We start from the raw sequence: 71,212 nt of genomic DNA, 5'->3' as shown, positions 1-71,212 counted from the left end.
AAAGGTAAATAAGGGTAATACATTACTTCATATGAAAAAATACAGCTATTATCTTGATTATGTAGTACAATCTACGTAGGACAGATGGAACCACTCACTAGGCTTTGAAATAGTCCAGAGAGAGGAAGAAAGAGGAAGGTTTTCTTTCTTTCTCCTGTCTCTTAATGGCTAATGTTTGCTTTATGAGCTGTTAACTTCTTCACATTCCCAAGATATGTCAAATACTCCTGAGAGAAGCCCATGAATCCAGGTCTCATGCTCTCTGGTGTACTATATTATTTGGATCCAGAAGTGGTTCAGGCCAGCTCATTCTGGGACTTGTTGTGTGGGCATTCACTACGCTGTAGCTTTCACCATGGTAGACATCATAGAAGCCATACAAAGGATCTAGCACTCATATAAAATGCAGCCTAGGTTACTAAATATGCTATGACATGAGATGGTTACCAGGGATGGCAAACAGCCTATGTGGGAACTGATGCTTAGCAAATAAATCTGATGTGAAGCATACATGGGTCCTGAAACATCAATACATCAGATAAAAGTTATGAAAATTTACTTGGCTCTTAATACACACTGAAGTATTACTTTTTTAAAAAGGTATACATTTCTACACATATATCAGTAATAAATAAATATATTCAGTATTTTTGTTAAATCAATGTTTATTTCTAAATCAACCCAAAACTTTCCCAAATAGCATTGTTTAATTAAATTTGCATTTTTATTACTAGACAGGTTTAAAGTTACTCATGTTTATTCATCTGGACTTTCAACTTCTCCATATCTATATAAATATTTCCCTAAGTTATTTAAACATGCTTTTGTCATCAGTCTAAAAAAATACAAAATTGAAGCCAAAGGGAAAAAAAAAAGTCAGACACGTACAAGTCTGTGTAAGTCAACTTTCTTCTTTTTTTGAAACAACTTTCTGTAAAAAGTTTTATATCAATATCAAATACCATAACAACAAGCATGATTAAAGATTAAATACCTAGGCCTATACTTTTAAAATATTGTGTACAGTAACAATATGAAAAAAAATTGCTATCAAGGCACTCCAAAGGAAACGAACTTACGGAAAGCTCAACCATATTCTTGAATTGAAGGTCTCAACATAATAAAGATGGCAACTTCTTTTCTAATTTATTAAATTTTTTTTATTAAAAATAAATTTCAAATAGCCAGAAACTGCACTTTTGCATAGTAAATAACCACCAAATCTCAGTGACTTTGAACAATAATTATTTATTTTATATTCATGAGTCTGTAGGTTGGTTGTGGTTTGGTTGCTGTTGGCTTGTCTGAGCTGACTAGGCTGAATTAAGACTGTGGTTAGATCAAGATGTATTCATTTTCATCCTGGGCTGATGAACTAAGTTTACCTAAGGTATATCTTCACACAGTTGACATCAGAAGCTGAAGAAGGTCTCATATGACTTTGAGACAGAACTTGCCTCTCACTTCTGTGTACATTTCATCCATTAAGTCAAGTTATACAGCCAAGCTTAGTGATGGGAGAATTTTACTCCACTCACAGTAAATAATGGTAAAGCAGAGAGGGAAAGAACTCTGGACAATAATGTCTTCTGCAACACGTAACTTCTTCATACTTTGTGTTCCATTTACCCATTTAGTTTTATTTTAATCATCTTATGTTTTCCTTTATTTATAAAGCTTGCAAAGCTAATTCTTGCCCCCCAAAACATTACATGTATCTGCTTGTCTGTACCAACTCCATTTTCTACTTCCTGGTCATTTCTCAAGTTTGTACTTAATATCACTTTCTTAGTACCATTTTTAATAATGGCCAATATTCTTAGATGATCCTCTTGTCTTCATAGTTAATGTCAGGATGGCATTTAAATAATTTAGTAATTATTTGTTCAATGTATCATTATTGCTACACCGTTTCATGAATGCAAAATGGATTCTGTTTGTCTTTATTACTATATCCTTCAAACTCAACTCAAAATCTGTCATAAAATGAGTACTTAATATGCATATATTGAAATGATACATGAAATGATTTGTACTTTCTTTTGGGAATTATCTTTTTAGATTCATTTCTCCAGCTGTTATTGGGTATTCATATTGTTCTTATTTGCCATTATGTACTCTTTACCCATAGAGTATATTATCCCTTTCTCCATTATATAAATATTTTTAATTCCATCTATTGAAATTTGTTGTTTTTCTTTCATTTTTGTTTATTTGTGTTGCTTTGCTTTTGATAATTAAGAAATTTTATATAGGAGAGATTTTTGAAAGATATGATACTTGAAATTGTAAATCCAAAGAAAATAAGAGAAAACACAAAATAAAGATTCCATAATAGCAAGTATTTACTAGAGGATAACCAGATATCAGAGAAAACCCTATATAGTAATTTAGAATAGAAAGAATAGAAATGAAATAAAAATAAAGAGATTCATTAGCTGGTAGTGAATTCCAAATGGAGATCAATTAAAGGATATTAAATTTGTTAACATTTGGAGAAGATTGATGCTATTGGGTTATATGCACATCAAAAGAAAATCATACAGAAATTGGAGGAAACTCTCACAGGCATAAAACTTTTGATTGTTCAACTTCTGCCATTCTTTATGGCCAATTAAAAACTTAAAGGATTTTCTTTTTCCTTTCTTTGTTGATGTAAGCATTTGTTTTAGAGAATATACGTTGTTTCTTATCTTTCTCAGTTAAGAACCCGAACTTCCTTTTTGTAGGGCAAGGTAGGCCTGATGCCAAGGAATCTGCCCAGGAATGTTACAGAAAGTACAGCCCTTAGGAATGATGAGCATCACAGCCTGTATTTCTACCACTTTTATTACACTTCATTTTGTTCCTCAGTGGTGATGGGACGGGGGTTAAGATTGGGAAGAGCAGGAGTTAACAATGGAATTCATATAATCTTTGGGAATATATCTCCCTTTGACTAAAATTCGGATTGGAATTCTATTAATTTCCAAAGAGAACATTTTATAATGTGATCAATAAATTCTCCCAGTGACTGGAGTGAGTCTCATCACTTTTCTTTTACAGAGTTATTCCAGAACAATGAGGAGACATGCATATCCAGGGAGTGAACACAAATTGTCTTCACTAAGTATTGCACATAATATAACACAAACAAAAAGTATGTCCATGAACCTGACACAACTATGAATTGTGATGACATTATAGGTTTTATCTATTTGGGATCTTGAAAGAATCATACTTTTTTTGTTCTTTTTAACTCTAGTATTGCATAAAAGTTTATAAAGTTACAAATCTGGTTATTCTACCTCTCCCAGTAAAATATTTCATTGATTACTTGTCCCTTTCATAAAAAAAGCATTAATACAATATATAAAATCTTTTCATATCTAGAAAACCTCTGTATCTGCCTGTCTTATGTCTTTCTATGCCATTGGTCATAAATATTTACAATTTCTATGTTCCCTCACAAAAATGAAGTGAAGTAGTCATAGGTTCCCTAACAACTACACATCTCTTGACCCCATATTCCATGAGAAGAAATGTAGAGGTGCTCCTCATGAAAAACACACAGTGCCATAGTCTTACCAATTTGGCAAGCAGCAGAACTACCAGTGGTGTGCTGGTTCACCAAATGGGGCAAAAATTCTCCCATTTGCAGCTTTTGCTAATTTCCATAGTATTTACAGCATACTCCCACCATAATGGATTTCCATTAAATTAATCCCCTAGTCTCTCATCCTTCTAGGGCTTCTGTATCTCTTACTGTACCCTTTTTTTCTAACCTTGCCAACTCCTTAAACCTTTTCACTTAGACTTTTAAAAAATAGCAGTCATCATCAGCATAATTTACTATATCCTTAACCTTAGCTATGATGATCATTTAACCTTTTTCTCTGATCAAAACCTGGTGAGAAAACTGCTCCTCCTGCAGTTCTCTGAACTGCTTTTTGTGTTTCCTACCTCTGAGCCAAGTGGGATGATAGAGGTCCTTCTTTCTCTTCATTGACATTTCAAAAATTTTGCCACTTCCTATTTAGAACACTGTGGCATTTCCAGAACATGCCCTTTTACCTCATTCAATTGTTCCAGTGGTCTGTTCAAAAATAAATGTCTGTAATATTTGTTCTGTCTCTTCACTGTCCAATAGTGTGGCCATTAGCCACATATGGCTGTTGAGCATTTGGAATGTGACTAGTATATCTGAGATAATGTTTTTTAGTTTTATTCAGTTTTAATTAGAGGCATACCTAATTTTATGGTGCTTCACAGATACTGCATTTTTATAAATTGTAACCATATATAAAATTTACATAATTGCAGGTTTGCACGTTGTTTTTTTAGACATAATGCTATTGCAGACTTAATAGACTACAATATATTGTAAACATAACTTTTTTGGGTTTTTTTGGGGGGGGTAATTAGGTTTATTTATTTATTTTTACATGAGGTACTGGGGCTTGAACCCAGGCTCATTCATGCTAAGCATGTGCTCTACCTCTTGAGTTATACCCTCCCCACTGTAAACATGATTTTATATGCACTAGGAAATGAAAAAATTCATGTGACTCATTTTATTGCAATATTTACTTGTTTGCAGTGGGCTGGAACCAATGTTAATATCTTCAAGGTACATACTTAATTTTCATTTAAAAACTGACATGTAGCTACTGCCTACCATATTAAACAATACAGATTTACCTAGAACATATCATTTGCAATTTGTATCATTTTTCAATAATTGCAACTCCTTTACAATATAAATTTCATGTATCCCATTTTCTTTTTTTTTTACTTATCCTCTAGTTTAATTTTTTTTTGTTTTTTTAACATTTTTCATTGATTTATAATCATTTTACAATGTTGTGTCAAATTCCAGTGTTCAGCACAATTTTTCAGTCATTCATGGACATATACACACTCATTGTCACATTTTTTTCTCTGTGATTTATCATAACATTTTGTGTATATTTCCCTGTGCTATACAGTGTAATTTTGTTTATCTATTCTACAATTTTGAAATCCCAGTCTATCCCTTCCCACCCTCTACCCCCCTGGTAACCACAAGTCTGTATTCTCTGTCCATGAGTCTATTTCTGTCCTGTATGTATGCTTTGTTTTTGTTTGTTTGTTTGTTTTGTTTTTGTTTTTTAGATTCCACATATGAGCGAGCTCATAGGGTATTTTTCTTTCTCTTTCTGGCTTACTTCACTTAGAATGACATTCTCCAGGAGCATCCATGTTGCTGCAAATGGCATTATGTTGTCGGTTTTTATGGCTGAGTAGTATTCCATTGTATAAATATACCACTTCTTGTATATCCACTCACCTGTTGATGGACATTTAGGCTGTTTCCATGTTTTGGCTATTGTAAATAGTGCTGCTATGAACATTGGGGTGCAGGTGTCATCCTGAAGTAGATTTCCTTCTGGATACAAGCCCAGGAGTGGGATTCCTGGGTCATATGGTAAGTCTATTCCTAGTCTTTTGAGGAATCTCCAAACTGTTTTCCATAGTGGCTGCACTAAACTGCATTCCCACCAGCAGTGTAGGAGGGTTCCCCTTTCTCCACAGCCTCTCCAGCATTTGTCATTTGTGGATTTTTGAATGACGGCCATTCTGACTGGTGTGAGGTGATACCTCGTTGTAGTTTTGATTTGCATTTCTCTGATAATTAGTGATATTGAGCATTTTTTCATGTGCCTTTTGATCATTTGTATGTCTTCCTTGGAGAATTCCTTGTTTAGGTCTTCTGCCCATTTTTGGATTGGGTTGTTTATTTTTTTCTTATTGAGTCGTATGAGCTGCTTATATATTCTGGAGATCAAGCCTTTGTCGGTTTCATTTGCAAAAATTTTCTCCCATTCTCTAGGTTTTCTTCTTGTTTTACTTCTGGTTTCCTTTGCTCTGCAGAAGCTTGTAAGTTTCATTAGGTCCCATTTGTTTATTCTTGCTTTTATTTCTTCTAGGAGAAAATTTTTGAAATGTATGTCAGATAATGTTTTGCCTATGTTTTCCTCTTAGGAGGTTTACTGTATCTTGTCTTATGTTTAAGTCTTTGATCCATTTCGAGTTGATTTTTGTATATGGTGTAAGGGAGTGTTCTAGCTTCATTGTTTTACATGCTGCTGTTCAGTTTTCCCAACACCATTTGCTGAAGAGACTGTCTTTATTCCATTGTATATTCTTGCCTCCTTTGTCGAAGATGAGTTGACCAAAAGTTTGTGGATTCATTTCTGGGCTCTCTATTCTGTTCCTCTATTGTCTGTTTTGGTACCAATAGGTCTATATGTCTGTTTTGGTACCAATACCATGCTGTCTTGATGACTGTAGCTCTATAGTATTGTCTGAAGTCTGGGAGAGTTATTCCTCCAGCCTCTTTCTTTCTCTTCAGTAATGCTTTAGCAATTCTAGGTCTTTGATGGTTCCATATAAATTTTATTATGATTTGTTCTAGTTCTGTGAAATATGTCCTGGGTAATTGGATAGGGATTGCATTAAATCTGTAGATTGCCTTGGGCAGTGTGACCATTTTAACAATATTGATTCTTCCAATCCAAGAGCATGGGATATCTTTCCATTTTTTAAAGTCTTCTTTAATTTCCTTCATCAATGGTTTATAGTTTTCTGTGTATAATTCTTTCACCTCCTTGGTTAGATTTATTCCCAGATATTTTATTACTTTGGGTGCTATTTTAAAGGGGGTTGTTTCTTTACTTTCTTTTTCTGTTGATTTATCATTAGTGTAAAGAAATGCAACTGATTTTTGAACATTAATTTTGTAACCTGCTCCCTTGCTGAATTCTTCAATCAGTTCTAGTAGCTTTTGTGTGGACCTTTTAGGGTTTTCTATATATAGTAACATGTCATCAGCATATAATGACACTTTTACCTCTTCTTTTCCAATTTGGATCCCTTTTATTTCTTTCTCTTGCCTGATTGCTGTGGCTAGGACTTCCAGGACTATGTTGAATAGGAGTGGTGATAGTGGGCATCGTTGTCTTGTCCCAGATTTTAGTGGGAAGATTTTGAGTTTTCACCATTGAGTGCTATGCTGGCTGTAGGTTTGTCATATATAGCTTTTATTATGTTGAGATATGTTCCCTCTATATCCACTTTGGCGAGAGTTTTTATCATAAATGGGTGTTGAATTTTATCAAATGCTTTTTCTGCATCGATTGAGATGATCATGTGGTTTTTGTCCTTTCTCTTGTTGATGTGATGTATCACATTGATTGATTTGCGTATGTTGAACCAGCCTTGTGTCCCTGGGATGAACCTCACTTGGTCATGATGTATAATCTTTTTTATGTGTTGTTGGATTCTATTTGCTAAAATTTTGGTGAGGATTTTGGCGTCTATGTTCATCAGTGATATTGGCCTTTAATTCTTTTTTTGTAGTGTCTTTGCCTGCTTTTGGTATCAGGGTGATGGTGGCTTCATAGAATGAGTTTGGGAGTATTCCCTCCTTTTCAATCGTCTGGAAGAGTTTGAGAAGGACTGGTATGAGTTCTTCTTTGTATGTTTGGTAGAATTCCCCGGTGAAGCAATCCGGTCCTGGACTTTTATTTGTAGGGAGGTTTTTAATTGCTATTTCTATTTCCTTTCTAGTGATCGGATTGTTCAAGTGTTCAGTTGCTTCTTGATTCAGTTTTGGTGGACAGTATGTTTCCAGAAACTTGTCCATCTCCTCTAGGTTATCCAGTTTGGTTCCATATAGTTTTTCATAATATTCTCATATGATATTCTGTATTTCTATTTTGTTTGTTGTAATTTCTCCATTTTCCTTTCTTATTTTGCTAATTTGTGCTCTCTCTTTTTTCTTCTTTGTGAGTTTGGCCAGAGGTTTGTCGATTTTATTTACTTTTTCAAAAAACTGGCTTTTGGTTTCGTTGATTTTTTCTATGGTCTTGTTAATCTCTATTGTATTTAATTCCTCTCTGATCTTTATTATTTCCTTCCTTCTGCTGCTTTTTGGGGCTTTTTGTTTTTCTTTTTCTAATTGGTTCAGGTGGTGGGTTAACTTGTTTATTTGAGATTGTTCTTTTTTGAGGAAGGCCTGTATCGCTATCAACTTCCCTCTTAGCACTGCCTTTGCTGTGTCCCATAGGTTTTGAGTGGTTGTGCTTTCATTATCATTTGTCTCAAGGTATTTTTTAATTTCAGCTTTGATTTCCTCATTGATCCATTGTTTTTTCAATAACATATTGTTTAATCTCCATGCTTTTCTTTTTTTCTCCTTTGTTTCTCTGTTGTTGATTTCCAGTTTCATGGCATTGTGGTCAGTAAAGATGCTTGAGATAATTTCTATCTTCTTAAATTTGTTGAGGTTTCTTTTGTGTCCAAGTACATGCTCAATCCTGGAAAATGTTCCATGTGCACTTGAAAAGAATGTATATTCTATTTTTTGGGGGTGTAAAGCTCTGAAAATATCCACCAAATCTAGTTTTTCTATTGTAGTATTTAATTTCTCTGTTGCCTTGTTTATTTTCTGTCTGGAAGATCTGTCTAGTGATGTTAATGCAGTGTTAAAATCTCCAACTATGATTGTATTCCCATCAATATCCCCCTTTATCTCTGTTAGTAATTCTTGTATGTACTTAGGTACTCCTATATTGGGTGCATATATATTAACGAGTGTAATGTCTTCATCTTGTATCACTCCTTTAATCATTATAAAATGTCCCTCTTTATCTTTCTTTATGGCCTTTGTTTTAAAGTGTATTTTGTCTGAAATCAGTACTGCAACACCTGCTTTTTTGGCTTTTCCATTTGCATGGAATATCCTTTTCCATCCTTTCAATCTCAATCTATATGTGTCCTTCTCCCTAAAGTGGGTCTCTTGTATGCAGCATATTGAAGGTTCTTGCTTTATTATCCAGTCTGCCACTCTATGTCTTTTGACTGGAGTATTTAGTCCATTAACATTTACAGTAATTTATGATAGATGTGTGTTTATTGCCATTTTGAACTTATTTTTGCAGTTGATTTGGTATTTCCTCTTTGTTCCTTTCTTCTTCCTTTTGTGGTTTGGTAATTTTCCTTTGTATTATCATGGATTTTATTTAATTTTTGTGACTCCCTTGTAAATTTTTGACTTGTGGTTACCCTTTTTTGTAAATCTTTTAACCTATACCTGTTTTTATTAAACTGATAGTAACATGGTCTCAAACCCATCCTACTGTTAAAAAAATTTAAAAAAGAAAGAAAAAAATATTCTATATTTCCCTGCCTCCCCCTCCCACTCTCAGTGATTTGTATGTCTTCTTTTATAATTTCATGTTTTCTTTAATTGTAATTCATGAGTTATCACCTTTCCAGTTGTGAGTTTCTCATTTCTGTAGCATCCTGCTGCCTTTCTATTTAGAATAGCCCTTTCAATATTTCTTTTAGCATGGGTTTAGTGTTGCTAAACTCCTGCAGCTTTTTCTTGTCTGTGAAACTCTTTATTTCTCCTTCTATCCTAAAGGATAGCCTTGCTGGATAAAGTATTCTAGGCTGCATCTTTTTTTCATTCAGGGCTTTGAATATATCTTGCCACTCCCTTCTGGCCTGTAGTGTTTGTGTAGAGAAATCAGCTGAGAGCCTTATGGGGGTTCCCTTGTAATTCACTCTTTGCTTTTCTCTTGCTGCCTTTAGAATCATTTCTTTATCCTTGACTCTGGCCATCTTGATTATGATATGTCTTGGTGTGGGTCTATTTGGATTCTTCCTGTTTGGGACCCTCTGAGCTTCCTGTACTTGGATATCTGATTCCTTCTTTAAGTTTGGGAAGTTTTCAGTCATGATTTCTTCAAAAACCTTTTCAATCCCCTTTGATCCTTCTTTCCCTTCTGGGACCCCTATTATGCGAAGATTGGGACGCTTTATATTATCCCATAGGTCCCTTATGCTATTATCATTATTTTTTATTTGCTTATCTTGTAGTTCTTCTGAATGGGTGCTTTCTATTGCCCTGTCTTCTAGATCACTAATTCGTTCCTCCGCATTATCTAGTCGGCTTTGCACAGCTATTAGGTCATTCCTCATCTCTGTCAATGAGTTTACCCATTCTACTTGGCTCTTCTTTATAGCTTCAATTTCATTTTTGACATATTTTATATCTCTAAACACGATCTCTTTTAATTCCTTCAGCAATTTGATCACTCCTTTTTTGAAATCTTGATCTAGTAGGCTATCGATGTCTATTTCATTGATCTTTCTTTCAGGGGATTCCTCTTGTTCTTTTAATTGGGAAAGGTTTCTCTGCTTCTTCATCTTGCTCATACCTCTCTGGCACTGTGGTTTATGGAGTATCAGTTGTCTATTTTGGATCTTAAGGATTTTATCCATCTAATGCCTATTTAGGAATAGAACTTAGGAACAAAAAAAGAGAAAAAAATAGAAAGATTTTTAAAAGAAGGGAGAAAGAGGGTTTGAAAATAGTGTATAATGAATAATAGAAGAGCGAGTTGAAGCAGAGTATTAATCGGGTTGAGACGTCCTTTTAAAACCTTTAAAAAAAAAGGGGGGTGGGGAGATGAATAGATGTATTTGAAACCTGTGTCTAATCAATAACAGGACATCAAAACCCAAGAGAAATAGAAATGAATTAAGAAGTAAAAATTAAGAGAGTAATTGAAAATAGAACAGGTAAAAACAGATTTAAAAAAAAAAAATGGTTGTCGGTGTTCTCCTGGAGTCTGTGCTTTTAATGTGAAGTCTTTCTGTGTTCGTCCTGTTTTGGAAGCTCAGCTTGTTTTCATAGGCCCTCCGTTGGCGCCCTCTTCTGTGCTGCTCCCAGCACCTGTCGGCAAGCAGATCACGCCTCCTCCTAACACGGGGTCAGGTGCAGCTCTCCTCTACTGTGGGCAGGCGGGTCACTGCCCCTCCGGATGCCGCAGTCAGATGTTGCAGACTGGCCAAGCAGGAGGGCAGGTCGTGCCCCCTCCCAGCACCTTGGTCAGGGGCTGTGTTCCTGCCGGACAGGCGGGGGGCCGCTCTCCCCCTGCCTGCGCCGCCGGTAGCTCCGCTGCTCTGTGCGGCTGCGCACTCTGTGCAGGCGCTCCGCCTTGGTCGCGCTCCGCGGGTGGGCTCGGGGAAGACCAAGGGGCAGCCTTGTCCCTGCTCCGAGCCAAGACTCAGCTCCTTGGTTGTCCCTGTGGAGCAAGTTCTCTGAGGGACCAGGATGGAAGGAGCCTATCTGCCCAGGGCTGTAGGCCCGTCTCAGTCTGGCCCTTGAGGCTGCTGAGCCCTTCGGTGCGGACGCAGGTTTCGCCTCTGCCCCGGCCTGGGTGTTAAGCGCCAGAGAATATGGCGGCTCTGCCTGGGCCCCGCCCCTCTTCCCCTGAAAAGTTTCCGCGGGTTTTCAGAGATGGGGGTATGCACCCTTCCCCCGAGAGCACATCAACCTTGCTATTTTATGGCGGGCCCAGGTTGTTCTGTCCTGTACACCCACAGCCCCGGCGCCCAGCCCCTTGCAGTGCCCCGGAGCCGCCTCCGTGCAGCCGCCCCCGTCCTCCGCCCGGCTTGTGCAGCCTGGCCCTGCCCGTCGCTGCCGGCCCGCGTCTCAGGCTGGGTGTCGGGGGGACGCTCTGTGCCCGTTTAACTTAGTTCTGTCAGACAAGGGCTGCTCTGTACAGATCCGAGCCTCAGAGCCTCCCCCTCCGTCCCGCTGGCCTCTCAGGTGGTGAGGGGAGACCCAGCGAGCGAGCGCCAGTCCTCCTTTGCCGCTCCCTCCCCGCGGGACCCGTCCCGCGCTGCTTTGCCTTTTGTTCTTTCTTTTTTCCTTTTCTCCTACCAGATTTTTGGCGTCTTTATCTTTTGAAGAGAGCGATGTTCTGTCGGAGTTCCACAGGTGCTCTGGTTGGCTGAGTGGGTCTGTAGATGTGGGTCTTGGTGTATTTGTGGGAGAGCGTGACTTACGAGCATCCTTTACTCTGCCATCTTCTCCGTCCCTCCCCATTTTCTGACAACACCTTCATTCTTTTTAGTTTACTGTCTCTTCTGTCACAGTGTCAACATCTCACAACACCAGTTTGTTGATCCAAAGAGTTTTGCCTTCTTTCATCTACTTTCTGTTCTCTTTACTCTCCTGTCTCAGTTTAGACTCCATGGTCTATTACTGAAACTGCTCCATTGAATACATTTTAGAATCCTTTGCCACAATCTTGCTTCATCATACTTGCCTGATAATTTTAGTTAAATCCAACTTTTCATTATTCTCAATATGTCCCAACATAGCTGATTACAGTTGTCAAAATTCACATGGAAATGCTGACTGATCTCACTTTAAATCCATGGAAACTGGTCTCAAGAATTCCCTCATGCTATACAGCCATTCCGTTTACTGTTTACTCTCTCCTGTTTTCTTGGATACAGTTTCATCACTTTGTTTCCTTTCTCCAATTTCTAGTACCTGTTCCCTCACCCTTATTTTCAGCATATGGCTTTGCCTTTCCTTTCACTGAGTAGATAGAAGCAATCAAAAGAGAACTTGCATGTCTATCTGCCTACTTATTTTTCTCCATTATAGATTGCCTTCCTTCTGTTGCCACATCTGAGTTCTCTTAAACTCTTCATTCACCCTATCTATCCCCTAACACAAAAACAAAACAAACAAACAGAAAACCTCATCATACTTAGTCTTTCCAATATCAAAAAACCACATTTGTTGTCTTTGACTTTTTCCATATGGTATTTTTTTCTTTCTCTTTCTGGCTTACTTAGAATGACAATCCCCAGGTCCATCCATGTTGCTGCAAATGGCATTATTTTATTATCTTTTATGGCTGAGTAGTATTCCATTGTATAAATATACCACAACTTCCTTATCCAGTCATCTGTTCATAGGCATTTAGGTTGTTTCCATATCGTGACTATTGTAAATAGTGCTGCTATGAACATTGGAGTGCATGTGTCTTTTTGGATTAAGATTCCCTGCCCCCACCCAGGCTTTTTTTCTCACTCAGAGGGAAAAAAAAGATGTAGGCTTTTCCATCCCTAAGACCCTATATATCCTGTCCCTTGTGACAGTACGCCCCAACTCTCTGAATTTAACTGCTGTTAATCAGTCTGCTTCAGTTAAAAGGGCTTTATTGCTATTTTTGTGAAATACTGAGCAGGCTTTCCTCTTAGGGCTTTCACATTGACTTTTCCTTTGCCTGAGGCATAGTTACATGATTGGTCCCTTTCTTTCTTTGTATTGCTTTTCAAATTCCACCTTATCATTTAAGGCTTCTTTTGATCATCCAATACAAAATATCAGTGTGCACTGTAGCTAATTACCCTTTCTATCCCTCTTACTTTGCTTCATATATCTCAGTAAAATTTTTTACCTTATGTCAATTCACATATTGTCTTGCTAACTTGTTTATTTTTAGCTCTATTAGACTGAGACATTTATCCTCTTATTCACTGGTATGAGACTAGCAACTAGACTATGCCTTGGAATCTTGTAGATGCTAAATAAATATTTATTGAATGAGTGAATGAATGAATGAATAATGAATGAATCTAAGTCTTTTCTGGCAATCGCAGTATGTATTTCGTACCAAACTATAAGCTCTGAAAGGAGCTTCTGATATATTGCTATCTCATGCTCATCATGATTTATTAGTTTTCCTTTTAATGTATTATTTTCACCCATTTCTTCCCCAAGGATTCTAAGTTTGTCATTGATGCACCATCAGGAGCCACTCTTTTAAAACGTCTGTAAATTGTCACATGCTATTCCTACTACCTGGAATTCATATAATCCTTTTCAAGTCCATGGTGATTGCATACTCATGCTTCAATACTTTCTTGATTATACACCACTCTTTGTGGCCTTTCGTATTTTCCTTGTCAGTTAATCATCCCTTTCCCTGTGCTGCTATAGAAATAGCACATTGTTATAGGATAATTAATGTGATATGATGATAGATTTTATTATAGGTTGAATTGTGTCCCCCAAAATTCATAGGCTGGAATCCTAACCTTCAGTACCTTAGAATAATACCTTATTTAGAAACATTACATAGTAGATGTAACTAGTTATGATGAAATCATACTACAGTAAGATGAGCACCTAATCCAATGACTGATGTCTTTTAAAAAGGGGACATTTGAACAGACACATGCTCATAGGGAGAATGCCATGTAAATATGAAGGCAGAAATTGGAGTGATGAAGCAGATGTCAAAGAATACCAAAGATTTCCAGGAGATCAGTAGAAGCTAGGAGAGAGGCATGTGACAGGTCATCATAGTCGTCAGAAGAAATGGGCTGTGCCAACATCCTGATTGTAGATTTCTAACCTTCAGGCTGTGAGACTATATACGTGTGTTGTTTAAGCCCTCTAAGTTGTAGTATGTTGTTCCACCACCACAAGCAAAGTAGCAGGTTTCTTTTTACTTACAAATTAAAAATTCCTCTTTTCTGTCATTGATCTTTGTATAAATCTTTCCTCTTAACTCCAGCAAATCTCCAAATCAGACACAGGATCAATGGAATAAACAAGTAAGTAAAGGAATGAGTAAATGAATGATACCATAACGAAGAAAAAAGAGAATCCTAGCTAATCACTGAGGCTTGACTTTGTAAGACAAGTACAAGAAATTGTTGAAGATGTCATTTCAAAAAAAATCTTAAAAAAAGTATAATGAAGTGGCAGTGGTTCTACTGAGTATTTATATAGATATTTAAATTAATGGGCTCTTTTAATCCTGCAAATTTTTATCTCTAGATTTTATGCACATAAACTCCTTTCTTTTTTACATTTGTTTCAGCATAACTCTTCTGTACGAAAACTTATTTTTAAATAATTACTTCCTGAATCATTACCTCCAATTCAGTTCCCTATATCCAATTTCTTATGTAAACTTCTGTGAAAATACCCAGACACTTCTGTCTCTTCACATCTTCACATTGATTAAATTTCCTTATTTATAAACTTTCATTTACCACAAGCCTTGAATTGTGGGATAATGCCTTCTGGATATTTTTCTTTGTGCCTCTAATTTTGGGAAGAACTAAAAATTTATTCTGATTTCCCTCTACCTTCAAGAAGAAGGTGGAAAAATTTTTAAAGTGGTCAAGAACAAAATGGTATTTAAAAATAAAATAACACCACATGCTAGACTGAAAAGCTTCTAAGGAGAAATAAAAAGACATTAAGTGGCATTGCTTTGTGCTGGATTTTTGTTAGGCAACATTTGGATAACTTTTCAGACTTTGCTCTCTGTAGGAACGTGGGCAAAATTATTTGCAGGGGAAGCATCCCAATCATCTGGGAGTAGTAAAGAAGAATTAGGTTGCACTAAGGTAAATCATCAAACAAGCTGATTGCTCAGAACTGTTTCCATACTAGGACAAGGGAATGCTCGTGCCTTACAAATCCCGTTTTACTCAGTAAGACACTAGATAGGGATTTAAAGTTAGATTCCCTCACTGATCATAATGGGTATATTTTCCCTGAACTCTGGCAGACATGCACTTGAAATCTGTAACAACAGTAGGAAACTGATAGAGTGAATGGACTGTGGGAATCATGGTAATTTTCATTTATTTCCCATCAAAGGGACATTGCTGACAAATGGTATCTGGATTTAAAACTTTAATATGAGTTCACTGTGTTCCTCTATTGCCTCTGATAGATCCTGCTTAGTTCATTTTACAATTTCTGACTCACAAAGTGTGTGGTGAACAATAGTGGTATTGATTTCCTTTCATTTTTATCATGAATTTATAAATTAGGAAGTACACTTATGACCATAACAGAAACATAAAGTAGGTAGATTAGATGTTATTAAATAATCTTTTTTGAGTTTATATTTTAAGGAAATCAAATATGAGTATAACAACATTTTAAGAAATGCCTTTCTTTTACTTATTATACTTTATTAAACACTTGAGGATTATATTTCTTATAGAAATCTATCTTCTAAGTTAACTGAGAGGCCATGATGAAAAGATATATTAAAAGAAAATTATTAGATTTTTTTTCTTGTCTTTATAGTTATGCCACAAGTATAGCATAGACTTCACTGGTTCCCTTTACTTTTTATTGCATTCTGTATCAACACAAAGTTTTATTTTTTTAAAAAACAACAGAAATATATAGGCTTATTGAAAGATAGTTGTGAAATATAGTTAGAGACTAAATGTAGCTATAATATATTGTACCGGATTCTATAAACTAGTAACAGTATAAAACTGCAGTAATGTGTAAAAGCAAAGTAGCACTGGGAGAAATTAACCAAGATACAAGTGCCAGTTATTTTTAAAAGGCAGTAGTAGTATGTTGTTTGTCTACATACCATGTTAAAAGACACAAATAGCATCTGTAGAAAGAAGCAACTCTAAAGGCTGTGCTAGGCTAAATATATCCTGCTTTCTTTTTTCTTTTTTTTTTTTTTTTTTTTTAGTAAAGGTAGATTTATTTAGAGAGAGAGTGCATAGAGTGTAGGCTGTTTCAGAAGGCAAAAGAAAGGCCACATGTGGGGGTTGGGTGCTCAGGTTAAAGAAAAAGTAGGTAAACACTCGTCATAGACAAAGTGCAGGCCATCTTCAAAGAGGAGGGAGCAAGAAGTGCAGCCAGTATATCCTGTTTTCTAAAAAAAGTTGGTAACATATGAAATAGGTTTTTAAGGAAAAAAAAACCCCCACACAAATAAAATATACTTGTCACAGAGGATGGTCTAGTTACGGCAATTTCTGTGCAAGACTTAACACAGCTACCCAACCAAACACTTACACTGTTGGCACCCATTTCCTAGTAGAACAGGCTCACCAACTTGTAAACAGGCAACATGCCATCCTAACAGATGGCTGTGAGTATCTGCAGCCAAGAGACCATGAATGAACATCAGATGTGTTTGCTGAGGGCAGGATTCCCAAACAAAAACACCCAAACAGCTGTCTTTCCTGAGGTTATGAGCCCAGGGTTAAAGGCACCTACCACTCTTACTCTGTCTTTTGTGAGACCAAGTTTCCTCAAACCCTTAATTGTCTACTTTTCATGGAAGATAAACCATCAGAAATATTCTTACTGGACTAAATGTGTATATGTTTAATTGTATTCAGAGTAGTGCTTTACTGGTAAATGTGTTAATTTCAGTTAATATCTTGACTGTGTGCCCAAAGGAAATAGCACATACGCACTGGAATCTGATATTGGTTGGTATATATTGCCATCATTGTTCTAATTATTACTTATAGTCTCAAGTCTATTTCTGACCATGAAAGACCTCTGCCATTAGGCCTGTTGAGTAGTAAATGGCTCTATACTTTTTGTTGGCAGAAGGAAAAATTGGTCTGTTGTTGTCTAGATCCATTTACCATCATCTATTAGAAAATGCAACACAGTCTGAGAATGGTAATCACCCTTCTATTCCTTAGAAGTTGCAAAAGGCTCATCAACACATGTGATGCATCAGTTAGAAGATTCCTTAGGAAAGCAGAAAAAGAAGGGTAACAAGAAGAAAAATTATAAATAGTTGATAATACATGAAAATATATTCAAGTTCATTTTAGTTAAAAGTACAAAATTAAAGCTCTGTAATGAATTATTTTTATCAATTAGATTGGTACAGAATATAATTGCTGGTTACCCAGAATAGAAAACAATTTTCTTCACTTTTTATGAGACCAAATACTAGAAGCTTTTTGGATGGTGATCTAGTCTCAGAGAAAGAGACAGACAGACAGACAGACAGACCGACAGAGAAGTACACAGAGAGATGTTCATACTCTCATAGCTATTTTTTTTCAGATTTGCCTCTCTTTCTCATAAAGTGTGAGCTTTATGAAAGCACGTATGACACCTTACTTATTCACTCTTGTGCCCCTAATGTCTCGTCCAGGTTTGGCACATAATAAATGCTAAAAAATGTTTATTGGATTTGGGGGGGTAGTTGAAAGTATGAATAAATGAATGAAGAAAGTGCTGTTAATCTCATATTATTTCATTTTTACATATGCATTCTAATTCCTTAACTGGAATAATTTTGATTTATATAAAATGTATATATTTATAAACCACAATAAATATAAATGTAAATAAAGATTGCTTTAGAGATTGGAAAGAATAACAAAGTACTAAATGTATTATTGGAACTTTTACTTAATTTACTGTTACAGAAAGATAATATGAAGGATGCAGAGATAACAGAGAGTGGTTTAAAAGATAGATTTTTGAATTAGACTTCCAGGGTTTGGATTTTTAGTCACAGCACTTTAGTTTGGTGATACTGGGAAAGTTTTCTAGACCTTCTATGTTTCCATTTATTTTACTTGTAAAATGGGAATGATAATAATACAGTCATAGCAGTTGACTCTGGCAAGGATTAAATGAATTATTTGTAATTCTGCCTGGCCTACATTAAACACTAAATACACAATTGCCAAATAAATTCTGGGTAATATTAACACAGACTCTTTCATATTTATTACCATAATCTGGGTCTAGAAAGTAAAACAATTTCATCAGTTGGGAATCTTACCGCATAATTAATAAACCATTGTACAGCAGATAGCTTGCCATATGATCAACACGATCCTTGCTTTTAGCCAAGTAAGCTGTTAGCTCAGTGGTTGCCTTTTTTTGAGATCCACAGATGCCTTATCTTCCTGTTCCTCCAGTAGGTAATTTTGAGCAGTTGTGTCCTGGGTAAATCCCTACCCTTACGGATTTTAAAATTGTGTAAGGGGAGAAACATAAAAATAATTAAGTGTATAGTAACAAGATTTTATATGTAATATAGAAGATGATACTAAAGAATATTAACAGACAATATGCTATCTCTGTAGAAATCCATTCCCCAATTCTAAACTTACATTTCAAATGTTTGCAGTGGGTACATGTGTGTGTATGTATCAGTTAGCTATTTGTACTAATTTCCTTTTTTCAATTTCTATAGTAAATATAAGCCTAAGGCAATGCTTGATAATGACATATCTTTGTTAATTCCAAAAAAAAAAAAAAGAAAATTGCTAACTGGAATATTTGAGAATATAGCATTTGTTCCAAACAAGATCAAATAGTGGGTTCATCCCCACAACCACACAGTTATGACAGAGGTAGAGAGGATTATGTATCAGCATGAGAAAGTGTGTTGTTTCCAACTATGGACAAAAACAAGCACATTTTTCTCATGATTCCTACATTAAGTCTTGAATTTCCTGTGCAATCTTATACCTTCCGCATCTTCCAGCAGCCCCTCCTGCAACTCCTCACCTCACTCTCTTTGGTGCTAAGGCCAAAGGTTTTCAAGTCGAACAGAACTGGGTTAGGAACCACGTGTTTCATGATGGAGAAAGAGGGGTGAGGTGGGTGAGATGATGGCACTCTTTGACATCTAGCCAAGTTTCTCATGAAGTTAGAACCTAAAATAGCTTCATTTGCTTGAATATTTTTAGAGAGTAATTGAGTTCTTGAGACCCATAGTGCCAAGACAAGGTGAAGAAGAAAAGAGCAAAGAAACAAGATAAAGGTTCTAAGTGAATTAATTTTTATTATTTTAGTTGTTTCAGTGAGAAAGCCAAGCTAGAGTAGAAACTTACCTTTCAGTTTTAATCTTCTGCCTTTTCTCATGTGGAGTTTTATATATTAATGATTTTTCAAAATTTAAATATTCATCATTTGGGAACCACCCCCCTTAGAAGTATGACTATCCAAACAGAAATGAGAGAAGTGTGGTTTACAAATTGGAATTTTAATTTACTGTTTCTAATATTGTTTGGATCTACCTTTTTTCAGGATGTTTCCTTAGAAATACTTGAAGATGCGTCTGGGTTAAAAACAAGCGAAAAACTGAGGTGATCTCAAAGTGAGTGAGTATTTAAAAAATGTACCATGTAATGTGACTCTTGTGATTAACAGTTATTAATCACTTGGCTATGAATTAATTAGTTCATGGTTGGTATACATATTTGCCTTATTCTTAATACAAATTATGTTCTGTTCATTGTGATTCAGTTACTCTTGTCTTCTAGTTGTATGTTTCTGGTTTTTATTTGTTTTAATATTGGGTACTTTAAGGATAAACAGGCAATTTCTCAGTTTGAAACAATTAGGATAAACTAGCAGGCTTCTCAGTTCCTGTCTTCAGTAACTCAAAGACTAACCTGTATACACTTCCTTTCTTGACAGATCTCAACAGTATGCGTATATAAGGCCTAGTTTATCTTATTAATTGCATAGATAAATACGGTATTTGGTAATATTTTCTGAGATGCAACCCTTGTGTTGAAATCTCTTGGATGTAAATCCTTATATTAGTATTATGAAGAGTTTTTAGAACATGCTGTATTTTAGGTTGAACACTGCCAGAAGACTCTCCTTTAATCATTTTTTTCTCCAGAAGGCGATCCATCAGGCGTGTCTTTACTCTGTTTTAGCGATACTGGCTCACCTGGACTTTGCTGTTTACCGGGATCATGGTGGTTCCCTTGGCGATTGTGATAGATTGTCATTCACCTATGTATGTTCTTGCTCAATAAAAGTTAATATTAATAGGAAGGGTATCTGAGATTGTGAGCTGGAGATAAATTAGCAGTCTAAGGCCAGAGAACTGAGCAAAGAATTGACATAAAAACCTTGTGATGAAAATAAAGGCTTCATTAATAATCAGTTCACCTAATTGTTACTTGGCACTTCAAATGGTTTTCTTGTCAAACATTAGAATAAGAAGATTGTCTCCATCTGACATGTATTTTTTCCATTTCAACTAAGTGTTTTTTAAATAGGATTTTTCATTTGTTGAATTCTTGCTGTATACCGGGTTCTGTTCTGTGATACTTACATATATGTGTGTTTGTTAGCTTATGTTGCCTTCAGTTCATTCTGTGCATTTGGTACTATTATTATCTCAGTGGATAAGGATTCTGAGCAGTAGCCCAAGATCTCACTTTCAGCCATAAAGTGGTAAGGATAAGTTTCATATTCATGTGTCAGTATCCATATGCCATACTGCAAACCAGTATTCAGCACAGAAATTCCTTATATATTAAAGGACATCTGTCTATAAAGCATTTTAATGATCCTTTATATGCCACATGACTAGTACAAGTTGATGGCTTTTCTTGAAAAAGATTCCTGTGAAAGATGAGAGCAGAACTCCCTGGTTAAATAATCACAGAACTGTTTATAAAACCATAGCAATGGAGTAATAGATTAAATGAACACTTTATAACTGGGTTAGGGGGATTTGCACATTTAAAATGTAATTTAGGGAAGCAGAATTTATGGTATTACAAGAAGAGTAATATTTAAATGTTAAATATTTTAAGACTTTAAATTTATATTTAATTCAGAAGCAGAAATGACTATCAAGATTAATTACCCTAGCCAAGTGATAGCAATTTATTTCATTATTAAACTAGTAATAACAACACTGCACTTGACATCTTTTTATTCCCTCAACAAATATTTATTGAATCCTACTACATATCAGTCACTATACAAATTTCTGTTGTTTTAACCATGAACAAGACAGAAAATATTCCTGTACCTACAGATTTATCTAAGAAGCAGGCAGAAAACTGACAATCAAAAATAAAAATGAGGAAGAGCATTTTCAATGGGGATGATACTGACAAAGCCAGCTTTTACTGGGTTCTTATTATGTGACAGACATTTTACTATAATACTTACATGTATAACTCTATTTGATGTTCACAACCACACTGTCAGATAGGAAATATCACTTACATAATTCAGGTTGGGAAACTTAGACACGTATATGTTAAATTGTTGGTGAGCTTCAAGATTGGCAATGTGTTTCTTTCTTTCATTTTTTGATTAATATACTTCATTTTTGGGTTTTAGATTTATAGAAAATCGAGCAGATAATATAGAGAGTTCCTTCCTATATACCTTCTCTCTCATTCATTCATAATTTCCTCTATTATTAACAACTTGCATCAGTGTGGTATATTTGTTATAATTAATTAATCAATATTGATATACTATTATTAACTAAAGGCCATAGTTTACATTAGGGCTCACTCTTTGTGTTGTACAGCTTTATGAGTTTTGACAAATAAATAATGTGTATATACATTATAATATTACAGAGTAATTTCCTAAATATCCCCTGGGCTTCACCTCTTTATCCCCCTGTCCCTTTCTTTCTGGCAGCCACTGATCTTTTTACTGTCTCTATAATTTTGCCTTTTTCAGAATGTCACGTAATTGAAATTGTACAGTATTTTGTTCAGACAGCTGTAACAAAGATACCACAGACTGAGTGGCTTAAACAAATATTCATTTGTCACAGTTCTGGAGGCTGAGAAATCCGAGAACAAGATGCTGGCAGATTCGGTGTCTACTGAGAGCCCACTTCCTGGTTAATGAACATCTTTTCTCTGTGTCCTCACATGGCAGAAGGGAGCAAGGGATCTCTTTTGTAAGGGATCTAATCCCATTCAAGAGGGCTCCATGCCCATGATATAGTCATCCCCAAAGGCCGTACCTTCAAATATCACCACATTGGGAATTAGGTTTCAATGTATAAATTTTGAGAGTATACATTCAGTCTATAGTATATACTATATAGCCTTGACAGACTGGCTTTTTTTAAATTATTATTATTACTAAACAACATACATTTACTGTTCCTCTGTGTCTTTTCATGCCTTGATAGCTTATTTCTTTCTGTTGCTGAAATAATCAATTAGATGAATGTACCATAGCTTATCTATTCACCTTTTGAATGATAGCTTGGCTGCTTCTAGTTTTTTGTCAGTTTTGAATAGGTTGCTATAAGCATTTGTGTGCAAGTTCTTTTTAATTCATTTGGGAAACTACTAAGGAGTACAATTGCTGGACTGTATAATAAGACTCATTTAGTTATTTAAGAAATTGCCAAATTAACTTCCAAAGTGGCTGTATCATTTTGCACTCCCAACAGCAATAAATGAGAGTTTCTTTTGCTCTACATCCTGGCTGGCATTAGATGTTTTTATTATTATTTTATTTTAATTTTAGTTTTCCTAAAAGATATGTAGTGGAAACTTGTTTTACTTTGCTATTCCCTAATGACATATAACAATGAACATTTTTTCACATGCAATTTTTGTCAATTGTAGATCCTCTTGGTGAGGTGTGCAGATCGTTTGCCCACTTTTTAATTACATTGTTTGTTTTCCAATTTGTTTCTTGTGGCTAAAATCTTAACCATTATGTTATATTGTCTTGTAGAGTGTTGAGCAGACAATGGAACAGGGCAAAGGAATAGAAAGAATTTGGAGGATAAAGAGTAAGCTCTATATTTTACATAGGAATATCAGGGAAGACCTTTTTGAGGAGGGAACATTTGAGTTGAAATCTGAATGAGAAAATTCAGATGTGAAAATATTGGGGAATCAAAGGGGTTTTTATTAAACATTTTGAGTTACAGTTTCCTAAGTTGTGAAAAAAGATATCTTGGTTAAGATATACTCTGTTTGCTTTATCAATTGGGTGGAAGGATCAATAAATAATTGTCTTTCAATGGAGCATCTGGTAAGTTTGCTACTCATGCATCTTTCTTCTATGGCAGCATTTGGACTTTAGATAGGCATCATTATAGATCTGTTATGAGTGGAGTATACAAAATTTATTTATACTGTGTGTCTTTTGTATCTCTGAGTATTTTTCTGATAAAATTTTAATAGAGAGCAAAATGCTATTCAATTTATATATACATAGAGAAAGACGTTTTGCCAATTAATGCTTAATTTGCACAATAATCACATCATATATATTATTTAGCATTTTAGTTACAAAAACTTGACCCAGGCCAACTCAAGCAGATAAGAAATGCATTAATTGATGGATATTAGATAGATTATAGACATTTCAGAAGGGTCAAAAAATATTATGTAGTCTGGAATATTCCCTCTAAATCCCACAACCTCACTATTCAGTGAAAATAATACTGCCACCATCTGATGACACTGTGCATTGAAAACCAGCAATAGAGTCCTTGTCACTGCTGCCCCTGGAAACTGGCTGTTGTAGATGCACTTGTTCCTATATTTTTTTTCCCTACACATCTTTTGCTTTGTCTTCTAAGCTTCAAACTAGGGAGGCAGGTATTTCTAATTGGTGGAGCCTAGGTCATGTGACCACATTATGGCTACAAGGGAGGCTCAGTAAATGAATCAATTATTTGGCATTTTAAGCTTCATTAACATGACAAATGCAGATAAGGCAGAATATTCTCTGAACTTTCAAGAGTTTAGGTGTTAGTGACCTGAAAGAATAGCAACTTTATTTGGCAGCCTGTATTTCAGAATGCATTTTCTTCTGGAAAAATATATTCTTTCTGTCTGTAATATTGTTGTATTATCTTAGAATCTTTAGTATAATAGATAGAAAAATGCCCACCAGTTTTCCTATCATGTGTATCCCCTTTTTTAATGCAGCATTCCAGTTCTCCAACTAAGAGTCCATTTCTCCAACAGTGTGAGTCTGTTACTTGTTTTGGACAATAGGAAATCAGAAATGTTTTAAGCAGAACTTTGAAAAGTACCTGTATATATTAAGGCTTGCTCTCTGATAATCTTGAGAACCCTTAAGAACCACAGCATAATGGGAACAAGCCTGGGAAGTCAGCTTTGAAACAAGTGACGCACACTGTAGCCTTCCCATCATCTTCCAAATGACAGCAAATGTGTTAGCGAGATTTGTTGACATCATAAGAAGCAAATGAAGACTAATTCAAATTACTCAACCATAGAAATGAGGAATAAATAGAGTATTTATTGTTTTAATCTACTAAATTTTAGGATGGTTTGTTCTCATCAAATTTAGTAGGATTTAGTAGGATTCTCTAAAATTCAGTAGGATTCTCATCAAATGCTATTACATTTAGTCTTTACTCCATTATCTGTACCATAGAGTTGTTTTTCCCCCTTTTTAAATTGATAATCATCTGACACACTTAAAAGTAAATATCAAAAATTAACTAATTATTATATGTAAATATATAGTGACGTTGTTTATAATGTAGCTTCATGGAAGACCATGTATTTATTTTTCCATATGAGACACCATTTAAATTTGCTCTGAATTTCTTAACAGCATGGTATCTTGGCATAATTAACGCTTTTCAATATAGATGATGGTGTGAAAAACTTTTATTTTTGGTCTGCTGTTCACATATCAATCACTTTCTAAAGTCAAAATCCATTATACCAAAAAGAGAATAAGTGGTGATTTTAGATCAGAAACAAGTTGATTATTCCTAACTAGAGAAGTAGGAAAATGACATGGGCTCTAAATGTTTGACAGATGAGTAATTCAAAGTTTTCATAGCACTCAGTGACTAGAGATTGTGGCATATAAAGCTCTGTGGGCATTGTATCATATAGTTTCACCAGGGAATACTGGTCAACTCATTTGCTGTCAGTAAAAGACACTTTAAACTCTAATGAAATGATATTTCTAATATATTTTAATATCCCAGTGAATCAGTTTCTAAACTGAATTTATATGTGATACGTGGATGACTTGTTCAGTTCTATTGTTGTCATGGAAAAGGCTAAAGCATTTTTTCACAAATGATTTTCTTCCAAACTATACATATTGAATGAAGACTACTGATCATTATACCAAACTTCCAATTATTTCATATATATGAAAGACATTTCCTTAAAGTAAAAAATATAAACACATGTTTTCTGAATTTTCTGTGTTGCAATTATAGAAACTAATTTTAGATAAATAGAAAGATTTTTGTGACTTTGTTTCTATCATGTTATTGATCTCATATCCTCATATTTGATTGTGTTCATAATCTTTCAATCAAGTTATCTTGTACATTTTAATTTTAAATGGATTATGGAAATTTGTTTAGTGTTTGAAGGCTATTAACACAAATCTATATGCATAACAAAGTAACATTTAAAGAAATTCAGTTCAAGTCAGTAAAAATTTTTAACGATTGTACGTATAGACTGATGTAAGCTTGTGCAAATCCAAAGAAATGTCTGTATATTAAGTTAATGAAGTCAAGAAAAGTAGGAATTTAAATTATTATCAGAGATAAATGTTATAAAAATATGATTTGAAAGATTTCACTAGCTGACATTTGTTATTGCTTCTATATATCATAGCACAGTGATAGAAACTAAATGAAATATCAAATGAGAGAGACAGACTAATTTAGATTTGTCTAAGAACTGGAGTAGTGAAAAAGTGAGTATTAATGGCCAAAATCTCAAAGAGCAAGATGACAATAATTATTATATTTATAAATCATAATATATTATTTATAGCTAAAATATTATTTAATTATTTTATTCGGTTAGAACAGTACCCATTTTACCATATTTAGTCTTCAAATATGCCCTTATGAGATTCAATGTTTAATATAAATTCATTGTTTGGAGTTTTAATTTTGTCTCATCTTCCATTTTTTTTAACATTTTTTATTGATTTATAATCATTTTACAATGTGTCAGATTCCAGTGTAGAGCACAATTTTTCAGTTATAAATGAACATATATATATTCATTGTCACATTTTTTTCTCTCTGAGCTACCATAAGATCTTGTATATATTTCCCTGTGCTATACAGTATAATCTCGTTTATCTATTCTACAATTTTGAAATCCTGTCTATCCCTTCCCACCCTCCGCCCTCTTGGCAACCACAAGTTTGTATTCTATGTCTATGAGTCTGTTTCTGTTTTGTATTTATGCTATGTTTGTTTGTTTGTTTAGATTCCACATATGAGCAATCTCATATGGTAGTTTTCTTTCTCTTTCTGGCCTACTTCACTTAGAATGACATTCTTCAGGAGAATCCATGTTCCTGCAAATGGCGTTATGTTGTCGGTTTTTATGTCTGAGTAGTATTCCATTGTATAAATATACCACTACTTCTTTATCCAGTCATCCATTGATGGACATGTAGGCTGTCTCCATGTCTTGGCTATTGTAAATAGTGCTGCTGTGAACATTGGGGTGCAGGTGTCATTTTGGATTAGGGTTCCTTCTGTATATAAGCCCAGGAGCGGGATTCCTGGGTCATACAGTAAGTCTATTCCTAGTCTTTTGGAGAATCTCCATACTGTTTTCCACAGTGGCTGCACCAAACTGCATTCCCACCAGCAGTATAGGAGGGTTCCCCTTTCTCCACAGCCTCTACAGCATTTGTCATTTGTGGACTTTTGAATGATGGCCATTCTGACTGGTGTGAAGTGATACCTCATTGTAGTTTTGATTTGCATTTCTCTGATAATTAGTGATACTGAACATTTTTTCATGTGCCTTTTGATCATTTGTATGTCTTCCTTGGAGAATTGCTTGTTTAGTTCTTCTGCCAATTTTTGGATTGGGTTGTTTGGTTGTTTCTTATTAAGTCGTATGAGCTGCTTATATATTCTGGAGATCAAGCCTTTGTCGGTTTCATTTGCAAAGATTTTCTCCCATTCCATAGGTTGTCTTTTTGTTTTACTTATGGTTTCCTTTGCTGTGCAGAAGCTTCTAAGTTTCATTAGGTCCCATTTGTTTATTCTTTCTTTTATTTCTATTGCTTGAGTAGACTGTTGTAGGAGAACATTTTTGAGATGTATGTCAGATAATGTTTTGCCTGTATTTTCTTCTTGGAGGTTTATTGTACCTTGTCTTATGTTTAAGTCTTCAATCCATTTTGAGTTGATTTTTGTATATGGTGTAAGGGAGTGTTCTAGTTTCATTGCTTTACATGCTGCTGTCCAGTTTTCCCAACACCATTTGCTGAAGAGACTGTTTTTATTCCATTGTATATTCTTGCCTCCTTTGTCGAAGATTAGTTGACCAAAACTTTGTGGGTTCATTTCTGGGCTCTCTATTCGGTTCCATTGGTCTATATGTCTGTTTTTGTACCAATACCATGCTGTCTTGTTGCCTGTGGCTCTGTAGTACTGTCTGAAGTCTGGGAGAGTTATTCCTCCAGCCTCTTTCTTTCTCTTCAGTAATGCTTTAGCAATTCTAGGTCTTTGATGGTTCCATATACATTTTATTATGATTTGTTCTAGTTCTGTGAAATATGTCCTGGGTAATTGGATAGGGATTGCATTAAATCTGTAGATTTCCTTGGGCAGTGTGACCATTTTAACAATATTGATTCTTCCAATCCAAGAGCATGGGATATCTTTCCATTTTTTAAAGTCTTCTTTAATTTCCTTCATCAGTGTTTTATAGTTTTCTGTGTATAATTCTTTCACCTCCTTGGTTAGATTTATTCCCAGATATTTTATTACTTTGGGTGCTATTTTAAAGGGGGTTGTTTCTTTACTTTCTTTTTCTGTTGATTCATTGTTAGTGTAAAGAAATGCCACTGATTTTGAACGTTAATTTTGTAACCTGCTCCCTTGCTGCATTCTTCAATCAGTTCTAGTAGTTTTTGTGTGACCTTTTAGGGTTTTCTATATATAGTAACATGTCATCGTCATATAGTGACACTTTCACATGTTCTTTTCCAATTTGGATCCTTTTATTTCTCTCTCTTGCCTGTTGCTGTGGCTAGGACTTCCAAGACTATGTTGAATAGGAGTGGTGATAGTGGGCATCCTTGTCTTGTCCCAGATTTTAGTGGGAAGCTTTTGAGTTTTTCACCGTTGAGAACTATGCTGGCTGTAGGTTTGTCATAGATAGCTTTTATTATGTTGAGATATGTTCCCTCTATACCCACTTTGGTGAGAGTTTTTATCATAAATGGGTGTTGAATTTTATCAAATGCTTTTTCTGCATCAATTGAGATGATCATGTGGTTTTTGTCCTTTCTCTTGTTGATGTGATGTATTACATTGATTGATTTGCGTATGTTGAACCAGCCTTGTGTCCCTGGGATGAACCTCACTTGGTCATGATGTATAATCTTTTTTATGTGTTGTTGGATTCTGTTTGCTAATACTTTGGTGAGGATTTTGGCATCTATGTTCATCAGTGACATTGGCCTATAATTCTATTTTTTGATAGCATTTTTGCCTGGTTTTGGTATCAGGGTGATGGCAGCTTCATAGAATGAGTTTGAGAGTATTCCCTCTTTTTCAATATTCTAGAAGAGTTTGAGAAGGACTTGTATGAGTTCTTTGTATGTTTGGTAGAATTCCCCAGTGAAGCTGTCCAGTCCTGGACTTTTATTTGTAGGGTGGTTTTTAATTGCTATTTCTATTTCATTTCTAGTTATCAGTTTGTTCAAGTGTTCAGTTTCTCTTGATTCAGTCTTGGTGGACAGTATGTTTCCAGAAACTTGTCCATCTCCTCTAGGTTATCCAGTTTGGTTCCATATAGTTTTTCATAATATTCTCGTATGCTGTACTGTATTTCTATTTTGTTTGTTGTAATTTCTCCATTTTCCTTTCTTATTTTGCTGATTTGTGCTCTTTTTTCTTTGTGAGTTTGGACAGAGGTTTTTTGATTTTACTTACTTTTTCAAAAAACCAGCTTTTGGTTTGATTGATTTTTTTTCTATGGTTTTTTCGTAATCTCTATTTTATTTATTTCCTCCCTGATCTTTATAATTTCCTTCCTTCTGCTGCCTTTTGGGGTTTTTTGTTCTTCTTTTTCTAGTTCTTTTACTTGGTGGTTAAATTGTTTTTTTGAGATTTTTCTTCTTTTTTGAGGAAGGTCTGTATCGCTATAAACTTCCCTCTTAGCACTGCCTTTGCTGTGTCCTGTAAATTTTGTGTGATTGTGCTTTCATTTTCATTTGTCTCAAGGTATTTTTTTAATTTTGGCTTTGATTTCCTCATTGACCCATTGGTATTTTAATAGCATATTGTTTAATCTCCATGCTTTCCTTTCTTTCTCCTTTGTTTCTCTGTTGTTGATTTCTAGGTTCATGGCATTGTGGTCAGTAAAGTTGCTTGAGATAATTTCTGTCTTCTTAAAATTGTTGAGATTTCTTTTCTGCCCAAGTACATGATGAATCCTAGAAAATGTTCCACGTGCACTTGAAAAGAATGTATATCCTATTTTGTGGGGATGTTATGCTCTGAAAATATCCACCAAATCTAATTTTTCTATTGTATCATTTAATTTCTCTGATGCCTTATTTATTTTCTGTCTGGAAGATCTGTCTAGTGATGTTAAGGCAGTGTTAAAATTCAACTATAGTTGTATTCCCATCAATATCCCCCTTTATCTCTGTTAGTAATTGTTTAATGTACGTAGGTACTCCTATATTGGGTGCATATATGTCAACAAGTGTAATATCCTCATCTTGTATCACTCCTTTAATCATTATAAAATGTCCCTCTTTATCTTTCTTTATGGCCTTTGTTTTAAAGTGTATTTTGTCTGAAATCAGTACTGGAACACCTGCTTTTTTGGCTTTTCCATTTGCATGGAATATCCTTTTCCATCCTTTCACTCTCAATCTGTATATGTCCTTCTCCCTAAAGTGGGTCTCTTGTATGCAGCATATTGAAGGTTCTTGCTTTATTATCCAGTCTGCCACTCTATGTCTTTTGACTGGAGTATTTAGTCCATTAACATTTACAGTAATTAATGATAGATGTGTGTTTATTACCATTTTGAACTTATTTTTTCAGTTGATTTGGTATTTCCTCTTTGTTCCTTTCTTCTTCCTTTTGTGGTTTGGTAATTTTCCTTTGTATTATCATGGATTTTATTTAGTTTTTGTGACTCCCTTGTAAGTTTTTGTCTTGTGGTTACCCTTTTCTGTAAGTCTGTTAGCCCATTACTATATCTCAAACCCATCCTACCGAAAACAAAAAATTTAAAAAAGAAAGAAAAAGATACTCTATATTTTCTTGCTTCCCTCTCCCAATCTTAATGATTTAGATGTCTTCTTTTACAATTTTGTGTTTATTTTATTTATAATTCATGATTTATCACCTTTCCAGTTATGAATTTCTAATTTCTGTAGCATCCTGATGCTTTTCTATTTAGAGTAGACCTTTCAGTATTTCTTTTAGCATGGGTTTAATGTTGCTAAACTCTAAGTTTTTGCTTGTCTGTGAAATTCTTTATCTCTCCTTCTATCCTAAAGGATAGCCTTGCTGGATAAAGTATCCTAGGCTGGATCTTTTTTTTCATTCAGGACTTTGAATATATCTTGCCACTCCCTTTTGGTATGTAGTGTTTGTGTAGATAACTCAGCTGAGAGCCTTATGGAGGTTCCCTTGTAACCCACTCTTTGTTTTTCTCTTGCTACCTTTAGGATCATTTCTTTATCCTTGACTCTGGCCATCTTGATTATGATATGTCTTGGTGTGGGTCTGTTTGGGTTCTTACTGTTTGGGACCCTTTGAACTTCCTATACTAGGATATCTGATTCCTTCTTTAAGTTTGGGAAGTTTTCAGTCATGATTTCTTCAAATACCTTTCCAGTCCCTTTGTTCTTTCTTCCCCTTCTGGGACCACTATTATGCGAAGATTGGCCCGCTTTATATTATCCCATAGGTCCCTTATGTTGCTTTCATTTGTTTTTATTTGTTTATCTTGCAGTTATTCTGATTGGGTGCTTTCTGTTGTCCTGTCTTCTAGGTCACAAATTCATTCCTCTGCATTATCTACTCTGCTTTGCACAGCCTTTAGATCCATTCTCATCTCAGCCAATGAGTTTACCATTTCTACTTGGCTCTTCTTTATAGCTTCAATTTCATTTTTGACATATTTTGTATCTCTAAACACTATCTCTTTTAGTTCCTTCAGTACCTTGTTCACTCCTTTTTTGAAATCTTGATCTAGTAGGCTATCAATGTCTATTTCATTGATCGTTCTTTCAGGGGATTTCTCTAGTTCTTTTAATTGGGAAAGGTTTCTCTGCTTCTTCATCTTGCTCATATCTCTCTGGCATTGTGGCTTATGGAGTATCAGTTATCTATTGTGGTCCTTAAGGAGTTTATTTATTTATCTATCTAATGCCTATGTAGAAATCAAACTTAAAAAAAATAAAGGAGAGAGAAAAAGAATTTTAAAAGGAGAAAAAAGATTTGAACAGTGTATAGTCAATTATAGAAGCGCAGTTTGAATCAGACTAGCATTCGAGTTGAGATGTCTTTTTTAGAAACCCTTAAAAAGAAAAAAAGGAAAACAGATCAAAAAAAAGATATTTGAAACCTATTTATAATCAATAACAAGAGATCAAAACCAAAAGAAATGAAAATGAAATCAGATGGAATTTTTCAAAAATAATAATATAACTGCTTTAAAAGAAAAAATTAAGAGGAATTAAAACTAGAAGCATATACAGTTGTTTAGAAAGTAGAAATTAAAAAGGTAATAGAAAATAGAACAGATAAAAAAGATAAAATAAAGAATTTTAAGAAAAGGGAGAAGAAAAGGTTTGAAAACAGTGTATAATCTAGTATAGAAGAGCAATCTGAATCAGACTAACTTTCGAGTTGAGACATCTATTTTAAAAACCCTTAAAAAAAGGAAAACAGATCAAAAAATGATATTTGAAACCTATTTGTAATCAATAACAGGAGATCAAACCCAAAATAAATGAAAATGAAGTAAGGTGATTTTTTTAAAAATAATAATATAAGTACTTTAAAAGATAAATTTAAAAGGAATTAAAACTAGAAGGATATATAATTGTTTAGAAAGAAAAATTTAAAAAGGAATTAAACTTAGAAGCATATACAATTGTTTAGAAAGTAGAAATTAAGAAGGTAATAAAAAATAGGACAGATAAAAAAGATATGATAAAGAGAGAATTTTGAAAAAGGGGAGAAAAAAAGGTTTGAAAACAGTGTATAATGAATAATTGAAGAGCAGGTTGAAGCAGAATAGCAATCGGGTTGAGACGTCTCTTAAAAATCTTTAAAATAGAGAAAGAGGAAAAAATATATTTGAAACCTGTGTATAATCAATAACAGGAGATCAAGACCATGAGAGATAAAAGTGACATCACATGGATTTTTTAAAATAATAATATTATTTTAAAAGAAAAATTTAAAAGGAATTAAAACTGGGAGGATATATAATTGTTTAAAAAGTAAAAATTAAAAAGGTAATAGAAAATACAACAGAGAAGAACAGATTAAAAAAAAAAAAAAAAAAAGGGAGGGGTTGTTCGCCGGAGACTGTGTGCTCTTAATAAGTCTTTCTGTCTTTGCCCTGTTTCGTGAACTCAGCTTGCTGTTTACAGAGGCCCTCTGTTGGTGCCCTCCTCTGTGCTGCTCCCAGTGCTTGTTGGCAAGCAGATCGCACCCCCCTCCCAGCACAGCGTTCCTGCCAGAAATGGGGGGGGCACCTGCCGCCTCCTGCTGCAGGTCGCTCCACAGCTCCATGCCGCCACACGCTCCACCTCGGGTCAAAGCTCCGCAGGCAGGCCCCTGGGAAGACCGTGGAACAGCCCCACCCCTTCTCCATGTCCAAACTCAGCTCCTTGTTTGTACTAGTGGTGTGAACTTGCGAGGCACCAGGGCGGAAGGATCCTATGTAACTCGGGCTGCAAACAAGTCAGTGTCTGGCCTTTGAGGCTGCTGAGCCCCCAGGTGCGGATTCAGGTTTTGCTCCCGCCCAACCTGGGTGCCAAGCCCTGAAGGATATGGCGGCTGCGCCTGAGCCCCACCTCTCCTCTCCGAAAACCTTCCGTGGGTTTTCAGAGATGGGGGTATGCACCCTTCCCCCCTCAAGGCACATCAGCCATGCTGTTTTATGGAGAGCCCAGGTTGTTCTGCCCTGTGCACCCACTCATCCATGTTGTGTAGCACCCTCCAGTCCCCCTGGGCTGCCTCAGTACAGCCATCCCCGTCCTCCGCCCAGCTCAGGCAGCCCGTCCTGGACCCCAGCTCCTGGCTTGAGTCTCCAGTTGGGTGTCTCAGGGACCCTCTTTGCCTGTTTAACTTAGTTCTGTCAGTCAAGGGATGCTCCATACAGACCTGAGCCTCCTTCTCTGTCCCTCCGGCCTCTCCATTGGAGAGAGGGAGGACCAGCAAACGAGCGCCAGTCCTCCTTTGCTGATCCCTCCCCACGGGACCATTCCCGCACTGTTTTGCCTTTTCGTCCTTCTTTTTTTCCCTTCTCCTACCAGATTTTTGGCATCTTTGTCTTTTGAAGGGGACGACTTTCTGTCGGAGTTCTGTAGGTGCTCTGTTTGGCTGAGTGGGTCCGTGGATGTGACTCTTGGTGTATCTGTGGGAGAGGGTGAGCTACGAGCATCCTACTACTCCACCATCTTGGCCTCATCTCTCTCATCTTCCATTTTCAGCTCTTTCATTCCATGGCCTTAATGATTTACTAAATGGACACACAGAATAGCTCTTCTTATACATGAAGATATAAATAGTATCCTTCTTTAGGCTTTCCAATTTAATTTTCCCTTTAAAAATTTGATCTTTTTTGATTATCTTCTACATTTTTTTATTGAAAAGTCTAGTTGTTGACACTACTTCATGTAATTATATATGTTATAATGATTTACAATACACAGTTTAAATTCTGAAATTTGCAAACTATGACCTATATCATGTGCAAAGTGGATCAGTGATCAATAATCCCATTGGGGATTTTTATTCCTATTTGTACTCATGCCAAAATTGATATCCAGAATTATCAAGGTGCTTATCAAATTACGGGACCAAAAGCTGCAATCCATGTCTTTTGATCAAGTACATTTCTTCTTGTTCTAACAAGATTTTATAGCCTCCTACAGAACAGAATTTATCGATATTTTACCTTACATTGTCCCATTCCAATGGGCAATTAAATTTAAAAATTGAAATATGAGTCATTATGTTAATAAATGGAGAAGCCTTACAAAAGTTATACTTTTGTGATTTTTCATCATAACTCAGCAATTTGATGCTTAAAATGTCCCCCAAAGACAATGAGTTTTTCCAATTAAAAAATAAATCCTAGAAAAGAAATGTAGGATTAAAATAATATAGCATTAAAACAAAACAGAACAATGCAGCATAAAAAAGTTGTTAGGTCTAATTAATATGTAATAGTTTCAAAAACGATTGCCTATTAAGCAACCCAGACAGGACTTTCATGAGAAATGAAAATAAATATAATAAATTTATTTAGAGTAGTACAAAAATCTTAGTTTTAATACCTTGAAAACATTAAATCACTGTTCAGAGAATAATGCATTCTTTTTATTTAATGGCTACTATGCACTATAGATACATAAGGACACATGCAATATGTTAATCTGAAAGAGCTCTTAGGAATAAATAAACATAGAGGAAAATGCAAATATTTCACTGTTTATATTGAGCAATTTCCAATGACTTCTTATAGCTAACCTTATTATCTAAGGTGCCTCAGATCTTAATCCCCAAATTGTGCTTTTTGCATTTTATGCCACCCAAACTTTTGGATGTTCATATTTTCCTGGCATCTTATTGATAACCATCCTTAGGACTAGAATGTATAAATATGTTCAATCTGTATACTAATAGGTAATTGACATTTAACCACACCCTAATTAACTGCAAGACATCGTTGACCAAATATTAAAATCGACTAGATTGTCATTTAACCTAAAAGACACTCAAAACTATGATGTCGAGATATAGCAGAATTCTGTGGTGTTTCCTGGGACTTACAAAAAATTTAAAAATTATTGCTTTATTATAGCAACAAAGTTCTTAACTCAAATAATGAATTAACCAGCATATCCCACTTTTCAAAAACTTGTATGCCTGCATTATGCCATATAAAGCAAGTTAATGGACTATGTTTCTCTTGTGAATTTTCATATGAAAGTTACCTTATTTTAATATCTGTAATTATTTAATATTACCATCAAAAAGAGAATTATTTAGATTTGAGACCTCTTCTTACTCAAATTATTTTCCAGGATCCCACAACAGCAAGGTGATTGACTTTCCAGGTAGGCACACAGTAGGTCTGGCTGGTGTTGATGGATACTTATAAGCATCTGCCTAAGACCCAAGAATGGTAATAATTTACTGCTAGACTCCCAAAAGTAATTTCTGAGATTCATATCAAGTACATGATTATTATAAAGTAATTTCTCCAGCACTTTACGTTTTTAAATAATCTAGATAAATTCAGTCCACTAAAATTCCACTTGAGCCTATTTAATTTCCTGTGATTTGGTTACATTAGCAAAAGGATTTTGTTTGGGTTTGGGGGTTATGCTTGAATAAGGCTCAAGTTAATCATTTAGGTACTTAAATGTTCTTAGCTCAAGGATTTCCCCTGACAGTCATTTCAAGAATAGCTTTATACTATTATTCAATTCATCTATTACACAAGAAATAAATGCAGAAAAATTCCATTCTGCTCAGATTTTTCTGTCTTGTCACCAAAATGCATTCCTTGGGGCCATTTTCATTTACAAAAGGCCTATATAGTGCATAAATTGAAGCACCTATAGTTCTAAGCTAAAGGTCAAAGGGTGTTAATCACAGCTCCATAGTTGTTCTCAACTTTCATTAAGAAACACCATATTAAACTATGGAAAGCCCTGGTTAATCAGGCTTTGCTAAAATTACTCAGGTATGTCATCAGAATGAAAGAGCAATGAAGCTAGATAGATTCCTGAGGGAGAATGTGCTCTGATGTTATCTGTCTTTCTGACTCTGAAGCCTAGGCAGCACTGATGGATCTTTGAAAAGAGAAAGTTCAGACTTACTATTAAATTTTATTTTTAAACATTTGAGTTTGATGGTTTCAGTTATTGAAAATAAATGAAAACAACCTGTTCCAAGAGGACTTCAGGAAGGATGTTCCATTTCTTCAAATACAGTTTTAAACTTTCTATCCAATATTTGAAATGTCTAATGCCATTCAGATTTGTGTTGATCACACTTTCTGGTATTAATCTTTTAAGAATCTATTTGTGAGATATAGCAGAGTGCGTATATTATAAAGCAGGCTTTGCATTATATATGTAGTAATGTAACATGAACCACTTAATCCCTGTCCCGTTAACATAGTCATGTTCTAGCCCCTTGGATTATTATGAAACAAAAAGAAGAAAGCATAAAAATTTCAAGTACCTTATATCTGACATAAGTATATGTACATACACACATATAAACACATTTCACATTTGTCAAACGGAGATTTTTGTTAAGGAAAATTTTACATGTGTGTGCACATGAGTATGTGTGTACATATGAATATGAACGTATGTACACATTAATAATCATTCAAGTTAAAAACATCTCATCGTTATACTACAAAAGTGACTAAACTCTAGGAGGTTGTAAACATGTATTAAAATACAGCTCTCTTTTAAGTTGATTACATGTAGTATAAAAGCAGGCAGAATATGATGCATTATTTTGGTGCTATAAAATTTTGTGGAGCTGCAGAGAAATGTGTAGTTAATTTTTGCTGGGGTCATAAACTTTTAGGTTATTCTTCTTGGAGGAGACAGTATTTGAGTGAAGTCTTAAAAAACAAGTAAAAAAATCCTACTGATGTCATTTGGCAGCAACATATCTTCCTTCATTAAAAGAAAAGCATGAGTATGGGAAGATATTTGATAGTAGGTATATGTAGTTAGATATATGTGGACATCCTTTGCAAACCAACAGGACAGTGATGATTCTCACTATATAGGAAATAAGGAAAGTAAAATCAAGAGTAAGGCATAATGGAGCTGATATTTCACTAACAACAAGAGAACAGTAATTCATTCAGTAATTCAAGTGTAAGTTTTTCGTCATGGAAGTTATTAGGAGATATTGAAATACTTTATGCTGGGGAGTGGCATGATCCCATTTTAGTCCTAAAATAATCACTGAGGCTGCAGTTTTATAGGGTGTATAGGACAGAGATGAAAGTGAAGACTGGAAGATCCACTTGGATATTGTTGCTACATTCAGTTGAAAAATAAAGGTAACTTGATCTAAGGTCGTGGCAATGGGAACTGACGATATGGACTGTTGAGAAGAAGGAAATTAGAAAGATAGGACTCGGAAATTGATTATATGTGTGATCACAAATAATGGAAAGACATCATTCCAAATTATCATGCTTTATTATTTGTTACTATTTCTTGTGTGAAGCACTCTTCCTCTCCCCTGTCCTCCACCCCTTCACTAATCTTACATTCCTAAAGTAGAAATCTCATAAACTCAGAATTAAAGAAGAACAAAAGGAAGACAGTAAAATTGGATTCTTGGTACTTTGATCATGGAAATAGATTTTTAAAATTCTGTTCCTATCCTGTTAAAACCATGGGCCCACAGTGACATTAATGAGAGTTCTGTACATGAAGGTAGAAAGTAAGATTGTTAATTACTTTAATTCCAAAGATCTTTTTTTTTCAAGTTTAGATGAATATCCATGTCAGAAATTACATTACGTATTTGCCTTAGGTTATAATGTGATATTAATTCAACATCAATATATTCATCAACCTGTCCTTACCAGTTAACAGTAAAAAAGCCACTCAGCATTTGAAACTAATACTTTTTTTGAAATCCCATGGAAATTGCCTGTGAAATTCATAGGAAAATACTATTTGTCACAAAGTAGAATGTGCAAGGATAAGTTTTGATATGGTGTCGATGTGTCAAAATAACACATTTCATGCTGTGTGATAAAATTTTCACCACTGTCAACCTCAAGAAAAATAATACTTTAACAGGTTTACAAGAAGGCAAAACATGATTCATTATCGCCTTGAATATTTCGTGAGATCAAAGGAAGGATGTTTTCTTCCTATAGAAAAATCTGTTTCGTTACTGAGAAAAACTTGTTTGGGTTTAAAAAGGTCAACATTTCTGAGATAGATTTTTTTTTTTACTAAAATAAGAATTTCCAATTTTTTCTAGCATTAAACCCGTACATTCCTATATTCCCAATAAAATTATGTTTGTATTCATTTTGAATTTATATTTTGAATGAAAAATGCACATTTTTAAAAATAGTAAAGAAAAAACTAATGTTATGATAAAAATTAATTTTAGTGTCTTGGGCAACATAATGTATACAAAGCTATTAGAGTATGCTCTATCTCCATCGACATCTAAGAGCTCCTCCTCGCTATCTGGTCTTAGACAAATGATTTCACTTTTCTAGGCTGTTGTATTAATATACTGGAGTGCCATAACTAAATATCACAGACTGGGTGGCTTAAACACCAAAAATTTATTTTCCCATAATTCTGGAGGTTGGATGTCCAAGATAAAGGTGCTGGCAGGGTTTGTTTTCTTGAAACCTCTCTCCTTGGTTTGCAGATAGCCACCTTCTCTTTGTGTCCTCACATAGTCTTTCCTCCGTATGCATACCTCTAGTGTTTCTCCCTGTATTCTAATTTCTTCTTACAAGAATACCAGTGAAATTAGATTAGGGCCTACTATCATGCCTCACTTTAACTTAATTACCTCTTTAAGGGTCTCTCTCCAACTATAGTCATATTCTGAGGTACTGAGGGTTAGGACATCAACATGAGTTTTGAGGGGAGCACAGTTCTGTTCATAATAGCCCCAGTTTTTTTCAGAATGAAATGAAGCAGAAACATTAATTTAAAAGTCACATTAGTATAAGCACTGAACAGAAATTCATTTAAGTAATCAATCCAACTTGACAACTAGTAAAATTAAACCAGACTTTCACATAACTACAAATATAATTTTTGAGAAATTATTGAGGCATAACAATTTTCTTTTTTCATTTGTAATGCTCAAAAAACAATTATTTAATTAACCCCAAATATATCCAGAATCATTCATAGCAGCATAATATTATATTGAGACAAATTTTCAATATCAAATAACAGCCAAATTAACAAGACCAAAATTCTGTCTTACCGAAACATATCTCTACTTCTCTTTCAGTTGATCTACACTTGGTCAATTTCTCACCTTATCTGCAAATTTATCTCTATAATCCCCGTTTTGTAAGCAATGTGTATACTACTTTGGAGAAGGATTGCATCTATTTTAGTGTCTGGAAAAAATTAAATTTTAGTAGCAGAAAAGTGTCTTTTAAATAACTGAAATGTTATAAAGCTTTGTATGTTGAAGATAATCTATATCAAGCTTGTTGCCAGTATAATCTTAAATGATGATTTAATAGAAGCACTTATGCCCAATATTACTAATATTCTTTAAAATTATTCAAGGACAGATTGGTCAGTGCATGAACAATAACAGCAATGAAGGAGGTACACCTATGTAAAAATGTTAGAAATTTCCTTATTTGAAGGTATGATTTTTTAAAAAAATCTAGGCAGCTGGGGAAAACAAAGGAGATGTACACTATAATTTAAAAAATGAATAAAAGATTTGACAAAATTCAACATCCATTTATTATAAAAACTCTCCAGAATATGGGCAGAGAGGGACTATACCTCAACATAATAAAGGCTGTATATGACAGACACAGCTAACATCATGCTCAATGGTAAAAAGCTGAAAGCATTTCCTCTAAGATCAGGAATGTCCACTCTTGCCACTTGTATTCAACATAGTTTTGGAAGTTCTAAAGTCACAGCAATTGGAAAAGAAATCTAAATTAATAAAAGGAATACAGATTGAAAAGGAAGAAGTAAGACGGTCACTGTTTGTAGATGACATGATACTATACATAGAAAATCCTAAAGATGCCACCAGGAAACTACCAGAGCTCATCAATGAATTCAGTAAAGTTGAAGAATACAAAATTAACATACAGAAATCTGTTGCATTTCTATGCACTAAGAACAAAATATCAGAAAGATAAATTAAGGAAACAATCCCATTTACCATCACATCCAAACTAGTAGAGTACCTAGGAATAAACCTACCTATGGAGGTAAAAGACCTCTACTTGGTAAACTAGAAAAATCTCATGAAAGAAATTGAAGATCAAACAAACAAATAAAAATATATACTACGTTCTTGGATATGAAGAATTAACATTGTTAAAATGACCATACCACCTGAGGCAATCTACAGAGTCAGTGCAATCCCTATCAAAATACCAATGGCATTTTTCACAGAACTAAAATAAATAATTGTAAAATTTGTATTGAAATACAAAAGAGCCAAATAGCCAAAAGAATCTTGAGAAATAAGAAGAGAGCTGGAGGAATCATGCTTCCTGACTCCAGTGTAAAATAAGCTTCAAGGATATATTGTAGAGTAAGAGGAATATAGCAAATATTTTATAATAGCTAAAAATGGAGTATATCTTTAAAATTGTGAATCACTACATTGTACACGTAACTTATATAATATTGTATATCAACTATTCTTTAATTTAAAAAAATTAATAAATGAAATATTATTTCTATGGACAATAAAAATGTAAAGTATCTCACAGGTAATATGTAGGATATTCTTTGTGTTACCTGCATGATATGTCAGATAGATGATAGATAAATAGAAAGACAGATAAATAGACATAAGGACGCAGAGAACAATGTGGATTTTAACTGTGAGTATCCACTTACAGGGGAATTTTTTTTCAATAAATATAGGCAGTACTACACAATCTGCAGTTGATTGAAGCCAGGGATGCAGAAACTCTGATACAGAGGGCCAGCTATGGAATTTGAGCATCTGAGAATTTTGTAATATACAGAGGCTCCTGGAACCAATCCCCTGCAAATATCAATGGACAACTGTATATTTTAAATATATCCCATACATACATACATACATTTTTCTTAAGAACTACAAAATAAATCTGAGCAAATGTAGAGAAAATTCTACACTGTATCTGGATGTTAGATGTTATAAAGATGTCAGTTTCTCCCAAAATAAATATATGCTCAATATGATGATAACCAAATGTGAGTTATTTTTAAAAGTTCAAATGAAGAAGTCAATTGATAAGAAAGTAGAAACTTTAGAGGAAAAACAGGCAACTGAAAGGACTTAGCAGAAATTAAGGCATATATTGAGCTCCCAATGACTAGCCATTTATGGTCTTTTTTCCAGAGTAGAGAGCCTGATTTATATATAGAATGAGAGCCTAGAATCTGAATAATTTAATGTATGTTGAAGAAAACTAAATAACCTAAGGTAATGAAATGTTTAATGAATAGTACTTGGCAAGATTCTAGATGTAAAAAGACTTTAATAACAAAAAATGCAAGGGGAAATATAATCTAGGGAAACATCAGTGGTCCTATTTCCTCATCTCCACATTTCCACTCTTACACAAATCCTGTTGATTTGACCATAAAAACATATTCCTGAAGAGCGATAAGACAAAATTTATACTCAAACAGTTACAGCCACAGCCTACACTGTAACCCCTATACTGCACTGTCTTGTAAAACATCTTTGGAATTTATCTAGAATTGAATAGAGTAACTTTCAGCCTCTTCCTATGACATATAAAGGCCTACATAAACTTCCTGCCTCCATCCTATCCCATTTATATGACTGCCACTACTCTTTCACAAGCCTTCAATCATACCAGTCTTCCTTTGAATTCCTTGCACTTGCCAAGGTGATTCTCAACAAACACCTTTTGCTTTTCATTCTCTTCTGCCTGGCTTTTCTCAGCATCCTTCCAGTATTAACTCAGAAAATGATTTCAGAAGTATTTCTTCTGCAATTTTTTGGAATACTTTGAAAAGAATAGATGTTAACTCTTCTCTAATTGTTTGATGCAGTTTACCTGTGACATCAACTGATCCTGGACTTCTGTTTGTTGGGAGGTCTTTTTTGTTTTTTTGTTTTATTTTGTTTAATTAATGATTTGACTTCATTACTGGTAATTGGTCTGTTAATATTTCCTATTTCTTCCTGGTTCAACCTTGGGTTATTGTATATTTCTAGGAATTTGTCCATTCTTCTAGACTGTACATTTTATTGGTGTATAATTGTTTGCAATAATCTCTTATGATCCTCTGTATTTCTGTGGTATCAGTTGTAACTTCTTTTTCATTTCTGATTTTGTTCATTTGGTCCTTCTTTTTTTCTTGAATACTCTAGCTAAAGTTTTATCAATTTTGTTGATCATTTCAAAATACCAGCTTTTAATTTTATTGATCTTTTCTTTTTTTGAGTCTCTATTTTATTTATTTCTGTTCTGATCTTTATTTAATTCCTTCTTCTAAGTTCAGGTTTTGTTTTTTCCTTCTTTTTCTAGTTCCTTTAGGTATAAGTTTAGGTTGCTTAATTGAGGTTTTTCTTGTTTCCTGTGATAGGCCTATGTTGCTGTAAGCTTCCCTCTTAGAAGTGCTTTTGCTATGTCCCATAGATTTTGGGTGGTTCTGTCTTTATTTGTTTTCATTTGTTACAAGGTTTTTGTGTGTATGTGTGTGTGTGTTTTAGTTTCTTGTTTGATTTCTTCAGTGATCCATTGGTTGTTTAGTAGCATATTGTTTAGCTTCCACATGTTTATGATTTTTTCTTGTAGTTGATTTCTAGTCTCAAAGTGTTGTGGTCAGAAAAGTTGCTTGATATGATTTCAGTTGTCTTAAATTTAGTCTAACTTGTTTTGTGGCCTAGAATGTGATCTAGCATGTGATCTATCTTGGAGACTATTCCATGTGCACTTGAAAAGAATGTGTTTTCTGTTGCTTTTGGATGGCATGTTCTATACAATCTTTTAAGTCAGTTTGGTCAAGTGTGGCATTTAAGGTGGGCATTTACTTATTTATTTTCTGTCAGAATGATCTAAGACCTCAAGTTTTAATATGTGAAAAAGACACTGAAGATTCATATATTTCGAAATGCAAATGTTAAATAAGTGTATGAAATAATTTAAATTACAAACTCGTTCCCTTTGGGAATTTATATTATCCTGGTGAGATGTGCAAAAAACATGTAAATAAATAAATCGGTGTCAGCATTGATAAATACATGTATAACAGGTAAGCTAGTAAGAATTGATAAGAAGAGTTAATTAAAGCACAGTAAGGATGTAGAATGCATAGACATTCACTGAAATCATTGTTAATATTTATTAAGCTTTTATATAAAAGCATGCATCTAAGTTTTTTACAAAACTGTTGTATTAAACATAAACAGCACTTATGATGAACTATCAAATACCCTAAAATTTTCCTAAAACACATAGAAACTAAGAAATAAAGAGGTTAAGATACTTGCCCAAGACACACACACCATCAAAACACAAAGTCTGACTCCAAGATATTCAATCACACGCCTTTAAGAAATAAGTTACTATCTCAATGAATATTTTGTACTAACTATTAATGAACAAGTGAGTAAGTGTTTGTATATTTTTTGTTTGGCCAAATTCATCAAATTATATTCAAAATTTAAATTACTTTTATTTGCAAACATAAGAAAATCATATCCCTATGACCTAATCTTAATTTTGACCTCAAAGTATGTGAACCCACATTTTTCTGTTAGCATGAACCTCTGGCAGATAAGATACTTATTTTCATTTATTTAATTATTCTTCTTAAAATGTTGTGATGAAAATTTTATACCCTAACTACAAAATCATCACAGAAAATATCAAATTAAGAATTTTTGTTGAAATATTGTATTTATAATTCAGGGTAGAATAAAGCAGAGTCACAAGCACTCCTCAGTTTCTTCAGTGTTTCATTGATTTATTCATTAGTTTATTCTGTCAGTCATTCATTATGAGAAAGGATTGTGGGATTATGGCTTATAGTGAGAAAAATAGTTGAATTCTATTTTAGAATTTCTTGCCCTCAAAATTATAAATTTTTCACATTATAATCAAAGGAAATAGAAAGAAAAAGAAGGTGGAAGGTATACAAATACTGTTACCTTCGGAGATGAGAGGCTTGAGAGGCTTTTTTTTCCCCCCTTTTCTTGAATATCTAGCTTTTTCCCCACTAGATCCAGAAACATCTATTTGTGGAAACAAAAGTAGAGAAAAATTTGGATTGCATCTCTTTGTGTTGGTTTTCACTGCATGAGTAAATACAATGTAAAAATAATAGGGTTATCTGTAAATAAAAAACAGAACAAATAAATATGAATTATTTACCTATATCTTGTTCCTATTTTTTATCTTAAATATTATGGATGAGATAAATTCAACATTTCAGATAAATTTATTCCACAAATTTCTAAATATATATATGTGAATATAAATGTATATTCACACCCACACTGTCATAAGAAGTTTTATTTTGTCACATTATAATTATATCATATTTATAATTAAAATGCCTAATTATCCCAATTTTTTATAAAACAACTGTCAAGTGCATCAGATATATCCAGAATAAAAAGTCGCATTGCTTCCAATCTGATGTATGGCCAGGCTTAAAAAAGAAGCCTTTCACAATACAGAAAAGCAATGTGATGATTTTATGTACTTTGGGGTTGTGAGGTTGAATTTATTAAAAGGATTAAAGATCTCTGTTTTCCATTATTTTTCTATGTTAATAAATAAATTCTACTCCAATAAGCTGTGTTTTTTTCTGCTAAATATTCAGTATGTTCAAATGGAACCTAATAGCAATTACTGACCTTTGTATCTTACTAAAAAAAACTATTAAAAGTAATGAATTCAGATTTTTGGTAAATGCTTTTGTTTTCTGATTTTTCTTATAAGAAGTATATGTTAATATTGAACTATAAATACAGATGTCAAATAAGCAGGACTTCTTTTTTCTTGTTTTAATTTCAAGCACTTTCATTTATTATCCCACATACTTTTCTTATCCTACTTTTGACCCAATAGTTCAGGGGGGATTCATGAATATGTATTTGAGTGTAATAAGGGTCAAGTTGAAGCAAGGTAATGAACCAGCACTCCTTTGTCCTCACTTTTCTCTGTAGGAGTTGATCATTTCTTAATGTGGCACTTTACATAATATATGGAGGGCAAGGGTGCCTTCTGCCTCCCACTCGCCCTCCCCTGGAGGTGCAAAGGCAGGGTGCTGCCTTATCAAAATCATCTCTGTCTGTAAACGCTTTCCATTGCATCTGAACAAACAAGAGCAAATAAAATCATTGGTATGCATGCTGAAAACATTTTTCTTATTCATTATGTGATGTTTAGGTTTACTCAGGTCGTATCTGGTATTTAGTTGTGAGATCACAAATCACAATTCCTGGAGAACTCTGTGTGAACAAGTTTTTTGATTTTTGGTTTTTGTTTCTGTGAGTTTTTTTTGGAACATAATTGCTGCCCTTAACAGAGTATGTGCTATCAGGAAAAGAAGCTGAATTCTACCCAGATTCTTTTGTTAGGATTTGGTTCAACTATCCCCAAAAGTTCTATTCAGGTGTTTCAGTCTGAACTAGTTATTCTATATAGGAGATCACATAACAAGGACTTTTGCCCTGAGCTTCAAAATCTAGTCTACAGTAGCACATAGACACCCAGCTGGTCCAGTACAACAACGAATATATTAAGCTGCTAATCACTCCTTCAAAAAGTAAAACAAATATATTCAGTTTTAGTGTGGAAGCAGAACAGCTATTAAAACAAATTTTCTGACTTAATACTTGTTTGTTTTAATGGAGAATATTAATATTCAGATGGGATAAATGGAGTGAACTGATCCTCACTTACATTATTCAATTTAATTTTAAATATATAATTAGTTTTCATTGTGACTCTAAAATGGTGATTTTTTTTTTACATAGAGAGTGTTGTCTTTATAACTTAAATGTTTTAGCCTTATGAAAAACCCAGAAAGTTTATTTCCAATGTTTTATGACCCCTTCTCAATTTACAGATAGTTTCTCTGATACCGGAAAGTTCTACTGAAAATTTTCACCTGCATACAAGTGAAAACTATGAATTATATATCACTAAAAATACCCCGATATTTTGGAAGAGCTTAAAATAACATAGTAGCCGTCAAGTGCAGGTTTCTCGTCTTTGGATTCAAACATATTTAGTTCTGTGGTTGTTTAAATCCACGGTTGTAGAACCTGAGGATACAGAGAGTCAACTCTGTATGTTTAGATTTTTTTTAACCTTTAACAACTTGTTTAATTTTAAGAAGGATGGTTTTCCATTAGATTGTTAAGGAAAAAAGATTATATATGGTAAAGCTAAAATGACAATAACCCTAGTATAAATAAGTGGTTTGTGGAAGTACAATTACTAGTTTTAAACTTTGCTCTTATTTATTTTATGGTACATTAAGATTCTACCTTTTTGTTGCCATAGTTACAGACCTTAGTGGAATAATTTAACAAAGTTAAGTCTGACTGGACAGTGTTCCCAAACCATTACTTGTCCAAACATTTGTTGCCTACAGTTTTCATTTAAACCCCTCCTTCTTTCATGTATAATTTTGTTCTAAACTTTCAGTGCCTCAGAAATGTATTGTATTATGAATAAAAGGAAATTGTTGAGGGCAGGAGAAGGTCAACAATATTTCTTTAAGATGTGCCTTGCAATAGTAGGAAAAAACTCCAATTATTTTAAGTGGAGGAAATGTCAATGTTCTTTTAGTTCATTGAGTCAGGCCCCATTTAGTTAGTGTTTTGTCTCAGAAAGAATATGTACCCAAACTGCAAGCAGATGCCAGCTACATTTTTGCATTTATATGCATATTTTATTAATTCAGGGCTTCTATCATAAGAATCTAAATTTTACATGCAAAAAAGCACATGTTTTATGAAATTATAAGAGCAATTCTTAGAAATAAAGTTTTCTTATATTTAAGCAAATATCTGTCTGACATTCCATGATACTTTACTAAAATGGTAATTAGAAAGAAATCCATTGCACTTTGACTGTGCAAGTGAGATTTCCAGCACCTCATGTAGAAAATTCTGATAGACCAACTTGTCTAGCACACTGAAGTGTTCCTTGTTATGTAGCTGTGGATACTTTCCAGTATATTTGGACTGGAGCACAGATGAGGCTGACAGTATGTAAGAGGAACATGGATCAGAAACTCAGACTGAAGTATTTTGAGTCTAGACTTCATTTCTTATACCAAATTGTCTTTTAGGAATCCAACCCCCCCACAACTTACTGTATGTTCTTTGTCCAAGACGTAGAACTCTTAATTTTTAACAATGAAAATATTTGCAACTTAGAGCTAAATTAGAATTATCTCCATGAACCAAACTTTAATTTAACATAAAATGATCATTTGTTTTGGCATTTAACAGCATTTTTTATTATTCTTATATTCATTATCTATTTTTTAATTGTAGTAATTTTGTGTGTTTGTCATTTCTACAACTAAATTATAAACTCTTTGATAACAATTATGTATAGTTTATTTTTATTTCTCTTAAATGAATACTAATACTGTTGTTCATGTTAAAGTATCAACATTCCACTAATATTTTGTGAATGAATGAATGAATGAATAACATTTATAAGCAGAATATTTAAATACTGTAAATAAAACATCTAGTCAGCAAATGGCTGTATGATCACGTTAATCAGTTCTGACTAGGTATAAAGCATAAAACAATATGGAATACATATAGGGCAAAAAATAGAAGCAGTACAGAACAGGACTGAAGAGAGTTGATTATAGCAATCAGGCAGATGGGCTGAAGCAGGCCAGGGCCACAGGAGCAGCAGCTGCAGCAGAAGAAATGGTCAGAAACGGTCACAGCCCCAAACAAAGAGCAACATGACAGAAAGACTGGCCAGTGGCAGCAGGGAGAAAAAAACTGCATATATATATATATATATGTAGTGGTAAGAAAGAGTACCATATTGGGTGACACTCTCATCCAAGAGAAAGTAATATAAGCAGAAGCACATTCAGTACATTCTAGAAATCAAGGCCTAAAGGCCCTCATTGTACAGATGAAAAAGACAGAAAAACACATTTTAAAAAAAAAGTATATAGCTACTAAAGAATAAAGAGCCATATAGGCATTCATGCTTCTAAATGAAAGAAGTTTGACCGTTTAAAAGATTACATTCCCTATATTTAAAATTGGGCTGAAAACAGTGGATTACTGAAACAGCATAATATCAATACTCTCCCTGTCTATCTCCTTTCCTTCCTTCCTTCCTTTCTCTTCTTGTTTTTTATTCTATAAATCTGTTTTTCTTTTCCTTCTTTGTAAACCAGTCTCTCAAGAGGAAAACACACAATTCCTAACTTAATTTAAGCAAAAGCGTTTTTTCTTTTTTCTTTTTCCTTCCCTTTTCTCCTTTCTCTCTCCCCCAGCTGCATGTCTTATTAGAAGATATTCTATGGATTTTTAAATTGTGTACCTTACAGATGAATTTGGTAGCATATTGGCAATTGTGAGTGTTAATAAACATTTTGTAAACCTTCCTTTCCTGAGGCATAATAACTGTGTGGCATTAAAACTGAAGAATGTATTCTCAAGGGCAAATAGCAAGTAATTAATTTAATTTTGCTTAGTTGGAAAATTAAATTAAATGTAACTACTGATCCCAAGGGTAAGAAAGTTGAAGTAGCCTAATGTAGTCATCAAAATATTGGAGTACCCAACACATTAGCACTTTCATATAAAGATGCTTTTTTTCTTCCCTAGTGTTTACGATTTGTTATAAACCATATTCTAAATTATTTTTCAATATTCCTATTCCATGTAGTAGGCTGAATAATGCCTCCCCCCAATCTTTGCCTCATCACCAGTAACTGTGAATGTTACTTTACATGGCAAGGGAGAATTAAGATGAAATTAGATGAAATTTAGTTGTTAATCAGCAGACCTTAAAATAAGCAGATTATCCAGGTGAATACAGTGTAATGAAAAGGTTTTTAAAAGTGGAACAGAGTGGCAGAAGTCAGAGTAATGCAAAGTGAGAAGAGATTGAGTACTGGCTTTGAAGATGGAAGAGAGTGACAAGCCTAGGAATACAGGCAGCCTCTGTAATGGAAGAAGGAAGGGAACAAATTCTCCTTTAGAGCCTCCAGAAGGAGTACAGCCTTGCTGAGATCTTGATTTTAGCCAATGAGACCAGTTTGGAACATCTGACCTCCACAATTGCAAGATCATAAGTTGCATTAAGTTACTACTAGTTGTTTTTTTTTTGAAACATATTTTATGTTTTATTTTTTAAGATTTTTTTAACTATTTTTAAAACTTTGTATCACTGAATTTAAAATTTTAACAGGAATTTTTGTTCATCACTAACCAAGATTCAACTCTAGGACCAAAATCTGAGGATTTCTGTCTTCTAAAAAATTGTCCACTAGCCTTTTAAACACATAATCCTTTTAAAAAGCTTAGTACTGTGCTGAAAATAAGCAGGATTCATATAATCTCACGAAACACAGTGAATGTGGAAAGACTAAGGAAGAAAAAAGGCCATTCTTAGCGTCTTGAACTTTACGTTGCTCACAGGAGAAAATGTTAGCCAAGGTGAGTGTCACATCAACATGACCACTAAGTGAGATGGGGAAGCTGATCTGCCTTATCAGACATTTATGCTGATTTGTTAGATGCCAGAACAGTTTCCTCATTGGATTTGCTTCTAATAAGTATGGAAGAATTTAGGTTCTACCAAAAGCAGGCTAAACATTTTCCCCTGCTGTCAGGTCTCTGGACTGAATGTCCCCACAAGAAGGACATGATTATCTTTCATAGGGAAGTCTTCCTGAGAAGCAACAGGCTTTTCCAAGGCAGAACTGCAGGTCCCCCCATGGAGGGCTGGAGGAGGGCTAGAGGGGACACAGGAAAAACAGCAGGAGTGAGTTCAGATACTGCTGCTCAGGTCGCCAAAGACAGCGTTACTTTCTCTAAGGATATGACATTCTCCCAAAAGTTCTATGAGTGAAGGAGCCTGTGAACACTAAGCATGTTGTTAAGACACAGCAGCACATAATTTGCGTGACAACACAATTAGAGTATGATTTGATATTTGGAAAATAATTAGCCCATTGTTCTTTGAAACTGCAGCAGTTGCAATAGAAATAAAAAAGACTGAGCTGTCTTGGAGACAACAATCAATAAACAATTCTAAATCTGTAGGATTCCTTGACAATATGCAAGCAATGAGCTAGATGTGTGCAGCAGATACCTCTTGCTGCAGGGCTCACTCCTGCAAAGCATAGAATTAATTTCTCAGCAGACAGAGGGAACCAAGTCAAGATTCCTAATCTTTTGAGATTTACTATATGGCTGGAAAGATCAGAGAAGTACATACAGCCAAATGTGAATAAAGGTAATCAAATAATGTCAAATGTGATTGGAGCACAGACAAAAGAGAAATTCCTTTCATCTGGGATCTAGAGAGACTTCTTCAGAAAATGTGGCTTTGGAGATGGCCAAAGACATGTGTAGAATTTTGGCAGAACAGGATGTAAGGTATTTAAAAACTGATTCCAAAATTCATATAAAAATTCAAAGGATCCCAAATATTCAAAACAACTTTGAGCAAGAAAAACAAAGCTGGAAGACTTGCACTATCTGATTTTCAGACACTTTTTTATAAAGCTACAGTAATCAGAAAGTATGGTGTTGGTGTAAAACAGGAAAATAGAATAATGGAACACAATAGAATGTTCAGAACTAAACCAAAACTTATATAGACAATTGATTCTCAAAAAGCATGCAGTGGAGAAAGGATCTTTTCAACATGTAGTGCTGGAACAATTAGATAGTGATACGCAAAAAAAAGAAATGAACTTTGATCCACACCTCACAAAATATACAATATTTAACTTAAAATGGATCATAGATCTTAATAGGAAATCTAAAACTATAAAACAGCGAGGAGAAAAAGCATAGGCTGAAGCTTTATGACCTTGGGTTTGGCAAATATTTCTTTGTTATGACATCAAAAGTATAATGTATTTTAAAAAGTAACTGGTAGAGTGAACTTTATCAACATGAAGACTCTTCAAAGCTCTTCTAAACACTGCTAAGCAAATGAAAAGACAAGCCATAGACAGAAGCTATTTGCAGACCATATATCTGATAAAGGTCTCTCTTTGTATCTGATCCAGAATAAAGAGGTCTCAAAATTCAATAATAATGCAAACACCTGAATGAATGAATGAATGAGGCCAGGAAACACACTTCAGTAAAAATATCCAGATGGATAATAAGCAGATGAAAAGATGCTAATTAAAGATGTCATTAGTCATTAGATAAATGCTTTTAAAAACCACAGTGAGATACTACTTCACATACATACTAGAATGAATACGATTAGAAAGACCGACCTTACAAAGTGCTGGCAAGGAAGTAGAGCAACCAGAACTGATACACACCAAGAGGAATTTATAATAGTACAACCATTTTGGAAAAGTCTTTAACACTTTCTTTAAGAAATTTAAACACCTATCTACCACATAACCCAGACATTCCTCATCTGGTGCTTTAGAAAAGAAAAGCATATATCCATACAAAGACTTGTAACCAAATATTCACTGCAAATTTATTTATAATAGCTCAAGTTGTAAATAACCCATGTATCCATCAAGAAGTAAACACAGAAAGAAATGATGGTCTATCCAAACACTGCTCACAATAAACTATTCAGTAAAACTCAGCACTAAACAATACTCTGCTATAAGACAAATAAGTTATTAATACAGCAACACAGATGACTCTCAAAATAATTACACTGAATGAAGGAAGTCAGACAACATAGAATAGATACTGCATGAATCCATTCATATAAGGATCTTGAAAATGCAAACCAGTATGTTGTGATAGAAAGCAGATCAATGGTTTCCAGGGGCAGAGATGGGAAGGGAGGGAGGGACAACAAAAGGCAGGAGGGGAGCTTTGGGGTGATGGGTATGTTCACTGTCTTGAGTGTGGTCATGGTTTCTTGGGGATATACTTACATCAAAACGTATTAAGCTGTACACTTCAAACGTGTGAAAATTATTTTGCCAAGTATACCTCAAATCTGGAGACCCGCGTCCCGCCTCTAGGGCAGAAGAAGCCGCCCCTGGCTCCGCCGCCCGGGAGAGCGGAGCGAATTGACCGGCTTCCCCGCGGCAGCCCCCCTCCCCCCGTGGGCCCCGCAGCTTAACGACACCGCCTCCGCTCCCCAGTCAGCAAGCTGAGGGGGCAGGCGTGTCCGGCTACCTGGGGAAGCAGAGGCCGCTCCCAGGCCCGGCAGCCGGGACAAGGCAGCTATTCCACCAGTTCGCCAGGGGCAGCCCCGCTCCGCCCCTCTCTTTTTAAGATTTTTTAATTGAGTTATAGTCATTTTACAAGGTTGTGTCAAATTCCAGTAAGTTACTACTAATTGTTGTAGCAATTTGTTACAACCATAGAAACCTAGCATCTTCTATATGGTTATTATAAACCTCCAACAGCTTTGAGTCAAATAATATTTTATTTTTGAAGTAACAAATCAGGCCTATGAGATAAAACTATCTGAAAGATCTCAAATTGAAATAACTATGTGCTTTGGTTATTATCACTGAATTTAACTAATATGAAAAACATTGTTATTTTAGTAATATTTAGAGTTTTGAAGACTAGTTGCAATGTAAACTCAAAGTTAAGATTCAAAGTCTTGGGTTACCAGTTGATTTCAGAATGAATTATTCAATAATGATAATGAGAAAGTATCATCTTTCCATGTGAGCCAGAAAAAGTAAAAAAAAAAAAAATTACCTTTCCCTGGCATATATTCTCAGTTTATTAAAGAAGCCATCTTAAAGGAGTCAAATATATGTTGGATGAATATATAATAAAGAATTAGAAATAGTTATTTCAAAATATAATCATATACTAAAAACAAACAAGCAAACAAAAAACACTTCTCAAAGGTACTTCTCTCTGTGAAGTCTTTACTACTTTCCCAGGCCACTAAAGTTGCCACTTTAAATGCAAACTTAAGAATACTTTGATAGTACTTTTTTGCCTGACATTACCATTGTTGCTTTATATGTAATCCCTCTGCCATAGAAAGTATATTATTTAAAAGCAAAAATACAACACAGCACCTAGGACACTTTATCAGTATTTATGGAACAAATTAAGTACCTGATTAAATTCTAGAAATATGTCTTTTAATCTAAGGTCCTTTGTTTGTTCTGATAAGGTGTCGGGTATTGTCAGTATGATGGATACATGTCACTCTGTGTCCTTAACCACTACATTACCAGTTAGCAGATAAAACTGGAAAATCTGTGGTGACAAATTAACATACTTATTAAAGAATCTCATTTTAAGCAGCTAGTTTTTAACCTCCATATGCTGGGTACCCACTTACTATGGTACACTGAAAGAAGGACCATTTCACTCTGAATGGGATAACTTTATAAAAAGGTTTAAATGCCTTTATCTATATCCTTCTGATCTATTTTGCTTTTAAAACTAGTAACCACTACTCCTATTTATATTTCTTTGTAATTTAAAGGTATTTTCTTTGTTTCTTGGGTGCTAAATAAATGCAGATTAATCATAAGATGAAATAAAGCCTGTTCTTCTCACCCAAACAACTAGACTTAAATCCCAGTCCTAATACAATGTTGGTAACTCTGAGCAAGTCAATAAACTGCTTGGTGACTCAGTTTCCTGGTACTGGGTGGTAGACTTTTCATACTAGTCAGGTTGTAAATGTTTGGAATAGTCAAAATTAAAAATGCAAATACTAGATGGAGCCATGTTGAAGGAATAACTACTCTTAACATTGATATTTCTTCTGTTCATGTCTTCATTCATTTAAATACATTATATGCCTAGTATGGTCAAAGTACTGACTAGGAGCTGTAAACTGTACACCAGTTTGTGAACATTTTACCAATGAAATAATAGGATTATTATTTTTCAAAATCTCTTCACATCTCTGAATACAGTTTATTCACAGAACAACTCTGGGCACCTTTAATTCATAAATAGTAATAATACTCATCTTTCAATCAAGTACTTACTGTATTAGAGATTCTGTGTTAAGATCTTTAAATACCTTTTTTTTAAAATTTTACACTTTGAAAGGTTTATTTTAATTCCCATTTCAAAGCTGTAATAGCTGTAAAAGAGTAATATTAAACAAACTACATTCTATGTGGCAGAAGCAAGCATGATTCCACTGATGGTTAACTGTAGGGCCAATAACTAACAGCTGAAATAACTCTTCAACTCTGAAATAAGTTTAACATAGGCTAAAAGGGATTATAAAATGTAAAATTTTATATAACTTAATTAAACCTGTTAAGAGTATTGATTAACTTTCCTGTTAAATAAAATACATTAGGAAGGACAGTAGAGCTGGGATGAATATTGTATCCTGGTATGCCTGAATTCAGTGTTGGATCAGTCATGCTTCATTTCTGTGTTCTTGAGGGAGATTATTCACAAGTGTTGTTGACAAATGGAAATTCTAAGTACTGTTTCATTACTCTCTGGTGTAATTAGCCATTGCCAATATCCCAACCTGGCTTGGAGTATATGTATAAAACAGGCTCTATAATCCAAGCAGGGTCATTCTTTAAAACCGTAAATTCCAGTCTTGGAACCAGCAAACAGCCACTGAAACCTGGAAGATAAACCACTTGCAGTATATATGATATGAAAGAAAGAGGATCTTCAAATGTACCTACTCAGTTCATCAGTCTATTCACACAAACACATGGACAGAAGAAAAGAAGGCTGCAGAAATAAAAATTTTTACACTATGGGATGCAACTTAGTAAATGTAGCTCCAAGAGTGTCATGGGATCAAACTAATAAGAGAGTTGTTCCTACCTCTTGGAGTAAAGCTAGAAGGCAATTGTCAAAAGGATGTATGCTAAACTCTTAAGAACCATGTGTTTTTGTTTGGTTTTATTTTTGTTTGTTTTAATTATAAATGTTATGCTTAATCACTAGGCAGCACTGCTTATAGCCAAATATCAAACCCGAGTTACAGTATTACTTTTCTTCCCGACCATCTTATGTTTAATAGAGTAGGAAAAAAAATACACAAATACAGAGAAAACAATACAGAATACCTTCAGTGATATACAGTCCATAAAACTGTAATCTTTTTAAGCTAAAATATATTTATTCAATACCTGATTTATGCATAAGTAAATGAGTCTAGAATTCCTGGCATTAACCTTTTAGGCAAATCCATTGTCTAGAATAATAACAATGTAGTTACAATAAAAAAGACATTTATCTTAAAGTCATGAGAGATGAGCTCTTCACTTTGTCTAATACAAACTATGAAATCTTTTGCCTTTATTTTTTGATTTTTAATATTTGAGGGATCACAAAGTCCTTCTAAGTTTGTAGTTTGAGAATTTTTTTCAATGTATTTACCACTATAATCCCTACCAGTAATTCCTTAATCCAGATTCTCATCAGACCCCAACTTAATTAGTATAACAGCTTCTTAGTAATTATTTCTTTTTTCTCAATAATGAACTTTCTAAGATACAAATCTGCCCTTGTTATCTCATCCTTATAAACATATGATAGCTACACAACACTCATAAGGGACTTTGAGCTTTTTAGCATGACATGGAAGACCCTCTGTAGTCTTAATAATGTCATCTTGACCAGTCACATCCCTTTCATTCTCTTGCATAGGACATTGCAGAAATATTAATTGACTTTCTGTTCCATATTCCTGGAAGCAAACAGTTTACAGTTTTCTTCTTCTGGATAACTTCCCTTTAAGTTTGATTGAATACCTCCTAATTCTAAATACACATTTTGTTAAAAGTATTTCTCATAACTTTATATAGTAACAATTTTTGTAATACTATAGATTGAAAAATCAATCATAAAAATGCTAAGTTAATTCCTGAAGTTATGCTATTAAAAATTGAAAATGCTTAATTTCAAATCCTGTCTTTTGTATACTACATTTCATTGCCCTAAAAAGTTTTAATGGGACTGGAAACTAACCTGTTATATTTCACCTGAAGCATTGAACTTCATCTACCTCATCACAGAAGAAATTACCCGAATGTCTATCTGATCATAACATCACCCTTAAAAGAAAGGTCAGGAGTCACATTTGTTATGACCATTTCCTGTAACTCTGTAAAGAAATAGATAAATCTTATTCTACTTGCTTTTTATATCCTATATATATTTACAATATTTGATATATTTTATTTAATGTTATATATTAAATATGTATTTAATATATTTATGGCATTTAAAATATATTTACATATTTACAATGTATTTGTAAATATGTAAATATATAAATATTGCTTTTATATATCAAAACTATATATGAGCTATAAAATTCTACATATTGATTATCTAATACATATGTATGCCTTGTTGCCTCATCTTCATAATTATACACTTAGCAAATATATATTATGAATATGCAATTAGGAAAATATATGAATTGAAATCTTTTGTACAACCAATAGAAAATTGGTTAGAAAGAAAGTTAATTCTTTCATTGTTCTCATTGTATATCTAAGGTTTCAGTTTCCTTCTTTGTTTATATTCGTACTTTTCATTTCAAATATAGTGCACCAAAAATAACATGAGAGACTCCCTCCTTTTGCCTTCAAAAACTAAATTATTTTCCTCCCTTCTTCTCTCCTAGCCTGCCTGCCTCCCTTCCTTTCTTCTCTCTCTTTCTTTCTCTCTTATTTTGAAAATGTGGGCCAACAGTTTTCTCACTATTTTTGAAGTTATTTGCCAGCTACTCCATAAAAAGGAAGGCATTATATAACAAAAATATAAAGCAGGTCAGCTATCAGCATTATGAGCTGTTTAAGTAAGATCGTATTCCAAGTATATACAAATAAAAAAGCCTGAGACCCAGATCTGAATGGAGTGAATATGGTCAATAAAAAGTGTTTTAGTGCCTTCATTTTTACTGTTTGTTCCTGCTTTTATGATATAACTTGAAGACTTTCCAAATGAAAATACAGTAGGAGTCTGTGAAATTGAAACATCCAGTTCACTTTTCTTTTATTTTACTAGCTTAATTGGGAAAAAATACTGTACTGTGCTTTCCGTTGATGTATGTAGTCTATTTTGGCATCTTTCAAGTCCCAGTAGGAAATTCTTTTTCTTTTGTTGTTTGTCACTAAAATCAGCTCGTGTACTTGAAGCTGCCAGCTCTTATACTTCTCTTCAGCTGCTACAGTCCACCACTTGCCCAATTACCTATTATTTCTTGTATGCGGGAATGATCTCGCGCAACCTTGAATCATCCTGTAAGCTATAGTCAGAACTCCATGGACATCCCTGTTCTTTAAATAAGGAACTTTTGTGATTAGCCACAATAGAAGGTTCAGCCCCAGTTTTTTTTAAGCCTTTCATGAAACTGCCACAGTCCATTAAAATGTCTATCTGTGGTCTTAACAACATTAATTCTTTAATTCAGGAAGTATGACCCATGATCTTTTAACCATTTGAACCCAGAATGCTAGGTTGGTTTAGGAGATAATGTAAAAAAAGAAAAAAAAGAAAAAAAATACCCTTGGGGGATTGAAAATAGTAACAAATATCTTTATTACATTTTTACCATAGGCTCATTTCTAAACTTTTTTTTTCAATTTACCAAGTTTAAAACAGCACCAAAGTTGTAAGCATTTTGCTGTCTTTTTTCCTGTTCCATAATTCTTTAAAACAATAATTATGTGAATAAATATGTGAAACCACTCAGCATGCATTTTTTCCCAAGTTTTTTAGATACACTTCCACCCTGACCTAGTAACACTAAGCAACCCTATTTTATTATGAAAAATGTAAACACATTCCACTTCTAATGATAATGCAGAGAAGCCTATTAAAAAAGATTTCTTTCCCCATAAATGTTATGTTAAGTAACTTTATATAAATACCAAAACAATAGCAAGTCATAATTATTTGTACATATTCATTGTTAGGAACAATGATTTCCTAAATGGATTTTAAAATATGGATCTTTATATATAAATCTAAGACAAAACTCAAAGTACAAATAAGACAAATTCATGTTAAAATCTTGAAAAATGTATTTCAAAGCAGATTTATCTATGAGATGATGGACATAGCTTGTCAAGGCAAATTCTTACCATTACGCGGGGAGATCAGAAAAGGGTGCAGTGTGGATAGGGGTGACTTTTTCTTATATCAAGGTTCAACAATAATTTTACTATAGTAATTAAAGTCTGGTATTCAATAGGTCATAGAATCAATTGACTGGAAGCCAGCTTCAGAGATCTTTGGTCCCTACTGACGTTTTCCTGAGGACTTAAGAGTGTTATTGAGTAAAGAAGGACAGAATGGTGCTTATGTCAAATTATATTCACAAGAAAACTGCAGGACTTAAAATATATACTATCTTGTCTTTTCTAAGTCATTTTTGATTTATTTATTAAAATGATATATAAGACTTGAATGACATTTTTAACAATAAAATTTTTGTTATTTATCTACATATTAAGTGCCCTGTTTGCAGCACATTTAATTACTTTTACAATTAAATATTTCAGTTTAATCTATGTGCTTGATAGTAAGGAATTTATAAAGTATAGATGTTCTTCAATATTTTGTGTTGACAGTAACTAAGAAACCTCTCCCACCCATATAATTTTTGAAACTATTAGCTGTTGTGTAATAAATATATTAACTCTAATGTACCACATTACATGCTTGACATGTATCTGCCTTTAATATTTGTTTCTTTAGTGCAAATTAGTAATATATGTAAATTAGAAAATTTTATTTATAACATTTATGTAACTTTTCTTAGGTTGTTGAATTGATTGATTTATACTGATGACCTTTCAGAGTGATCAAATGCTTGAGGGTGAATTTATAGAAAGCATAAAACCAACATAGTACATTTATAAGTCAACCTTAAATAAATCTCACATTGTAAATAAATCAAGGTGATGTGAATAATATTTAAGGCTATTCATTCCCAACCATTCAGTTTCTTTGTCACATTATCATTTACAGTCCTTATATAGTACTTAACTATATAATACTGTCCCATTTCCTCATTATTTATAAGAGAAATATAATACAGATATTAAAAAATCAACATAAATCAATGAAGTGATATATTTTAATTCCTACCTTATAGTACACACATTTAATGTTAATTAAGTGCTCAGGTGATTAAAATTGCCCAGAGAGATAGTAATGTTCAAAGCAATAAGAGAAAAAAAAAGGCAAATTTTATTTAAAAAAAAGATCTTCTCTGCTCTAAATTTGGTTATTTTTAATTATGTAAAACTCTGCCTATTTAATTAATGTATGTGAGCCTACAAGTTTGTGTTGCTCATTTAAAACAATATATTTTGCCTGGTGAACATCAGAACAAAGAGAATCAGTAAATTATAACATATGATTGGAAGTAAATTTAATATTTCATCCATTCCAAAGTTGCATTATACACTTTAGGAAAAAAAAGTATTTTTCTCAAATGTTTTTTTCAAAACTGAAAAAAAATCAGCCTGGAAATAGTTAACAGTACCAATCTCGGAACACCTGAGTTCTTCAGCAAGATTGAAAGCACCATGGAGCTGATGAGGGGATATTTGAAGTGCCAATCAAGGAGCTGTTCCCAAATCCTCCCACATGGTTGAAATCCTGCTGTCAAGAACATATTGGAAAGTTGTTTGTTCACTTGAGGTGACAGATACAGATTGTGACAAGCCTCATATTGGGACTTCAGCCCGAGGGGATAACACAGAGTGCAATGAGAAATGCAGAATTAATGGAGAAAAATGTCACTTGCCAATCTCCCTACTCACAACTTATTTCACTTTGGACTACAGTTCACAGTATTATTTGGGAAAAGAAAACAAGCATATGTGAAATTTTATCTTGTATTTTATATTTGAATTCTTAAGACATAGTGCTTAAATTTAATACAGGATCAAGTAAGTTTTTTTTAAGTATTTCAATTAATTGTGTTTTTTAACTTAGTGAAAAAGTTACTCATGATAAAATTAAACTGGGAAAATTTGAATGGAGAAATTATATCTTAAATTTGAATACTTATTTGACTATCTGAATATATCATTGCTTTGGTGGTAGTAAATACATCTCTGTATCTATCAGTTTTATCTTTCAATAAGACAATGCATGCTTAACTCTAGAGCTCTTTATTCCTCTCAAAGCACTTAAATAAACATCTCCTATATGATTTGCAGTTGAGGAACCACAAAGTCGACCAGTAGGTATTCAGAACCTGTATCTTCTGTGTTCCTAGGGCACTGTCCTCCCATTCTAGTTTAAGAACTTTCTAAGGCTTTAAAGCATCATTTCCATAGAGCTGAAATTTGGGTGAAAATTATGAACATAGCTAAAAGACATTTTTGCAATAAAAATCTCAATAATTAAAACTCAGCTTTACTGCATACCCGTTAAAGGAATTCAGACTTTTGGCCATTCTATTAAATCTTTCTTAGTGGTAGCTTTTTTGTGTAAATGGCAAAAGCACTTACAATATAGAGATTACACATATGCACACACACAGAGAAACATACTCATAAACTGTTATCAAGAAACTAGAAATACTGATACAACATATATTGTGTTATACAAATGGAGAATATATCTTTTTTCAGAGCCCCAAGGAAAATTTGTCCAAGGATAATAACAATTTAAAAAAATAGTGGTCACATAACAACACAGAAATTTTCAATGAATTTCTGAAATCATAAACTGTATGTTGGATATTGTACTATATTTTAATTCAATACAATATATTTAGAAATTAATTCAAATTAAATTAGCAGTCCTCAATCATGTGACAGTTTTATAAAAAGTTTAAAAATATATTGGTTTAAAAAAGAAATTTAAGTAAAATAAATCAGAAGTTGAGACATATATAAAATCTGACTGTGGAGATGTTCCTCAATGAAAAAACCTATAACTTGAACAGTTTTATTTAAAAACTGGAAATTTAATTAATTAGTGTTTATCTCTAAATTTAAAATTATTTTTTAAAAATTAATAAAACAGGAAACAAATAATAAATATTAAAATTAAAAAGCAAGTCCTAAATTATAAAATATAATTAACCATATATTTAAAATGGCACAAAGAAAAAAATTCATGTATTTTAGAAAAAATTCATATATTTTGAAAATTATACCTATTAAAATATATGAAAAGTAGATAATATTCTCTTGGAAAAATTAAATATTTATATCAATTTTGAATCACAAAACATGAAGAAATATTTGGGTTTATAGCAATTTTCAAGAAAATGGATCATCTGTTCTGAAAGTTTTGGATATTTTGAAAAAGCAGTTGTTGAAAAAATATTCTATTTTGTAGATGACTCATAAAAATTATTTATATCAATAACAGCATTTAGTGAATTGTTATATGTTGGGACTTAAAAATGAGTAAGTGTCTTTCATGCAGTTATCTCTTAGAAAATATAATAGGAGTAAAGAATCCAACTTAGATTACAACACAAAACAACAAAAACCTAAGTTGCGAGATAGTTGTAAATAAAAATATACCTACATGAGGAATATAAATTGACTCAACTTGTTTTTGCCAAAAAATGGAGAGATTTTGCAAATATTAATGCAAAGTAAATATCCTTCAACTAAGATTTTTATACTATGTAAGCCAGTTCTAAATATTTGTTGAATATGTGAGAATGACTGCAAATCTGGAAAAAAAAAGCTTAAAATTTTTTTCCTATCCAGATATTAATGAGTATTATGCATTCTCATTTCTTAAACTATTTCTGTTGCACAAAGAAAAATTAAATTAATAACATAAACTGAATAGGTTGTAATAATTTAAGTTAATGTTCAAAACATAAATCTGTGCATAAAGTCACTAAGGAAATAATGGCTTGAGGACTTATTAGGTATTTTTTTAAAATTCCAAATCATATCTTCACTCTGTACAAAAATATTTAAAAATTCAAAAAGTTAACAATGATTTTTTTCTTTACCATGATTTTTCATTCATTTGTACTATAGTAAGCATGTAGGAAAAATAAAATTATATAGAAGTAATTTTATGTAATTTTTAGTCATGTTTTTAATGTGTCCTTTGTAACACACATTTCCTAAATTTATTAATTCCCCTTGGATTAGCTAGTCATGTCAGCATAATACAGTCTCAGATAAAAATTAAAAATCAACACACTCTTTGTAGTGTTGACAGTTAATAACAGCTGCAAAACATGAGAATCTATAATAATTTTCCTTGGATAATGACATGTTTTGACTATATATTCACTGATACTCTGTTAATGAGACATGCAGCAAATGCTGATTTCTCTGCTACTTTTCATAGAGCATCTGTCATTAAAATATTAATAATAATAATTTTTGACCTGGAGGAATAAGTATGTGAATTTTCTTAAGTTATTATGCAAGAATATTTTTCTTTCCTTCCTCCCTTCCTCTTTTGCTCCCTCCCTCCACTTTTCCTTCTTTCTTTCCTTCTTTCCAATAGATAATGAATCTTCCTATCAAGGAAGCTTTTATACAGGAACAGACTCCATGCTATTAGGAGACAGTATTACATTAATTTAAGTTATTGCCTTGCTGTAATTTTTTTCCATTTTATATATTTAATTGTAACAAGCTGAAAACCACTACATGTTTAGAAGTAGTGGCTGCTAGAAGCATGAAAGCCAAAGAGGGCATAAAAAGCAAAATAACTCTTATACTGATAGTCTACAAAAAGTATGAGTATACTTATTTATTTATACTTTGGTTTGTGTCCTCCACTCCCCACTATAACCCTGCTTTCCCCAATAAAAAAAATTTTTTTTAATAAATAAAAAGAGACATCTTGTTTGGTATCGTAGACTGTAAACCCTGGTAGTATTTCTTAAAATCTGTTACTGCAGATTACTCTGTTAGAGATAGGCATTTATTTCTCTAATATTTTGGACAATTTTATGTGTCATCTTGTGTGTATATGATCATGGAAACTACTAAAACTAACAGGGGCTAAAGTTTTTGTTGAGAATCAGAATGAGAAGATGCGATGAAAGGAAAACGGATGAAAATTTGATGCACTCCATTAACAGTATTAGTCACTCTGTAGAAGAAGACAATAATAATCTGAAAGTTAGTTTAAATTAATATTTTGTAGAAAGAAATCTGTCTCCTAAAATGCAAATTAGAATTTTTTGGTATTCAACATTTTTGTCAGATAAAAGTTAATCAAATGTGAGGTATTCAGAATAATCATTGGTGTAATAACTTATATTTTTAGCCTTCTAAATAAAACCTTATATAATCTGATAGAGCAAAGTGAATTAGTAGAATACATCAATATTCAGGTGCAGGCTTCCTACATAAATTGTTTAGAATGAGTTGCTGATGGATTAATTTTACTTTAAGTCAAGATTGAGTGATGGATACAAAATTGATCAGATTCCACAGGCATAAATTTTAATTGGACTAGCAAAGTATGCCACAATAAAAAATTAAAATGTGCTTCTGTACGTACCCCATATACATACTCAAATGTAAATATCCGTATGTACAGTTAAGAGAATAATCTGTTAACCATACTTTAAGGAGACATAAAATTATGAAACATGCACTTCTAAAATTTTATTTGAACTAATTTTTTAAAATGTTGAACAGGTAAAAGCAATAGTATTCTTATAGAGCATATATCTTCTTCTAAGAAAAATAGTATGTTAAAACTATAATAGCAAGTTGACTGACCGAAGGTGCAGAATTGTGGTTTGGAAAGAGAAACTAGGAAAGGAGGGCTAGGGGCATTTTTCCCTTTACAAATGTGGTAAAATTTTCCTGATTAGGAAAAAGAAATAGATAAATTAAAAAAACATGAACAGATTTGAAAAGCCATCTTGTCTGTAAATACAGTTTCATTAAGAAACACCTGAAAAAATAGCCCTTAAGAGACAGCAAGGACTGATAGGCACAACACACCTTGCCATTTCCAGGCTTTATGCATTTACTAGTGTGCTGCCTATATTTTCCACCCATTGAAATCTTACTATTTTTAAATAAAATATTTTATGGATGGTCTTTGACATGAATTAAAATAGTTTTTAGTAGATTTATATAATAGTCGATTTATTATGATGAAAATATTAACAGATGTCCTGTTGGTGGAATATTATTGGTTACTTCTGAGAAAAAAAAAATCAAAAACAAAAGACAGCATCCTCTGGCCTTGAGAAGCTGGCCTGACACTCAAGCTAAGTCATGTTATTGTCCCTTTAGACATAAATTATCACACATAATACCAACTTAAGATAACTCTGAGACCATGATAAAATGAGACAAAGCATGGCCATTTCTTAATTTTTTCTAAACACATACAAAAATAAGTAGCCTATGCCACAAACAAAATACCAAATACCCCTTTTTTTGGTCAAAAGAAATGATTACTACATTTTTACCAATTACAGCTTTATCCTGCTGCCAGTTTCCCACCCTAGAGATAAGATTTAATAAGATACCCAATCATACAGTTTTTTCCTACTCTCTAACATCATCCAATCTATAGCAAACTTCTACTTCTTTATACGCTCCTCCCCAAATCACCCAATGAAAACTCAAATCCTATACTAAATTTTTGCTAGCATCCTCTTATCGATATGGTGTGATTCCCTGTAGTGCATATTTATGTGTTCCTGGTAGTCTTTGGCTATAAAACATTGAAACGTAAATAGAAGTTACATATTCTGTAATTGAAGTTTTCTCAGTATTAGGTGAAAAAACATAAAATTTGAGTTACTATTAATCAGCATTGATGCCTGTAATTGTGTATGACTTCATTTTGTTTTCATTCACTGAACATCTTTTTAAAATTGAACCCTTACCATGTTCTAGGATTTTAAGGAACTGTTGTATATATAATGATGAACAAAACAGATGTATTCTTATATCCTGTTGTGATTAATTCCAGTAGTGGAGATACATGAAACTTGGCTACTTACTTGTCTGGTCATATAGATAGTGCTGGATACAAGTAACTGCAAGGCCTCCCCAGTCTCAATATCAGGAATGGTTTCAAGCTCCCAGAAACTTTATTCTGTAGTATTCCTTCTAGTCTCCTGACTTCTACACGTTTCACATCCCATCAGGACATCAGAACCTTACAATCTGTTGATGCTACCCATTTTTCAATCCCACATTAGCTTCATTGCTTCATCTCTTTATTTTTTTTTATTTTATTTTTTTGTGGTGGGAGGTAATTAGGTTTATTTATTTTTTTAATGGAGGTACTGGGGATTGAACCCAGGACCTCATGCATTCTAGGCAGGCACTCTACCACTGAGTTATACCCTCCCACTGCTCATTTCTTAAATTCTGTTGTCTGTCATTTTCATCTTGCATCTTGTTCTCCTCTTTAATTTTATTGAATTCATTTGGGGAGGGGGACTGGATAAGGCAGATAAAACAGTTCTGCTCTCTTTGGCAGTAGCTAAATGTAGCTGTAGAGAAAAAAAAGGAAAATAAACATGGATAGTTTCCAGTTAAATTATTGACCAATAACATTAAATAGGCTCTTAATATTTCTGTTCATCCTACAAAATTCCATGGTTTATCAAGCTCTCTCTGTCTAGAATATTTATTTGTAACCCTGAATGTCTTCAGATCTCCAGCACTATTTCCCTCGTCCTTACTCCCAGTTGATGTCTTTGCTTTCTTATTCACTGATAGGATAGAATAAATAAGAAGACAAATTTTAAATGATACCGTGACCACATCCGGACATCTGCCTAGATTTATGCCCACATTCTCTGAATTGCTGATTACTATAGATGGACTATCTGGATTCCTGTCAAAGGTCAAACACTGAACTAATTCATTAGATACATAGATGGTGACGAAGAAAGAAGTGTTCTAAAAATGGAAGAAAACAGACATTTCTCAATATAAGGATAACAGAAATATTTATTGACCAATCTATGGGGAAGGAATTTAACAATACATTGAACATTAAAATACATATAGCCTTTGACCCAGTAACTTTACTCAGTAATTCTATATACAAATGTCATACTTATAAATGTATGTGTACATATATATTATAAATGTATGCTATATTTATATACCATATGTTTTACATATATATTTATATATACTTGTAGAAATGCACAATATACACACATAAATAAATATATTATTTTCTAATTTATGAAATGTTGCATTTACAAGGATATTCACTGAGGTTTTGAAGAGTATAAAAATAGAAACAAACATGTTCAAACTCCTGTAGATTATAGGACATTTATAAAATGATAAATTATTCTGTCGTTATAAAGGAAAAGAAAACCGATATGTACTGATACATAAAACTTACAAAATATTACCTAAAAAGGGCAAGGGGCAAGAAGTTTATGTAGTTTGCTGCCATTCATGATACCCTATATTGCCATATACATAAAATGCAAACCTGAATTTGTTTATTGGTTAATTTCACAAATACTTATGGAGTTTCTCTTTTTATGAGAAGAATTCTAAAATCAAGGAATAGAGCAATGAAAAGAATACCAAATTGTACTATACTATTTTTTATCAGTATTAACTTTGCAGGTGTCCAAACATTGAGTCTGATTTCACCTGTCTTTTACCTTTAAAATGAATTTTGAGATTGCCAGATCCACAGAATTTTGACTCTTTACCCCATTGTTACAGTTGTTACCCGTGGGATTTTGTTGATTCCTCTGCCTTTACACTCTTGTTTCCTTTAATTTGCAGTTCCTATCAACCATGATAGCCAGCTCTTGTTGATATCCTTAGGCAATATTCACTTGACACGTTTGGGCACATTTTAATTCTGTTGTCAAAAAGTCTCCAAATACAGTCATGGAGAAATGGTAGTTCTTAATAATATCATTTTAATAAAGCACAATGATAATTTAAATACATCAATAAGAAATAGTGAGAAGTAAATATAAAAGTATTATTTCCCCCCAAAATGCTTAGTAAATGTTATTGGATACAAAAGTGATCTCACAAATACCAAGTATTCAGATAATATTTTGCTAGTGTGCTACACTAAAGTAGATGTTGACTATTCAATATAAAAAGTCATCTGTTTCATGCAGATGGATTAAAGTATTGCCTTCATGGCAATACAGTTGTAATTTGTAATTCTCAAAATATAAATAAAATTAAATGAGGACAGATGGGCAGATGTGAAAAAATAAACTTTTCAGGAAATTTTTTTGTGTGCATTTTTAAATGCAAGCTTGCACAAACTAAACTTCAAAATACATTTTGTAATTCTGGTTTATTTAGTATGTAGCTGAAATTGAAATGAAAAGCTAGATCATTAAAAGTAAAATAATTCTTATGTTTGTAAGTATTTATAATATTTTAGAATCTTAAAATTTTCCAGTTATATGGACTTTAGATTTCCTGTATACATATAGTTCCCTCCTCACCCCACTAATAAAGAAATTTGAGTTACTATCTCAGATATTTTCATTGAGGTACAGGTTTTTTTCTTCTTTAATATTGGGGTCAATATTTTCTGTCTTTTTTTTCTTACTTCCATAGCTGCTATGAACAATATCAAAAAACACTCATTTACTTTATCTACTTACTTTTAAGTCCTCTTCTTAGAAGCAATATCAAACTACAATTTACTGACAGAAAAATATTTAAGAAGAAATTATATGATGTCTTTCATAGCAATTTTAAAAAGAAACTACATCCAATGAGAATTTAGGGAAACAGGTTTTCTACATTGTAGCTGGGTGTGTGAATTGCTAAAGTATTTTGGAAAATAAGCTAGGAATTTCTACAGGAATTGAAAATACACAAAACCTTGTGAATAATCTCTTCTTTGGCATTCATTTATATAGAAATAAAAGCATTAGGGAACAAGAATATATGGGCAATTATTCATACTTCAGGTTATGTTCATCAGTTAAAAGAGTGAGTCAGATCCGTATCTTTTGGCCTTAAGGGAAGACCCTTATGTGAAATTGTAAGTGATGGTAATGTGGAGTATATGTATAAATGATTGTATTGCTGTGGGAATAAACAATAATAATATAGTATTTCAGTGATTCAGAGCCATGTTTTTTTTTAATTTTAGCACTATAGATATGCGTCTTATAACTGATGAGAAAACACTGTATTAAAATTTAGTTTTAAAATTTTCTTTTTTTAGTGTTAAACTGAAAAAAAAACAGTTTTATAATCATTAAAACATCATCTTAAATCCAGTGACATGGCAATAGTAACGAACATGTATTAAACACGCACATGCATAATTCAACATGGATAAGTTAATGTGTATGACATTCTTGCAAAAACAAATACAGTGTTGACTTAAAGAAAAACACGCAGCATAAAAGTTGTGAGTTTAAATTTTATTCAGTGTCTTACTGGGGACCAGTAAGACAGTCCAGGAGACAGCTCTGAGGAACTGCTACAAAGAGGTAGAGAAGGGACCAGTTTATGTATGATTTTTTTTTGCTAGGAAATACACATATTCAAGCATACATCTTGGTAAAAGCTTACTGCTAATTACAAAGAACAAATATCTCTAGTTGATGATTTTATTGCTTTTATGTGTATAGGAAGATCTGAGGCACAGAGTGCCTCATCTTGTTTTTGTTTTGTTTTATTTTATCCTAAATTCCTCTCATAGTGCACTGCTGGTGGGCCACTGTAGTGGGTTGTGGCTTAAACCCTTGTAGAACTGGGTGATGAGTGACATTCTTTGTTCATCTTTGTTCATGATAGAGATAAAGACAGATCAATGATTGCCAGAGGTTTTGCGTGGGGGAAGAGTTGGCTCTTAACAGAATAAAAGGATGTTTTGGGGGCGACAAAGCCATTTTGCCTTGATTACCGCCCATGTGCATTTTTCAAGACTTGTAAAATGCTACCTTAAAAGGGATGACATTTATTGTAAGTCAATACACCTTAATTTTAAAATGCAAGCCTTAAGTATTAGGTGGAAGGTCAAGTGACATAACTACATTCTCAATGAGGATTATAATATTCATTTAAAAACAAGTTTATAATGTAGGGGAGGAAAATAACTTTTCTACTGTTTTAGATTCTTGGCTGAGATAACCCCTGTAGTAAAAAGTTGAATTAACAGGAGAATAGCAAAAGTTTAATAACAGGTATACCTCCTGTATACATGGGAGATACCCACGAAAGCTGAGTAACTTCCTAAAAGGGCCCAAACCACCCCTTTAAATAATATCTCCAGCTAGAGACAAAGGATGTTGGGGCAGGAGGGGCCATTTATGGGAGATGATCAAGCAGAGTGCAGTAAGCAAGGATAGTTATTATGCAGACTCAAGTCATTGCCTTCTTTGGTAACAGTTTCTGGAGACTTAAAATCATCATTCTCTTTCTGGTACAGAGAGGGAGGCAACCTATAAATGGAGATTTCTTTTTATCATTATAAATGTCTCTGAAAAAAAGATAGCTTCAAAAGGTTTTTAGAACTTCTCCCACATCTACTATTTCTTAAAAATGATCAGCCTAAAATAATCAGTGTGCCTAAGAGGCATGTTTGGGGTAGTGTATTTTGCTCCTCTTTGATAACATGTTTGCATATGATTTGCAGTTTCTTTAAGTATAAAAAAGAATGTATGTATCTACATATAGCTCTTAATATTGATTACCTTTGAGCAGCAGGAGGTGTAGGTGTTTGTTTACTTTTTTCATTGAATGCTTATTAAGCATTTGTAGTATTTGATGATATGTTTAATTCCCCAGCAGAACTGTCATCTCAAGGGTGACTGGGATTTTTGTTTGCTCTGTTCACTGTGATTTCTAGAATGGTACCTGGTACGTAGTATGTGCTTAATTAATCTTTCTTAAATAGAATTGCTGACTACTTACTAGAATAGTGCCTCTAGGAATATCGTCTACTTTCAGTCTCATTTTTCTTACACATAGGTTTATCTGTTAAAGTAAATATTTGGCAACTACAAACATAACTTTATAGTTTACCTCACTTTTATTTTATCAAGTAGAGATAAATTTTAGTACTTTATATTCTATTTATTAGCAAAATATGGATAATATGTATATTTTAGAGATGATTTGTATATAATCCCCTGTGAAAGCTGAGGAAAATATACAGATTTTAAGATTATACTCAGTTTTATTCATGTTTTTTTTCTTCCTCTTTGCTTTTCTTTCTTCTCGTCCCTTTCTTCTTTTGTTCTTTTCTCTCTTTCTCTTTTTTTATTCAGCTTTGTTCCAAGTACAGTGCAGTTACTGGCCATACCTTACTGAACACATTAAACAAGGTCCTCACCGTTAAGGACTTTAAGATCAAATAGATTTATTCAGTTACCCATTCAACAAATATTGATTGAATGCCTACCTTGTGCTAGTCATAATGCCAGATGTTAGACATCTGCTAGCTGTAAACAAGAATGAATGGCAGTGCTTTTGCCCTTTCCAGGTTTACACCTCTGTGTGGCAGGGAATAGAGCACATTGAGAGAACAAACAAAGAAACTTATTCATGTATATTTCCAAACTGTGATGAACATTAAGAAGAGGAAATGCAGGGAGCTATGAGAAATTAAATACCAAGTCATAATTTAGTTTTAACGGAGTTTACATTGTTAGTATGTATGTATGACTACTTTCACTTTTTAGCAATGAGATAAAAATTGTATGTGTGTATATATGTGTGTGTATGTGTGTGTATGTGTGTATGTGTATATATTCTATTTCAATGCAA

The 71,212-nt window shown here is 33.6% G+C and overlaps 1 long non-coding RNA gene and 1 other non-coding gene across 2 annotated transcripts; one reads left to right on the top strand and one right to left on the bottom strand.

The window, feature by feature from the left end:
* Positions 1 to 11,052: 11,052 nt before the first annotated feature.
* LOC140687740 (uncharacterized) lies at positions 11,053 to 22,330 on the top strand. The gene is made up of 4 exons (XR_012062258.1): positions 11,053 to 11,229; positions 14,418 to 14,457; positions 19,697 to 19,766; positions 22,218 to 22,330. It is a non-coding gene; the product is annotated as an uncharacterized lncRNA (long non-coding RNA).
* A 43,419-nt stretch (positions 22,331 to 65,749) lies between these two features.
* Positions 65,750 to 65,822, bottom strand: TRNAS-AGA (transfer RNA serine (anticodon AGA)). The gene has a single exon. It is a non-coding gene; the product is annotated as a tRNA-Ser (tRNA).
* Positions 65,823 to 71,212: the final 5,390 nt, after the last annotated feature.

The sequence above is a fragment of the Vicugna pacos genome, chromosome 2, assembly GCF_048564905.1.
Source record: "Vicugna pacos chromosome 2, VicPac4, whole genome shotgun sequence".
Lineage (NCBI taxonomy): Eukaryota > Metazoa > Chordata > Mammalia > Artiodactyla > Camelidae > Vicugna > Vicugna pacos.
Note: the sequence above shows the minus strand (reverse complement) of the source record. Positions and strands in the feature narration are given on the sequence as shown.